The sequence below is a fragment of the Pezoporus flaviventris genome, unplaced genomic scaffold (assembly GCF_033815535.1).
Source record: "Pezoporus flaviventris isolate CSIRO_AGI_PZ_B2104156 unplaced genomic scaffold, CSIRO_AGI_Pfla_v1 ptg000025l, whole genome shotgun sequence".
Lineage (NCBI taxonomy): Eukaryota > Metazoa > Chordata > Aves > Psittaciformes > Psittacidae > Pezoporus > Pezoporus flaviventris.
The window spans coordinates 10,520,350-10,592,438 of NW_026892573.1; the positions used below are offsets into that span (position 1 = coordinate 10,520,350).

At 36.8% G+C, this 72,089-nt stretch overlaps 1 protein-coding gene across 8 annotated transcripts; it reads left to right on the forward strand.

Moving 5' to 3' along the window:
* Window positions 1-3,370: 3,370 nt before the first annotated feature.
* POSTN (periostin) lies at window positions 3,371-39,546 on the forward strand. Of its 8 annotated transcripts, XM_061457461.1 has the most exons (24): window positions 3,373-3,557; window positions 5,037-5,135; window positions 12,329-12,393; window positions 13,668-13,825; window positions 14,461-14,625; window positions 15,465-15,611; window positions 17,740-17,881; window positions 19,061-19,273; window positions 19,421-19,555; window positions 19,640-19,788; window positions 20,329-20,465; window positions 21,199-21,329; window positions 23,220-23,350; window positions 23,525-23,627; window positions 24,007-24,074; window positions 24,295-24,340; window positions 26,466-26,513; window positions 29,624-29,719; window positions 30,324-30,413; window positions 31,947-32,024; window positions 32,441-32,521; window positions 35,308-35,394; window positions 37,950-37,991; window positions 38,258-39,546. In XM_061457461.1, the coding sequence occupies exons 1-24, from the start codon at window positions 3,436-3,438 to the stop codon at window positions 38,296-38,298; spliced, it is 2,574 nt and encodes an 857-aa protein (XP_061313445.1). In that variant the 5' UTR covers window positions 3,373-3,435; the 3' UTR covers window positions 38,299-39,546. The 8 variants fall into 8 exon arrangements, with proteins under 8 accessions (XP_061313451.1, XP_061313448.1, XP_061313449.1 ...); XM_061457464.1 differs by lacking the exon at window positions 29,624-29,719 and having other exon boundaries at window positions 3,372-3,557; XM_061457462.1 differs by lacking the exon at window positions 26,466-26,513.
* The last annotated feature ends 32,543 nt before the right edge of the window (window positions 39,547-72,089 follow it).

The following is a 72,089-nucleotide window of genomic DNA, read 5'->3' on the forward strand; positions in this document are numbered from 1 at the left end:
ATTTGGCTAATTAATAGGACTTTATATTTGCATATTTCTTCATTACCGGTTTTTGTGCTGCCCTATTACCTCTATCACCATGTTTGGTATTACGTTTGACATTTAACATAGAATCATAGAATCATAGAATCATAGAATCGTTAGGGTTGGAAAGGACCATAAGATGATCAAGTTCCAACCCACCTACCATGGGCAGGGACACCTCCTACTAAACCATGCCACCCAAGGCTCTGTAGAAACTGGCCTTGAACACTGACAGGGATGGAGCATTCACAACCTCCCTGGGCAACCCATTCCAGTGCCTCACCACCCTAACAGGAAAGAATTTCTTCCTTATAGCCAATCTAAACTTCCCCTGTTTAAGTTTTAACCTGTTACCCCTTGTCCTGTCACTACAGTCCCTAACGAAGAGTCTCTCCCCAGCATCCCTGTAGCTCCCCTTCAGATACTGGAAGGCTGCTATGAGGTCTCCACTCAGCCTTCTCTTCTTCAGGCTGAACAGCCCCAACTTTCTCAGCCTGTCTTCATACGGGAGGTGCTCCAGTCCCCTGATCATCCTCGTGGCCCTTCTCTGGACTTGTTCCAACAGTTCCATGTCCTTTTTATGTTGAGGACACCAGAACTGCACACAATACTCCAGGTGAGGTCTCACAAGAGCAGAGTAAAGGGGCAGGATCACCTCCTTCAACCTGCTGGTCACACTCCTCTTGATGCAGCCCAGGATATGGTTGGCTTTCTGGGCTGTGAGCGCACACTGAAGCCGGCTCATGTTCAGTTCCTCATTGACCAACACCCCCAAGTCCTTCTCTGCAGGGCTGCTCTGAATCTCTTCTCTGCCCAACCTGTAGCTGTGCCTGGGATTGCTCTGACCCAGGTGTAGGACCTTGCCCTTGGCATGGTTAAACTTCATGAAGTTGGCATCAGCCCACCTCACAAGTGTGTCAAGGTCCCTCTGGATGGTATTCCTTCCCACCAGCGTATCAACCGAACCACACAGCTTGGTGTCATCAGCAAACTTGCTGAGGGCACACTCAATCCCACTGTCCATGTCAGCGACGAAGATGTTGAACAAGATTGGTCCCAACTCCGATCCCTGAGGGACCCCACTCGTTACTGGTCTCCATCTTGACACTGAGCCGTTGACAACAACTCTTTGTGTGCGGCCATCCAGTCAATTCTTTATCCACTGAGTGGTCCATCCATCAAATTTATGTCTCTAATCCAATCCAGATTGTTTCACTACTGAAGTGGAAAGGGGAGTTTCATAATATTAATGCGTAGAATTTGGAAGCTGAAAGGTCTTAGGATCACTATACCTTCCCTTTATGTCCAATTCCTACCATAATTAAAAACCAGTGGAAACAGAGAAGAGTAAGGTATTATTAATAAGAACTACCAGTTCAAGAATTATAGCCTACTGTTCACAGGAAACAAATGGGGTTTGCTGTGATTTGAGGTTGGATCACTAATTAGAAAGCTGAAAAAGTATGGAAATAAGAATGCTTGCCCTGCTCAGATTGCTCCTTCTTTACCTTGTGGATAGCTCTATAAGCAACAGGAGCTCAGTGCATGTAGCAGCAGTAGTTTCTACTTATTTTTTGATCCTACGTAGTAAGTGTGGAACATGAACTAAGTGTAGCAAATGAGCTATGCTGATTGTTGAGCAACTCAGGAGGGAGGCACTCCTGAGAATACCGGTTTCTGCATTCTGGGACAGTTCTGGGACTTTCTGAAGTTTGTCAAGTTGCTTTAACAGGGTATCTTCTGATTTTTTTTCATCTGTAGACTCAGAACAGCAAACAGTAATCAACTGAGGCAAATTAACATCTTGAAATGTCATAACTACACATTTAAAAGGTGATAATTCTCACTTTAGTTTTTGCTGCAAAGACCAGAAAGAGATAAAAAGCTCTGAGAGGAATAGAAGGAATGCAGCACTGACATTTCCCCCAAAATTGTCATATCGCAGAGTTGACCCATCACCTCCATCGGCTGATCTAGCAGTGAGGGTTTTCAGGCTTGGAGTTTTATTTAGCTCACATGCAATGAGTCTAGAGATGCTGATACTTGAGCTATTTTGAGTCTTTTGCAGATAGGGTGTGCATAGGTCATAGTAGAAAAGAAGTACACCTAGCATTTAACCACGTCTCTGCTCTTAACCTTAGAAACCATGAAGTGCCATGGTTATTTAAGGTATGACCTTAATCATAAAATGGCCATATACCTATGCCTAGTTACAACCTTTACCTATGATGAGATGTAGCAAAGTCCACTGCTTTTTACCCCATTACAGTCTGTTCTATATGGAGGTGATGGTCCCAAGTGTTTCAGTCCAATACTTCATTAATGTCTAGTTATACACCTCTGGTTCCAGTTAGTCACTCTGGTTTGGAGGAATAAACTACAGCAAACTACTGCCATTAGGACTCACCTCAATTTAAAAAGATCTGGTATCATCTATATACTATACCTGGAAAGTTTATTCACATGCAAACACTTCCATATAAATGCCAGAATCTTTTCCTTTACATAAAAATTACAAAGTCCTGGATTGCAGTCCGAGCACCAGCTGCTCCTATACACTTATGACTGCTAGTTCACTGGGGGCTCATGCCCCATTCATGCCAGTCACTTCACCCTTCCGCCTCTGTTCTCTCATTTACATCTTGGACTTATATTTTCCATTTACTTCATAAGAGGCTCTCAAAGACTAATTAATAAGTATAGAATGGTACGTAATCAAATTTTCAGATACTCAGTGATTTTTCTATGATTATATGAAGCTCTGAACAAAAGTGTTATGTAATAACAACTGTTATTAGAACTAAAATGAATCTGTAAGCTAATGCTGAATTTGATTACGTAACTACTTCATAATCAGAATGTGCCCTAATACAGCCTTTTTCCTCAAGACAAAAATACTATTCCAGTTTATTAACAGCAGCATTGTTTGGAACTTTCACCAACTTCACTAGTTAAACAGCTCATAGATGAGAGCTGTGAGGATATAGAAAGCAAAGCAGCGCAGTTCCTATGGTAAGAGACAACCTCTTCCTCTGGGTTTGAACAAAACCACACGTGATGATCACGACCTCTGAATGCTTCAGTGTTATAAATACAAAACCATAAGTCAAAGTCTAAACTCAAACTTTCTCTGCTGTTGTGTCAGCAGAATAAAATGCTAAGCCATCTGTAATAAGGAAGAAATTAGTCAACTAGGGATTAAAAAAATGTTTTATATAGTTAATGTATGGTACTAATTGAGGTTACTGAATCTGGCAGCAAAAGCTGCTGTTCTAAGGAGGGTGGTATGAAGTTTCAGGTTATCCTGTGGATCCCTCCCACCACCTTCCAACATGTATATAAGTTGTCAGCTCTCCAGATCCTTTGCCAGTTCTCTCTTTCAGACTTGCCAGAAGCAACAGAGGACTAGAGATGAAGATCTTTTTCTTATTCACCTTTTCCACTCTTTTGTTGTCTGCTTTTGAACAAGCAGCTGCTTCTGCTCACTATGACAAGATTTTAACTCATAGTCGAATAAGGGCACGCGACCAAGGGTAAGTAACTGGGTTTTATTTTGATTTTAAAAAGGAGCTTGTTAACATTTATCCTCCCCTTCCTTCTCATATTGTATTAAATGTAATTTTTCACTATAAATTTTTACTATCAATCAAATAGAACTTAGTTAATTTTTACAGGAATTGTTCTTCAATAAAAAGCTTTCTGGGGAGTTTCAAAAGGAGACAGAATATTGTCAGACTTCATAAAATATGGAAAAATCTAAAATCAACACTTCTTAATGAATAAAATACATGCATTTTAGAATCACGGAAATTAATTACAGTTCACAATTAACATAATGGGATGCCAGATATGTTTAATATACATTTTCAAAAGTTTGAATAGAGTTGGCACCTATCCCACAGTATTTGCTCTCTTTATTCCATTCTAATGGAAACCATGAATTTTATTTCGTTGCTTTCTAACATGAGAATATATACTGGGAGTCCTTTGTAAAACTTCTGTTTCTGCTAGAGCAATGAAGCAAGCTGCTCCGCAGGGTGTGCAAAGGACAATGTTCCCAAGTTAGACTGCTCAGAAACATGGAAATAATTTTAACAGCTGTTGTCAGGGAGACACATGTGTCTAAAGATATTTTCTTGCAATCTTCTTAAGTAAAAAGCATTCTGTGAATAAGAATTTTTTGCCGTCCTATCTTTCTTTGTTACATTTCCTCAGCCTGCTAAACTCACACTGAGCTTTTTAAATTAAAAAAAAAATCACTGACTTCCCACTGATGTAAAATATACGTTCTAACTTTTGAGCTGACTTTTTTCTATTAGTGGCAAAATGCCTCTGCTCCATGGAATTCACCCTTAAGAAATTCCTTTTCTGTACACTACAATGCTAAGGAACAAGTATTCCTCATTTGAAAACTGTGACTCCTTTTATTTACTTTCCAATTTACCCTTTGGTCCCCAGTAATTCCCAGAATGTTTACTTAGGTGCCTGCAGTACTCCAAATGGTTGGTAATCAAAATAGCTGATTGATTTACAGAAGACAGGGTTTCCATCTAGATAAAGAACAAGGCACCTTTCTTCCCCATCTCCCCATGACCTTCAGCTGCACAGATGTGTACAAGACAAAACTTTAATGAAAAGACCTTGATGGTATTCACAACTCCATCCCCTGTGGCTGGTAATTAATTCACTTTGCAGGGGAAAGGGAGTAATGTAAGGCACATTGAGACTTTAGTAGGCACAGCTGGTGATCACTACCCGTCAGAAACAGAGGGTCAAACCAAAATGGAGGGGAATATTCTGTCCCTGCTGGGAGGGTGGGCTTGCCAAAGAAACCCAGCTGGGCAGTCTCAGGAGCTTGCACTGTATTTGCTTGAAAACACACTTGCCCTGGGAACTTAATGTTAATTTCTTACTCTTGCTCAACAGAAAGAGTATTTGAGGCATTTTACATTGAACTTTCCCAAGGATGTACAGAAACTTCTTTTTAAAATGTTTCTCACTCCCACCCATAGCCCCAATGTCTGTGCCCTTCAGCAAGTTATGGGAACAAAAAAGAAATACTTCAGCACTTGCAGAAACTGGTACCAGGGAGCCATCTGTGGAAAAAAAGCGTAAGTATGCTGTGTTTCAAAACTATTCCCCATTCACTGAAATAGTATCATGTATGATAAGGAAGCTCTCATATTCTCAGAGACAAACTGCTTCATACAGACACAGTAAGAATTCATTTCATAATTTTACTGGGTTAAAGCTTCTCTTTAGCTGCTTTTAAAACCACCTGGATAACTGATCTAATAGTTATTGCCAAAATATCGCAAAACGAGTGGAAATTCTGGAAATGACAGCATAATATATAGTCTTTTTTAAGTTTAAGAGGCTTCAGAGAATTAGGCTCAGCTAGTAACTCTGAGTTAAGTATTCATAGCTCTGAGATACGCAAAGAGATACTCAGTATTCATAGCTCTGAGATACGCAAAGAGATACACAGTTAAGTGACTTACCCAAAACCACAGAGAGACCTAATAGGCCAGTTGTGACAAGACCTTGGCACTACCTAGCAGAGCAGTGTGCTCAGACCACCTCTCTCTACAAAGAAAAAAAAAAAACAAAGTATGGTTGTGGATACAGATTAAATCTGTGTGAGTCTGATATTTTTTTGGAATCTGTATGTGTATTTCAATTATCATGCCTTCTCAGAATGCAAGTCATTGCCTTCCCTGTGACAAAATGTCAAAGTCACTACTACTTTGTCAAGCATAGGGCAGCTTCAGAGTGTGAACACACACAAACCCCCCAGTCCTGAACTTGGTCTGCCTCACTTGTCTTGCTTAGAATTTAAGTAATTTAACAGAAGCTGACATTGTTTATCCAATACACTGAACAAATGTTTTTCTTGTGTTCCACGTTTTCTGTTGATGTTATGCAATTACTTGGATATATTTCTCAGCAGTTCTCACAGGAAGAAATTTTTATTTTTCCGTTATTCTCTTACAGGGTCCAAATAGGTCTGGGGTAAAATTTTCAGAAAGGCTTAAGTGAACAGGGGGTCAAGGCTTTAATTGCAACTCTCTTAGAGTATTAGGAGTCTCTTAGTGAAAGCCTGTAAAACTCTTTCAAATTCCCAAGTAAAATTTAAGCACACAATTTGAATAGCAAATGAGAGATTGTGTGCCTTAAGAGATAGAGATAAGTTATATTGATACGTGGTGCAAATTGTATGTATGAAGAACTTCGCTTCATTTAAAGTAAGATTTATATTTAAAACTTTCTGAACGAATATCAGCCACTGTTTTAGATGATAAGGTAATGAGGACTAGAGATTTTGGTTTTTTGCCAAAGGCTTCCTTGAGAGTGGTTAGCATGGAAGAGAAATACCAAAAGTGTCAGCAACATAAGCCAGTCAAGGATGAGTCCCTTTGTAAACAAGCTCTTAAATTGTCTTGAGAATGATTTTGGATCAACAGAAAGGAGAGCATGATCAAGAAGTAACTGATAATTTGCAATTAGATAGTCATATTTTTGTTCTCCTGATTGTCAGTCATGAGTAAATAGGATCCACATTTTTGACTCCATTCTTCAAGTTTTTAAAAGTGTTTTTAAAATATAGAAAAAAATAATTATAAATTTGGGGGGATGGAGGGAATAGATACGTTTGGATTTAAACAACTACACGTAGCTCACATTGAATCCAAGTGAGCTTCTACAAACAGAAATTTTGAATAAGCAGTGCAACCACAAGACTTTTAAAACTTATATAAAATTCATTGAGTAGTTCTTTACAGAAAGTCAAAGAATTCTATGGTGACAAAGAATTAGATCCAGACACAATCTGGGCTTGTGCTAGGGGATGGGGTGGAACAAAAAATTATGTGGAGTGTGCATGCATCGCTGGCAGTGCTGATACTGCTGCAGTCTCTCATGCTCTCCAGTGCATTTACATATGTGGCACTCTCATTTAAAAAAAAAAAAAAATTATAATAATTTTCCTTTTTTTTTTTTTTTTTTTTTCAAAGCCAGTTTTATGGTTTGATTCTTTTTTGTTTTTGGCTGGTTCAGCTATGATGGCTGAAAAACAATTATATTCATAGTTCTTCTTGAGCATGATCCCTATACTTAATAATGTAAAATTGGTTAAGACTCCCAAATGATTATTTATATGAGAAAAATGCCTCCAGTATTGATTTTTTTCACTGTAATCTGTAAAATCAGATTAAATTAAATTAAAATCCAAATTAAATCATTGCAAACTGTAAAATCAGACAGGTAAATCAGATAATAGGCAAGGACCACAAATGGGCTTGAATTGTGGTTTCTGTTGGATATCAGAGGCTTTGCATTTTTTGAATTTCCTAAAAGATGCTACAGGTCATAACCCAGTGTTGGAAAGGATCCTTTCCAGTTTGGAAAGGGAAGGATCCAAATGAGATAAAGGAAAGGATCCAAATGAGGGAAAATGCAGTAGGAAGTTTTCTTCCATTTCCTTTCTGAGAAAGAGTTTTCAGTGTTCTGACAGCATACCACAAGTTAATGGAACTGAACTGTACTTCCAGTACAGTGAGACACTGATTCCGATACACAGTGTTGCTTTTCAAACACTGCCATGGCTTTGAAGTTTTAACTCTAAAGTAAGTCTGGACATGAAAATGATATCATGGCACCACCAAAGCCAAGGAAAAGACCTGGCATTCATGATCCAAGCTGTCGCGCTAAGCTTTTTGCTATTGTAAACTTTATTGATTACTAATTACTTACTTAAAGAGGTGAAAGACAGTAACCTCAGTAAGTTACAGTTCATGTGGAGCAAATCATAATGAACTTCCTACACAGACAAGCAATCTTATCATTCTAAATACCCAGAAGTTTTTTTGGTACATAGTTGAATGTCTAGAATTCTAACTAGTCTCTCCCATTTTGATTTTGGCCTTGATTTTACAAGCAAATACAGACAGATTAAAACTACTTTTTCATAAAAATTGCAGATTTTTTTGATGGTAATAATAATCAGTTTCCAGTCAAAATAGACTCTGTGGGTTCCTTTGCCCACCTCTACATGCAGTTTCTTCAGGACCCACAGGTTTATAGCATTTATCAAAATCTTTCCTCTCCTCCAAGTGGCATTATAATACTGACTTCTGTTTTCCTTCAAAGGACATGCTGCAAGTCATCCAAAATACTCCACCTTTTGAGTGAGCTCTGCCATATCACTGACATCTTTGGCTCTACATATTATTCCATATTATTCCAATGCAGAAGCATTGGGAAGAAGGGTATTTAGTGAAAATGACAGACTGGAACTTGGATAGTCTCACAGTCAATATCAGAAACAACCTGTTCCTGTGGTTTTATTCCTAGATAGATGTCAAGACTTCCCATGAGAGAAAATGTGGTCTCAGCACAAATCTGACAAGAAATTTATTACTTTGCTGAGCTCCAGAAGTAAACAGAGTTATGAAGTGATAGATACCTTCATGTGTCAGGGAAAATTGATGCAATAGGCAATTTGAACTCATAGAACTAAAACCAGGTGTGACTTTGTTTTCTTCATTGACTAGCATTTAGAGGAATGTAAACTGTAAATAATATTACAGAACTTATGTAAGGACCTAAGCAAGAATCCTGCTATGGCCTACCAGAGGAAGACTGAGTGGTGGGACTGGGTAGATTTGGGCATGAAGAGTCTACACAAAACTACACTTGTGCAAGCATGCACAGAGCAAGGCTAGAGGGAGAAAACTGTGTGTATGACAGTAACACAAGAGGGATGGGGACCTGGTGGAGTGAGTCCAAAGGAGGGCCTTGAAGATAATCAGAACTGGAGCACTTTTCTATGAAGACAGGCTGAGAGAGTTGGGCTTGTTCAACCTGGAGAAGGAAAGGCTCAGGGAAGACCTTAAGGTAGCTTCAAATATTTAAAGGGAGCATTCAAGAATTCTGGAGTAGGACTTTTTACAAGGATGTGTAGTGGCAAGACAAAGAGGAATGGCTTTAAGCTGACAGAGGGGATATTTAAGTTAGACATGAGGAAAAAATTCTTTACTATGAGGGTGGTGAGACACTGACACAGGTTGTCCAGAGAAATTGTGGATGTTCTATCCCTGGAAGTGTTTAAGGCCACAGAGGATGGGGCTTTGAGCAACCTGGCCTAGTGGAGGATGTCTCTGCTTACGGAAGGGTGTTGGAAGATGATCTTTAAGGTCCCCTTCAACCCTAACTATTCTATGAGTCTATGATTCTAGTTCAGTTGTAGAACTCTTGAGGGTTTTTTTTGTGACTGTAATAGAGCATCTGTTATAACTTAGTCTTCGCTGTCAATGGAAGTTTTATACTCTCTGCATCCAAAACAGAAATGCAGACATGACTAAAGAGGTTACTATAATAAGAATGCTAATGCAGCATGCAATGGCTCTTTTCATGTTAATTTCTACATGTTACAAAGTCCTTCTTAACTTGCATATGTGATCTATAAAATGTTAATTTAAAAATGCTTTTATTATTTATGCTTCCTATCCAGTGCTGTAGATTAGATCCAGTTGGGATGCTAAACTATGAGTCTATTGGGCCAAAATTCTTTCCACTGTTTCTCTGCAGTATTTTTTCTCCATGCCAGCAAGGAGTAGAAAAGGATGAGTCACAGAGCTGATCTGAATAAACTAAAAACTGTCTCTGATAGCCAAGAATAACAAGGACTTAAGATAGTGTTGCTCTCCCCCTTTTTCCTTTGGAATTCTCTCCTTTGGATGAGATCAGAACAAATTTGTATTGAAAAAAAAAAAAAAAACAACAAAAAAACAACCAAGCCCGCCACCCAAAAAAAAAACCCCAAAACCTCCAAAGCCTCAAGAATGTTTCATTGTTTGATATCTGAGAAGCTGCTTTCTTCACTCGGGCACCATCTTATATTGAACTAGTAGGGAGATAGAAATGAGTATATCTTATGGTGTGTGATCATACTTCCCCTGAGTACTGTGGTGCTGAGAAACTGCCTCTTGTACTGAGTTTTATCTGATTTTAACCTCATTATGATATTCTCCATGCAAAACTTTTTTCTCATTACATCTTCCTCATTACAATTTGAGCACAGCTGTTGTATGGCATTCTAATTGTAGTTAACTGTAAGAGAACAGCAGTACTGTAAGTAGAAGCTTACAGTAACCTTTAATGACTGATGAAATCCTGGGCTGTACATAACAAGTTACATGGTAAAAAAGGCACTGATGTTGTAATGCATGGCTGAAAAAAACATTCTTTCTCAACTATGTTCTTAAGCCAATTTTCTGCCTTTCATTAATTTTGTCATTGTTGGGTATGGTAAGAAGACTAAACTTGCCATGTCTTATTCTATGCTGATAACTCAGTTTCCTCTTTCCTTTTTCAAAAGCTAATTATATCTGCAAAATGCAATCTTTCATAATTGCTCATGGGGTGATGGGGAGAGATTTTCTGCTCCATGGAAGGAAAAATTATTTTATCATGACAAAGCAGTTCACACAGTTGGGAGAACATTATGACTCCTACTCTACTACACAGTTTTCTTTAATCATTTTGGGGGGTTTTACTAGCTTCTGGCAGGGATGCAACAGAAAGGAAGAATATAAAGTTAATTTCCTTATTAGTCAGAAAATCCGTAGCCTAAATTGTATCCTATTCTTGCATTCCCAAGAATAAAATAAAGAAAACTATGTATTAAAAAGAACTATACAAGTAGTTTAAATATATGGCTTCTCAGTTGAAAAGATGCACATGGAAAAATAAAGACTGTTTTTAAAAACAATTCTTTAATCTTTGCCAGATCTTTCACATTGCTGTCAGTTTCAGAATTATACACCTCACTTTTAAAATCATGCTTTGTAATGTTATTGGTCTGGAATTTTTTAATCTCTTCAAGGAGTTTGGATGTTGAAGGTCTTGAGATCAACTTTTCATTTGAATAAGTTGTTCATTTTAATGTACTTGTGGTTAATGTTTTGTCAGCTTTAGTTTATGAAAAATGAGAGAATTGTACTCAGCTGCTACCAAAGTGCCTACAAATGTAAAGGTGGAATGTGATGGTAAAAGCTCAGCAAAATTTTCCTGGAATTAGTGTTCAGGACTCTATCACTGTCAACATCAGCCAGGCCTACAAAAATATACATACTATGCAAAACTGTGATGCTAATTTTTCTTTGTCCCTTACAGTGTACCATAATTGGAAAAGTAATATTCGGAGTCTATTGTCTTGAAATTTGTTTTAAACCTTTCATAAGATTGTATAATTTGTCAGCATTTCCTCTCTCAAGGAGCCAGAGTCAGGACTGTGATAATTTGTGTGAATTTGCACTTTTGTGTAAGAAAAGAGAAATTGTCAAACAGATGTATAGTAGTAGACCTTTTATTTCTGTCAGATTTATGAAGAAGACTCCTATCTTATAGGAGCATGAATGGTAAATTGTGTGTTACAGTATAGAATTATCATTTAGCCCTAGTTTGCTCATATGTGTAGCATACACATATTCAAGAATAAGAATATTTTATTTACATCATTATATATCAGTTCCTGATCTGAGGAATTGCTAAATTCTGTGTATGCTGTGATGGCATCCTCCTTTAACTCTGTTTTTGATTTCTTGTTGTCTGGTTTTCATCCTCACTACATTTACCAGTGAGCTTTCCCTTGTGTTCATCCATCCAGTCTTTAGTGACTTCCTTCTCTGTAACCTGCTTTATGTCTGTTCTTAATTAGTTCTCTCCCTCATTCCTAAGCTTCTTCAGTCTTCCTTGAAAAACTGAGGCTCTCTCATCCCACTTTCTATCACCATACACTACACAGGACTTTCTTCTAAATACCTGTTAGGTTCTATGGCCAGTATGTACATGATCTCATGTAGATTTGTCATTTTAATTTCTGTTCTGTTCATTTGTTTTCCTTTTCCTTTACAACCCTGATGCCACCAGTTTCTATCAATGTCTTCACTTTATTTTTCCCCTTTTTCAATCCCATCTAATCTTTTCAAAACAGTTAAATATTTTCTTCAACTGCTCTTCTAGTTGCTTCATCTTTTAATAACTCTATGCAAGTTGCACATCCCCTCCTAATTTCCTTCCTAGCACTTAATGATGGAAGTCATTCTGTAAATTCTAAAGCCTTGCATTTACTAAAATACAACCAATCTGTAGTCTATAAAGAAAAGGTTAAATGATAAAAAGGAGTGAAGAAGTGGAGACTGTGTACTTAGCAATGAAAAATTAATTAAAAATTAGACTTAGCTAAAATTAGTATTCATTTATCCTATACATTTTTTGATTGTGCTTTGTTTGTATGCCACAGGACTGTCTTATATGAGTGCTGTCCTGGCTATATGAAGATGGATGGTACAAGAGGATGTCCTGCAGGTGCAAGCTTGTTTTCATATGGATGAGTCAGTATGAGAAGCATCACAGCACAGGAGACTTTCAAAGATGGTCATCTTGAGAAATTATTACCTCTTTTTAAGAATTACTGCCTGAGAATACACAGCTTCATTTGCATACAGCCCACACAGTTAGAAATCAGCCAGCACTGAATTTGGACATTCAGTTTAAGTTGAATTTCTCAGCTGCTTGCAGTTGAGAAGAATGATAGTTCCCAAAGCTGTGAAAGAACTTTTATTCCTATTTCCACCACACCCCAGAGTAACCTAAAAGCATACCAGTAAGGTCAGAAACCAAGGACATGAGGTGTGGCATATCTAACTTCTGTTTATTCCTTTTTCCCTAGAAGACTTGAATCTTATTTACTAGAAGAGTGTTATAGGCTTTAAATAAACTAAGGACTGAAAATTAAGACTTAATTAATTATATTCTTGATTTTCTTTATTTCTGCTACTATGTTTTGCATAAATAAAATTAATCAAAGCAAGGAAGAGTAATCTGTGAAGAAATTTACGTCATAACTTCAGATCCTTTTATCTGAACTATGCCCTTTACATTCAGTAATAGATTTAGGCATACCTAAGGCAGAGTTTGTTTAGATGAATTCATTTTGCTTTAGGTATTGACATTAGAATGAGGTCAGTCATACTCTAGAATTGCCTGTTACTCTTCATGACCTTAAAAAGAGCCAAGAACAGCTAGCTCACATACAGATGTCTTGCTTCTCGACGCCTAGAAGTAGGAAAGCTGAATTCAGGTCTCATGTAGCATTGTTTTAACTGTGAGCCTATGGACATCCTTACTCTCTGGATAAGAGTTTATGCATAAACCACACACTGGAAAAGCAAGAGGCCTCACAAGAGCAATTCTGCTCCACCATGACCAAATGAGACCCACTCCATCAAAATTTTTGTGATTATATATGGAATTTTCTCTTGTTCTTAATGGATAGACACCCATTTCAGCTTGTGTTGGCTCAAAACAAAACAGCTCTTCTAAAGAAAACATTACAATATTCAGTTTTGTTTGATCTAATTTTTCATTAAGCAAACTGAAAAAATAAATAACAAGCAGATGTGTTTGGATGGTTTTTGAGTGTTTTGACGATAGAATTTTAATCCAAGCACAATGTTTTAATATTGGTTTAAACAGTTTCAGAAAGGCAGTACTACTGTCCAACTAAAAGAAACAGAATACATTTGATTGTGAGAAAACAGATGACTGAAGAGTTTATAGTATTTTTATGTTTATTTCAGTTGCTCCTATTGATCACGTATATGGCACACTTGGTATTGTGGGAGCTACTTCCACACAGCAGTATTCTGACATATCAAAGCTGAGAGAAGAGATTGAAGGACGAGGATCATTCACTTTCTTTGCACCAAGCAATGAAGCCTGGGAGCAATTAAATTCAGTAAGTGTGTGTATGCTCATGCACACTTATATGTGTTAAACTGTATTTCTCTTTCAGCTAATGTTGTTTTAGCTGCAACAGGTAGTCTATGAAAAGATAGATCAGAAAAAATATTGATATTTTAGATATAAAAGGACGTTGGAAAAGTTATAATAAAATTATTTTCATGTTTAACATACATTGCTGAATCTAGAGAGTCTGAATTTGTTTTCACTAGTACTAAGCAACTGTGTTTCTTCATTAAATGCTTCCATGAAAAATATGAATATTATTAGTGCTATTAGCACAGTTTGGGGTAAATTCACAGGAATTCCAGCAACTGCACGATGTAGAGTGCAACTGTACTTTGTCAGTGATTCAGTGTCCTTTTAGTAATGTGTTTAGGTAAATAAATAGTGAATCAAAGCTCAATGACCTGTCTGTGTTGAGAACTCCTGTCTTCCATTTCTGAGCAAATCAGACTAAAGTATCATTTAAGTAGAGTCAGATTGACTGGTATCAAAGTTGTGTCTTCCAATAGGAAATATCCATTGCAGTATATATTGCAAGCATATGTTAAAGCAACTATATGTACATCTTTCTGACTAGAAGAATGTTTTGATTCCTCTAAGTAATGAAATTCCTTTGTTCTTCAGGAAATTCACAGGAATTTGGTTGACAACGTAAATATTGAACTGTATAATGCTCTCCACCACCACATGGTAAACAAGCGTATGTTGACAAAAGATCTTAAGAATGGCATGACTCTGGTGTCTATGTATAATGACCAGAAATTGCTTATTAACCATTACCCTAATGGGGTAAGTCTGCTCTTTTTTTTTCTTTTTTTGTTTTTTTATACAAAAATTATTCAGTTATAGCCATTACTTTTTCCTTTATTTCCTTCTATAGCTAAGAAAACTGGTTATAGAAAGTTTAACATCTAGCAAATCAGTTGTCACTGACAAAAATAAATAAATTTTCTCTTGAAAAAATTTTGTCTGCTACATAGACTAATCACTAAGAAAGAATGCGTGTTCTTGCTGTTTAGAAATCAAAGTTCAAATGAAAATAAACTTTATTCCTAAAAGATAAAGCCTTTTGTGTGCAAAATATGTGATCATAATAAACTGGGGAGAAAATCTAGTATTAATCTTCATGTGTTTACAAAATAATTTTTACATCAGATCTTTGAATTGGAGTGCATGGTAGAAGTATTTAAGATCATAGGGGACATACTTCCTGTATTTGGCTAGAAACAAAATAACTTATAAATGCTAGAAATCTCGCAGTTAATTCACTCATCTTTGTTGCCTTAAAGGCATTGAAATTTATATGTTTGACTACAGCTTACATTAGTAAAAAATCCTCATACAATCACTGTATTAGCCATACACCAAAACCAAAAGTGAATAACTGCATTAAGAAATTAAACATAAATATGAAATAAATGTTGCCTGAATAAATCTACTGCTAGCTTCCCAGAAGCTTAGCGTTTGAAATCTTATACATTTTTACTTAAAATTTAAAATGAAAACTGTTAGAAGAGTGAATTTGGAAAGTACAGTCCATACATTGCCCGTCTTAAGAATCAGATTGCAAGTATACAAGTATATGATCAAACAAATGTTTAATGTTCTGCTTGATTGTCCAAATATAGGTTGTTACTGTTAACTGTGCCAGGATCATCCATGGCAACCAGATTGCTACCAATGGTGTTGTTCATGTCATTGATCGTGTCCTGACTGCTGTTGGAAATACTATTCAAGATTTCATTGAGGTCGAAGACGATCTTTCATCTCTTAGAGTAAGTGGACAAAAATAAAAACACTTTTCTGGTTTTGTAGTTTTTTTTTTCTTTCTTTTCTATTTGTGTATGATAGTTGGAAGTAAGAAGGATTAGTTCAGAAAGAGAGAGAAATAAATTAAATTATGAGCTCCAACTAATATTGCAAATCTGGCTATATAAAAAGTAAAAGTATATTTTACATAAGAAATCTGTTTATTCTCTTTTGTTGATCAAATAAGACCACACCAATAGAACATAATGTGTCCCTGTACATAAAAAGTGTGTCTTCAAGCACTGAGGTAATGAAACTTGTGTCATAAATTACCATCTGGTGCTGCTAGGTAAATAAGAAAAAGTTCAAAGTGGATGATAGAAATTGTAAAAAAAAAAAAACAACAAAACAACAAATTCCAGAACCTAACTAATAGCAAGTTTCAGAGCATCAGTAGATAAATGTAAAAAAAAAATTTCTTGAGGAGAGGAAGCAGGTTTTTTCTGTCCAGGTTTCTAATCTCTCTTTCTTCTGGGAGATGAGTCTGCTTACTGTAATGGGATTTCATGCTGCACATGTTTAAAAGAATATGCCATGGTTTCACAAGTAGCTGTTGTCCTTTTCCCTCCCCCATATCCTTAATTAAAAAAATAATAATAATTTTAAATGCAGGGCATAAATATGGAAGAGACCTTCTGAATCCCTCAAATCTAGTCCATGACAGGCAACCACATCATTTAATCTCTTTAGAAAACTGAATGTACAAACACTTTCTAGTTGCTAAGATCACATTTGTTTTTCTTTCAGTTACATCACATTAAACTCTGCCTTTCTGACGTTTCAAAGGGTGAATTCCCTGTTTATAGCACATACACTTGCCAATTACTGTGTGTGTGCCCTTGCACTTAATACTACTTTTGGCTCCAAAAGCAACTGTGCTAATGAAACCATTCACAACAAAATCAACCCTGAGACTCTAATATGGCATTTCTTTTAGGATGGCTATTCCCATCTTCCAATTCACCAGTTTCATATGCACTTTATCATTCTGTCTTAGGTTGATCTAATAATATTTCATCTTTAACTGAGCAAATTATTTACTCAAGTCCAGATGTGTTCAATTTTACATATGTTCTTTTTCTAGAAAATCCGCAAATCATATTGGCATACCCTATTATAGTACCCTTTTAATCCATCATATATTCTCACAATTACTTCTTGAATGTCCAGAGCTGAGTAACATTTATAATTCCAGAATCATATAATCATAGAATGGTTTGGGTTGAAGGGGACCTTAAAGATCACCTAGTTCCAACCTCCTGCCGTGGACAGAGACACCTTCCAGTAGACCAGGTTGCAAAACCCAGAGATAATTTTTCCTAGCCTCAAAGCCTGAGATGGGATAGAATTGAACGTTTCAGTTGGAATTTGATCAAGGATCATCTAGCCTGATCACTTCAGGGCTCGCCAAAAGTTAAATCATGTTATTAAGGGCATTGTCCAAACACTGACAGGCTTGAGTCATTGACCACCTCTCAGTAAAGAAATGCTTCCTACAAGCCTGTTCCAGTGTTTGACCACCGTCTCAGTAAGGAAATGCTTCCTAATGTCCAGTCTAATCCTCTCCTGACACAACAATTGAACATTTCCCATGCATCCTATCACTGAATACCAGGAAGATCAGCACCTCCCTCTCCACTTACTCTCTTCAGGAAGCTGTAGAGAGCAGGGAGGTTGCTCCTCAGCCTCTTGTTGTGGTTTAGAACTTCTTCCTTGTGTTTAATCAAATTAGTCATACATCTGTAATATATTTTTTATTATTTCAAAGGCAAATTATTAATTTTGATCTGATTTGTCAAGATGTTCACATTTTTCATTCAAAAATTCAGGCCAAAATAATTCCAAATTTTGCCCTGTTGTCACCACTGTCAGAATTTATTGATTACTGTGTGCTGCATTAAAGAGGTAACTCAGTATATCAAGACACATTTTCCCCACAAAAATAGTTTTCATTTCGTTATTGTCAGTTTTGCCTGTCCATAACACAGATCTGTCTAGCATTAAAGTACCTGTGGGCACTTGGTGAAATGAGACAAATAATGGTTTTTGGTAATATTTTAAATAACCAGCTTTAAAAATAAATTTATCTTCTAGGCTGCTGCCATCACATCAGATGTCTTGGATACTCTTGGAAGGCCTGGCCATTACACACTCTTTGCTCCTACTAATGAAGCTTTTGAGAGACTTCCAAGGGGAGTTCTAGAGAGGATTATGGGTGACAAGGTGGCTTCTGAAGGTGTGTAACCTTTTTTTTTTTTCAAATGAGAAATACAGGTGACTAGATCAGGAGGTAGAAACTACATTATCCTACTGGCTCTGAAATTAAGCTCCTGTACTTTCATACATATTGGAGGAGGTATTTCATCTCTGATTTTTCCAATTACCTAATGATTACAAGTCACTGAAAACTTAGTTTCCAAAACACTGATGTTACTGATAGTTCAGCTGCACAGTTATGATATTACACAGATACAAGATTACTGCCTCTAGAAATGTAGGGCTAACAGAATGTGGGAGCTTCTCACAGCTTTCTCATCAACAGCTTTTTCGTGCAAAAAAAAAAAGAAATGTTCTTGTAAAAGCTAAGTTTGGCCCTGCAAGTTGAACTGAATTTGTGCTATGTATTCTGACAAACTATAGCAGTCAGCACACTTACTTTTTTGAGAACTGCAGTAAATCCAAGTAATAGCTGAATCAGTTATGTTTATTAATGTAATGGAACACTAAGAAATGGAAAGCTGCATTTCTGTCATCTCCTTTATGCTCTCTACTGCACTAAACAAGTTCTCAATCATTTCATTTTAGCCTGATTAAGTCAGTCAATGAAGTCAGTCAAAGAAGGATGGTGAAAAGAGGGACCTGGTCTAATTAATAACTAAAAATGGAATTCTGAAATAACACAATTTTTTTTGATGTGGCTTTTTATTAATTTTTTTCAGTTTACCTTCAGGATTTTTTGGCTGATTCTTTTGGTGCTCACAGAGGATAGCACACTGAATCTCAATTACTATAAAAAAGCATAATAAAATACAAATCTGGGCTGGATTTTCATAGCCTATACAGTTGTGTACTTAGAGGTCTATTTGGAGCATATCATCTACAGTCACTAAGTTATATACTCTGTTACATGCAGGTTGTCACATAAACTGTATAGTTTTTATAATACCAGTGATGCCAAATATATTTGACCATAAATGTTTTTTTTAGAGGCCTGTAGGATCAATTGTCAAATAAATAACTTTCAATAAATTATCTATCAGTGCAAATATATGTGCTAGATAAGCTAGTAAACTATTAAAATAGTGTAGCTATTTCATCTCCCACCTATATGTGTATATTGTGTATATATATGGATATATATAAAATATATGTATCTAAATACCTATACATTAATGTCCTGATCTTTTCTCTACAGCTCTAGTGAAGTTCCATATTTTAAATACTCTCCAGTGCTCTGAAGCTATCACTGGTGGAGCTGTCTATGAGACCTTGGAAGGAAACACAGTTGAAGTTGGTTGTGATGGTGAAAGTCTGACTGTGAATGGAGTGAAGATGGTAAAACGCAAAGATATTGTGACAAGCAATGGTGTTATCCATCTCATTGGTGAAGTCTTAATTCCTGATTCTGGTCAGTGATGTGTATGAAAAGCTTCTTATACTGAAGATGTTTTCTACAATCCTACCTATATTCCCTCAGCTCTCTTGTTATGGATAAGCATGGAGAATCCAGGAAAAGGAATAAACTGTGTGCTAAAATGTTTTGTCTTATTTGCAGCCAAGCAAGTCATTGAGCTTGGTGGTGCCCAGCAGACAACTTTTACAGACCTGGTGACACAGGTAGGACTTGCATCTTCTCTAAGACCTGAAGGCCAATACACTCTTCTGGCACCTCTGAATGGTGCTTTCTCAGGTTAGTAGCCTTAAAAGATTATGCTCTGGATGTAAAAATAGGTAAGAATATATGCTACATAGTAATACTTATATTTTTTTATAGATGACACCTTAAGGATGGATCAACGCCTTCTTAAAACAATCCTGCAGAATCACATTATAAAAGTGAAAGTCGGGCTCAATGAGCTGTACAATGGACAAGAGCTGGAGACAATTGGAGGAAAATTACTTAGGGTCTTTGTGTATCGCACAGTAAGTGAATGGGGCTTTCTAACAGTATGTATCCCAACTATGAAAATGAAGAATCATGAGAAGGTAAAGACAAAGTGGAACAAAACCTCCAACATTTCACAACATGATTGTCTAGCAAAAAATTTCAAGCTTTAAGGCTAAGAAAGTGTGAAAATCTAATCTTTATCAATAGGAACTTTGTTTGCATGGAAGACACTTTGCGAAAACAAGGCAGAATTCTGTATTTGGCACTCCATTATTTAATTTTTAACGTTTTGTTTGTTTGTTTAGAACTAGTTAAGAGAATTCTCAAGGGAAACTAAAAAATCAAGTTTGGAAATATTTGCACCATATAAACTTAATCCAGATTTTGCTACTTTTGCTTTCTCAAGCAATACCAGATTTCCTGGCAAGAACACAAAATGTGACTGTAGGAAATACATGTGAATCTTATGTTTAAATTTAGAAACCTGTTGGGAAGTATATATCCATCTCATTTTATCAGATATGTTTAAATGTGTATCACTGTGTGAAAGCTGCACTTGTTTCTCTTTTAATCAGGCTGTATGTGTTGAAAATTCATGCATGGTCAGAGGAAGTAAAGAAGGAAGGAATGGTTTTATTCACATCTTCAGACAGATCATCAATCCAGCAGAAAATACACTGCATGAAATGCTGAGGAATGATAAGCGTTTTAGGTGAGTAGTGGTTTTGACAGCCCTGAGATTTCCCTAGAGATAACAACTCTAGGATATACAGCACAGCTGGTCTGAGAAATAATTGCGGGTTGTTGAATTTTGAGAAACATGGAGGGCAGGGAAGGCTTTATTGCCTCATCAAAAAAAAAAAAAAAAAAAGGAGAAAAAAAATATGGGAGGTTGGGGAACAAAAAGAAAAAGTGTTCTTCTCTAGCTATATGCTGAAATCGCTCTCAGACTTAATGTTACAATGGTTGTTTAGGTACACAGTTACCCATAAGACACCAGAGTGAGAGGAGTAAAAAGACAAAATTGGATAATACCTCCAGAACTATAAATACAGCAGTGTCTGGTGGTTTAGTTAATGAGTAGTACGATTCCATATGGATGCAGCATGACTTTATGCCCTTCCAGTACATATTTCTTTCTCCTTCCTGCAAGTATCTCCATGCTTTTAGAAAAATAACCACTCTTGTCATCTTCTCTTCATCTCTTTGATTGGTGGGGACTTAATTTGATGAATTCTGCTCTGATACAGTCTGACAACTTTTTTTTTCTCCCCTTCAAATCCTTTTTCTTCAGTCTGCTACTTTTAAGACTGTCCTTTTTTCTGATTTCCCTCTTCTGCTTCTGGGAAATAGTGAGATCATTGCATTATCAAAAAATGAGGAAACTAAAGGCCTGGACCCAAGTGCAGTTTATTATTTTTGGTTTTTTTCTTTGTGATAAACAGTGTTTTCCTCAGTCTGGTGAAAGCTGCAGATTTAGATGATGTTCTGTCACGACCTGGAGAATGGACTCTATTTGTTCCTACTAATGATGCCTTTAAAGGTTTGACTGATGATGATAAGGATATACTGATAAGTAAGTAACATAAGAAAAACAGAAATATAAGCAAAGGTAAAACTGAAGGGAAAGGTTGCTAGTGCTTTTCTTACACAAAAGCTATCTGATAAAACAGTTTACTTTTGACTAAGAGCAGGTCATAGGCCATCCTTAAATTCATTCCTTCTTGGGGAATAGAGAAAATACCTTTTTGAAAAAAAAACCCAAACAACCAACTTGAATTGAAATTTAAACTTCAATCCTTAATATAGTATTATTCCAAGATGTATTTACCATCAAAGCTAAAATCTACATTCACTGAATTAGTTTTAACTTGTCATTATTCAACCTTGCTATAATTTTTTTTCAGCTGAAACGTCTCTTCTATTCTCTTTCTTTTCTAGTTGTGGCCATTGCAGTAAAAGATATTTAATACTGACTTTCCTGTCATTCCTTTCTCTTCTCTGCCCAGCAATCTCTAATATCACTTGTGCTCTACAAGTTAAATATTTAATATGCATTGTTAAATTCAATTTTATGTAATTTCAATTTTTTGTAGTTTCTTTAATTTCATGCTTTATTACCATAAGAGAAGAAACACTGAATACTCCATATCTCCTGCAGAATTTCCCACTAGAGAGGTAGACTGTGGCCATAGCACTATGACTATTTTTAGTTTATTTGAGAGTAATGTGAACATAGCTTGTGCACAAATACAGGAGGAGTGATTGCCTTGAATCCCACATTATAAGGTCAGTCAGATTTTCCATTACTGCACATTTTAGGCCAAAGTTTGATGACATGAAGCCAAATCCCATGAATCCTTAATTCCTTCAAAGAATCCAGCTCAAAGCATTGATAAGCAGCAACCCAGCTCTCTACAGCCTTTATCTCACTGACAAGGCACTGTGAATTTGAATTAGCTATCTCTTTAAAGTCATGATAGGGTCTTAATTACCTTCGAGTGTTGTGTGTCTTTAGTGACTAACAGTAAAATAACGACTTAAATGACTAACATTAGCTAGCTATAAAATGAAATTAAGCTTGTCCCAAGGCTGCAACCTGAAGTAGCTGGATAAATGACATTGTTCTGGTTTTATTGGGCTGTATTCTGTGATTCTGTGCTATAGTTATTTTATTAACAAAGATTGAATTTATCAGGTCTATTATTTTTATCTTAATCCACAATTTGATGTTATACTCAAGGCCCATGCCATTTTGGATTATTTCTGTAATTAAGAATACAATTATATTCTGCTTTACAAAGGCTTTATGTACTATCTTTTCCTGTCATTGTTGCTCAGTTTCTACTTTGGCAAATGAGATTTTAATTTACCATCTTTGTTCCTTTTTTTTTCTTTTCTTTTTTGTTTCAGCAAAATGTCCATTTTTTGTGTCAGATTTCTCTCTGGAATTCTGTCTGTCTTGGCTTTTTTGAAGAAATTACCTTGCTTATTAAGGAATATAAGAACTTTTTTTTTCATCTGTAAGAAAGACACAAACCAAAGATTATTTTAACGAATAGCTATTGTGGCATAGAACAAAGCTAATCTGATAGTTGCTGAAATCAGGTTTTGAATGGCCAAGTGTAAGCTTTGCGTGTAACTTGACGCCATCTATGAATGGTCCAGTCAGAAAATCTCAGTGTTAATTTTAATTGCATTTAGTATTAAAGTGAATTGCAGTAATATCTGTGATCAAAACAAAAAGCAGAGTAAGAAAATTTTCTCCAAAAGAGACATCAGGAAAAAATTCTAAAGAGCATTTTTCCATTGCAGTTTCATCAAGGCTGAAACTCCTAGTAACAGTCAATATCAGCATGTAATGTTAATATGAAACTTGTAATAGCATGGTCAATATTACATGTAACGGTAAGTGGATGTGTTTTAGAACTGCTTAGTTATTACTTCTACTTTTCTTTTTAAATAGGAGACAAAAATGCTCTCAGGAATATCCTTCTTTACCACTTAACACAAGGAGTTTTCATTGGAAGTGGCTTTGAGCCTGGTGTGACAAACATTCTTAAAACCATCCAAGGAGGGAAACTCTACTTGAAAACAGTTAAGTGTTGAAAAGGAAGTCTCATGGATACAGCCTTGTAACAGGGTTTTGACATTCCATGCCTATCCACATTACAGAATGGGATGCATTTCTCTGAACATTATATTAGGGTTTGGGTGTTTGTTTTTTTTAATGTCCCTAACAATTTGTGTTCTCTTTTCATCTTTTACCAGGTAAATGATACCCTTCTAGTTAATGAACTGAAATCAAGAGAATCTGATCTCATGGCAACCAATGGTGTCATTCATGTTATTGATAAACTCCTGTATCCAGCAGGTGAGTATTAGTTCATGGAATTTATACACACTCTTCTGAATCTGTTTACATGTTATGTAGGTGAAATAACTCAAAAAAATGTAATTCCTTTGAAGAGACAATTTCCATGTGGAATAAGAAACAGGAAATTTACCTCACTACTCATTTTGTGGAAGAACCTGGGTTGAAACCATGGAAACTCTTCAAAATTCTGTGAAAGTCAATTAGGTGGTAGACAACATGCCATAGGCTATCTTTTCCACTCATATGGAAGAATGTATATGTACAAGTACACATTTGTGTGAGTGTTTGAGAGTGATTACATCTCCTGATCATTGTAAATAAAAGCAAAATGAGCACAGATGTATGTTCTCACTTACATGCCTATTTCTTTTGTCAGATCTGCCTGTTGGAAATGATCAGTTGCTCACAATCCTGAAGAAGTTGATTAAGTACATTCAAATTAAGGTACTCTTTGAATAATGATCCCTTTGTCCTTTTGCAGGATCTGTGAAACTGTATACATTATAATTTGTAAATTATTTTCTGGTCCCTCTGTTTCTTCAGCAGGAGGATCTAAACAAACCTCTAGATAAACGAAGCGGTGAATCCTACTAACACTCATTAGGAAACTAGAAAGAAAGTGCTCCTTCTTTTCATTTTTTAAATTACTTTTCTGTATTTATAGTTTGTTCGTGACAGTGCCTTCAAAGAGATTCCACTGACGTTTTACAGTAAGTTCATTTTAAATATTGCCAGATGGGTTTGAGATTGCTTTTTAAATGTTGCCAATTCTAATCTTGAATCACAGATCTATTTTGTTTTCAATCAAAAAAAAAAAAAAAGCAATTTCTGGGAAAGTAAGATGTGCCAGTGAAGCACAGGAAGAGAAAGATTCAAAGTAGAATATTTCTGGCTGATGTGCTACCATACATATTTTTTCCCTTTCTAGATGTGTGACAGGAAAATAACCCTGAAGTCAGACTCTTTGGAGTAAGCAAGATACATATGGAAAGGATTGTTTTTTTTAAGTTTTCAGCCAAGGTTCAATGTTTGCTGCACAGCAGAGTTGTACTTCCTCTCTCTCCAAGATGTAACATTGTACTGTGCTGACTGTCCAAGATGTAGCATTGACCAAACTCTGCACTGAAATGCTTTTCTTTTTCTTTTTTTTTCTTTTTCATAAATGCTTCCAGAGGACAGAAATATACCTATTTCACCTGTCTCCCGTCCATGCAAATATGATGCCCGTGTGAGAGGTGGTTATTCTAACCATTTTCTCTTTAGGGAGCAAATGTAAAAAATGAAATACTTTTTGCTCTCTTGCAGCCTTTCTCAGGGTTTGCCTTTAGCTTCTACATACAAAGTAGAACCCATTGAAGCAATCTGTTAGAAAACAAAGTTTCTGCTGAAGCTTTTCCTTGTGGGGAAATGTGAATTTAGGCAGATGATGAAATTTCTATGGAATTCTACACACATTTCTCAGTAGAAATGAAGACCATCACATGAGGCTTTTGAAAATTGAGAATGGACACACTGAATGTAAAAGACTCTTGAAAAAAAAAAAGAAATAATCTATCTTGATGACAAGTTGAATATGAGCCAACAGTGTGCCCTGACAGTCAAGAAGGCAAGCCATGTCCTGGGTGCATCCAGCAACAGCATAGCCAGCCAGTTGTGATTACCCTACTCTGCACTGCATAGGTGCAGCCCTGTGTCAACCACTCTGGGGTTCCTCAGCATGAGGACATTGAACTATTGCGGTGTGTCCAGAGGCAGGCAATCAAGAGGGTGAAAAGCCTCAAAGGCAAGACATCACAGTCTACAATTCCCTCAAGGGGAAAAGTGGAGAAGGAGGTGCTGATGTCTCTGTGGTGATCAGTGATAGGACACGTGAAAATGGAATGAAGCTACATCAGGGGAAGTTCGGATTGGTCATTGGGAAAAGCTTCTTCACTGAGTGTGGCTGGTCACTGCAACAGGCTCCCCAGGGAAATAATCATGGTATCAAGCCTGTGAGTGTTCAGGAGTGTCTGGATGATGCTCTTTAGTCATATGGTTTAATTTTAGATAGTCCTGTGAGGAGCAGGGAGTTGAACTTGGTGATCCTTATAGGTCCTTTCCAACTTGAGATATTCCGTGATTCTATGACTCTATCTCCCATGGTGAATGAGAGTAGCACAAGAAGCAATGCCCGTGAACTGAAGCAAGGGAGGTCAATGTCAGACATCAAGCTGTAGCTGCTGATTTAGTTAAATGCGGGAATGGAAAGGATGAAACCTCTCTACCAGCAAAGGTTTCTCTATCATTGAATGATACAAGTCAAATAACAATCTGTCAGAGTTATTCAATGAATATTTGAGTCTGTCTTAGGTGTAGAAGGAGACGTTGATCTCTCAAGGGCACCACTGTTGTGCTTTCCATGATGTTCTATCATGTACAAGAATAGTTCTGAATGTCAGCAGGGTTCCTCCATTTACCAGGTCAGCTCCCTGAAAAAAAGAAAAGCTCAAGATTTTCATATAAGATAAGTCAGGGAATTGTGCAAGTCTTTATGCAGGGAACAGTATGAGCTGTTATTATTACGTGCCTTACAATATCATAGGTTTCATGACTAGTGGGTATCATAAGGCACAAAGAAAGGCAAATAGCATGGCAGCAGACTCTGTCTACAGGTGACTTATATACACCACCATTTAACAACTAGAACTGAAATCCATACTCTAGATCTCTAGAGTTAGTTTTTCAATCATTGATATCTATCACTTTACCCACATCTTTTTGACCAGACCAAATGTAACTGATTACCATGAAGAAACTATAAGAATGTGCTTTACATTCCATTTTCTATACTTTCAGAAATTAACATAATTGAAAGCAACGTTCAGCCCATCATCAGAAAGGAAGGTAAATGAGGCCCCTAGTATATATATTTCTCTATATGTTCAAATACATATATAGAATATATATTGCATATATTTCTTTTATAGGATGCATTTTGTACTTAACTCCAGGACATTTAGCACTTTGCTAGAAAAGCAAAGATACAAATATTGTAATTAGAACTGTCTGAAACATTTTGCATAAAAATATTTACCACAGTTGTTCTCCTGAATGGATTCTATCCTTTTTCTATGGGCATTTAAAAAAATAATTTTAAAATCGTCTTTTTTCAAAGCATTTCTTTATGTGCCTGAAATCTTTGCATAATTTCAATAAAAGCATGTCCTTTTCAGATTAATTTTTTGTTAGAACATTTTAAAAAGCCTTTTAATTAAAAGTCTTTTTTACTGAAACAGTGTTTTTTTAAAAAAAAATAATTAGACTTGTTTCTAATACTTTGAAGGAAAAAAAAAAATCTGTTCTTTTCTCAATGGTTTTCAATCAGTTCTAAATATCAATATCTGTCAGATGCCTGGGAAGGACAGCCAAACTTTTTTTTTCAATTTCTCAGGGCAAAAGCATGACTTAAAGATCAGTGATGGAACTGAAAAAAACAGCAACTGGAGCTGGCACTGCCAAAATCACTCATGATTCGTAACTTAACTAAAACAACCATTGGTTTCACTAGACCAGATACATAGCTAATGAGCTCCAGTTCCCCACTGAAATAGAAATGCTCAAAGGGAATCTTGTTGAGCCCAGCTGAAGAGAAAGGCAGTTTAAAATGTCCAGATTGTTTAATCATTTTTTCTGGGAGGACTCTCAGCAGAAATGACATGATCTTGCTTTTTCAGCAGCTTGTCTGTGCTTAATGCCATTTAGGATTAGCCACCATCTTTCATATATCTGCTGATCTTTACTGGCTAGTCTGCATCACAAGATCAGATCCACAGAGCAATATAAATAGATAGATTATTGCACATGGCAATTCAACCAAGATATTTTAGAAATCTTCTTATGATAAAGGTGAATCACTCTCTGAATGTACCTGTTCTTTTATGTTACAGACAGGGTATAGAGTTTAGCTGATTTACATGATGTTTGGAAGTTGAAAGTTAACTGAAACAAAAAATTGAATGTCTGAGCGCTTCTGTAGTCAAATATACAACTAAATATTATTCACCAGAAAGAGAAAAAGTAATTTTGTATGTTAGTGAGTATTGAAGAGTTGCCACTGCCATTACGGTATTTCTGATTTGGGACATGCTCCAGGGAATGGTCTCTGGCCAGCACAGCTTTCCTGCTGATGATTCAGAAAGAATCACCGATAAAGCCAAGTCTGGCCCTTCTGAGCTTACCAGTAGTAACAGGAGTGAGTAGCAGCTCACATCAAAACCAATTAAACTCATGATTTTCTGCAGAAAAAGAACTGGCAAAGTTGCATGTTAATTTGTGTAATATGTGTCAGGAAGTTCTAGCAGATCAGGATGGAAAGCAGATTTCAGTAAAAAAAGAAAAAACACCAACACCAAGTTCAGAGGGTGATGTCTGCCCTTTCCTGTCTGTTTCCTACTTGAGTTTTGGGCCCATTGTCCTTACATAGGCAAGTTAAGGGGATCAAAAAGTTAAATTTGATTGAAACCCAAATCTGAATGGATTAAATTTTCAAAGGATTGATTTTAGAGTAGGCAGTATAGCAAACTATGGTTGTACCTTTTGTTTTGCATACATCTGCTGCATCAATCACATAGGAAGGTACAGTAAATTAGAAATAATAGAAAAAGCAATAGGTGGTTCAGTTATTTAAAATGTAGAACAGATGATTAGAGCTCTATAATAACTAGGCATCATTATGATCCTGTCATATAATTTCATCTGCAGCAAATAAATGAATTATTTAGCTCTGAATTCTAACTTATACAATCATCTGCTGCAAAAGCAAACAAAAATGTATGCATGGATTTGCTACTATTGAAGGCTACTAGTTAGCCTGGATTGTACTGTTTTCAGCAATTAACGCCAGGCACATGTATTGAAAGCTACTGTTAGATCCTGGTCAGTAATTAAAAAACAAAAATCTATGCAGTATCGACTTCTACATAAATTTATATAAAGAAAGGTTTTTAAGGTTTTTTTTAATCAAAGTGAGAGAGGTAGACTGTGTTAAGTTTCTAAGTCTGAAAAGTAAATAAAGGAACTGTCTGCTAAAGCAAGTTCTTAAGTAGAAGTGCTGCTGTAACACTCATTACAGAACTGTGTTATTCCTGATAAATGACTGCATCAATGGTATGTTCTTAATTTATTTAATGTCTGCTGCTCCAGCTTGTCAGGCAGAGATAATGTTTGGATCAGTGTGGTCTATAGGGACTGCACAAGATTAAGAGGTTTGCTTTGGCTATTGAAATCAAGACGACCTCTCCCATGCAACTCAAAGAATGTCAGACTTTAATGCTGATAGATATCATTACAGCTGCCCCAGTTGATCTCTGAAGTTTACTTTTATTTCTTTAAGCTGGGTGACCACTGTCTAAGTCTAATTTAAAACCCTCTTAAAACAAGCTAAAACACCCCCAAACCAACAAATAATAAATAAATACATAAATACATAATCTAACCATAAGGGAATTCTGATTAAAAGACTTAGTCTCCTCTTGGATACCTATACAGTTTGTTGCAAATAACAAGAGAAACATTTCTCTCTCTATTTCTTTTCTAAGCTTTCACACAGTAGTTTGCACACTGATCACTCGTGGAGCAATAGGTGTAAGATTCCAGCAGTGCTGCAGAGTAGCCTTCTCTACCAATATATGTAGAGGAAGTCTTCCTTTCAGCTTCTGAGGATCTGGTTTTTTGCCTGAGACTTGTCAAGAGATGTTAAAAATAATCAGATACATAAAAATAATGAAATTGTAAATAGTAAGCATGCAATAGGATCTGAATTGAAGATTGCATGGGAGGAAGTGCAAGATTGCGCAGTATCAATGCAAATGGTTTTTCAGATTTTAAAAATCCTTTGTTATAGTCATTTGGTTTATTTAGGGTAGGGGGAATAATTTTAGCTTCATCTCAGCCCCGTGGAATACCGTAAATATTTTTATGACTATGTAACATGTTGTTTTTCTCCTATGTCACAGACCCATCTATCACACAACTCACTAAATTAATTGAAGGGGAACCTGAATTCAAAATAGTCAGGGAAGGGGAGACAGTAACTAAAGTGATTCATGGAGGTTGGTATGCTTTCAGCAACTCAATTTGTATTAGTTAAAATCTGAATCATTAACTGTTCCCAGTCAGTTTCTAATTACGTAGGTGATGTTCTGTTAAAAACCTGTTCTAACAATACATTCTTGAAGCTTTGTAAGGTTATTTCATCATTTCATTCTTACTTGTGCATTTCAAAAACTTGGATTTTTTTTTGCCTAGCCATGTTCCATAGCTACAGTCAAGACACTGTTAGAAATATTCTGCATGCTGACATAACATGTCTCAGTTAAGAATTATTTGCTGTTTTTTGTCCTGCAATCAAAAATACATTATGTGATTCTGTGATAGAAAGGCAATTTTTATTAGCTAGAGAGGTAAACTTTGGCTTCTGCTTTGCTAGGGACATTGAAAGTTCAAATCCAGGGGATTTTTTAAAGGAAAACAACATCTGGCCATCCTAAAACTTTGAGGAAACTTAGTTCCTAGTCTTTTCTGAACATTTTTATCTTTTGTAAAATATGCTATATTTTTTCCTTGTGTCCTTCAGTAAGTTACAGCGTCTCAAAAACAGCACTTATAACACTGTTCATTACTTGCTTAATGTATTCAATTTAAAAATCCTTATAGAACCAATTATTAAAACATACACCAAAATCATTGATGGGCGACCTGTGGAAGTGACAGAGAAAAAAGTAACAGAAGAAAGAATTATTCAAGGTAAATTATGCCAAGCTTTTCAAACTTATTAAAGTTCACCAGTAGATATAAAAGTAATATAACTTAAATTTGGTCCTAATGCCTAAGTTGCATTTCCTGAAGAAGTCTTTTTCCCCTAATGCTTCCCACTGCCTATGTATGGCCCAAATTCTGGCTGTGTGTGATACACACACATATACAAGAAATGGCAAGAATATTTTAACAGAATGCAAAACAATAACAAATTGTTCTTTGTTTGTTTTTTGTTTGTTTTTTTTTTTTTTGTCTTTTCCATATGCCTGAGATAAGACTGCTTTTATTGCATTTTTTTTAGTCTGGTTTTCTTTAAGATAGAAGGCTTTTTTGTGTGTGAGTGAATTTTGGAGTTGTGTATCTCCAGGTAGGTTTCATTTGACCAAAGGTAGATCTTCAGTATGTAGATACCTACTTCTGCATGTCATCCCAAGCTTCCTTGACAGTCATTTCCAAAAAACAACTTCTCTGTTTCTTTGTAAGGAGTGGCCTCCATTGACATTTGTATTCAGCTAATATAAGATAAAATCAATGTCCATCTGTGTGCTTTGATCTTCTCCCACACTAACTTTCAAACTCTTTGGCCAATTACTCTTTGGCTAAAATACTTGAAATTGGCCAATTTCAAGTATATTTGACCTAATAGATATTTCTTTAAGAATTCTAGAAACTTCACAGCAATTGAAAAGGGAAGAGGGCATATTTAAACAATCTCAAGTTCTTTGCTAACACATTTTGATCTGTTTGGCTAAATATCAGTCTGAATGCTGCCATTAAAATTCTGTCTACCGGAGCAGCTGTAAGGGAAAGACAGCACTATAGGAACATGCTGACTTAGCAGGAAGTCGTTCAAGCAAGAGAGAAATAAAGAATGAAACTTAAGTTATTCTTATATAACTATTTACTACAATGGAAATAACTGAATGAAAAAAAAATTAGTGGTTAGTAAAAGTGGGTATTTTTTTCAACACAAGAATATAAAATGACATTTTTCTCATTTTTCAAATTCAGATTTTACTAATAGCCCGCACAAAATGGTCAATTTAATGTAAAATGCAAGTGTTTCAGACCTAATATTTTCCTCTCTTCCTTCTGTACTGGAAACTGATAAAGAATCTCAAATATTATGATTTGAAATTATTCATAGCAGTAATAAATGCAACAATATCTATTTACAACAGTGGATCCAGACTCTTTTTGCACTTAGGAAATATGTAATTTATGAGCTAATGCAACAAAATGTTTAAAACTGTGTCTTAATTTAAGTTTGTGAGCAGATATTCTTACTGTATCTTACTTACTGTATGTTATATTTGGCTAAGTACTATCCTGAATAGATTTAAATACGCTTAGTAATCCTCTTGCACTTTGATTTGGGACACAGTGAAAGTAAATAATCATAAAATCAGATTAAAGAATCTTAACTATGCAACCATCCTAAGTTTTAAATAGGAAAAATTAGTTTAAAAGGCAACACTGTTATATCTGATTAAAGCACTGTCTCACACATCTTTTTTTCAGGTCCTGAAATAAAATATACCAGAATTACTGCAGGTGGTTCAGACAATGAAGAAAAGTTAAAGAAATTGCTTGAAGAAGGTTAGTAACCTTGTTTTCTTCCTTTCCTTTAAAAAAATCAATATTAAAAATTGTATTACTTAAGTAATTACTAAATGGATGCTTCATGTTTTCAGCAAACGTTCTCATACTGTAAAATCATACCCAGAGATTATACCTCAGAACCTGAGAAATATCTAAATCTAATGTTCTGTTTTGAGTCTCTGATCTTCACATTTCAGCCATCCTCAGAGTTGATGCTGCCTGGCTTTAGTACATAATATGCTATGTTTCTCATAAAATTGTGCTTTCAGTGTTTACATGGAATTTAATATTATAACAGATTAATTTTGTAATTCAGCAAAATCTATGACAGGATTAATTCAGTAATATGCTGTTGCAGAATTGTCAAAAGTTTTCTGTAAATCAACTTCTTGCCATAACCTGTATTCTGTCAGAGGTTACCAAGGTGACCAAATTTATTGAAGGTGATGGTCATTTACTTGAAGATGAAGAAATCAAAAGACTTCTGCAGGGAGGTAATTCATTGTACTATAACTAACGTTTTCGCAAGAGGTTATGACAACTGAAATGCCTCTCAGATATGTTGAACTCAACGTTTTAAAGACTGACTTAGCAGAAATGTAATTTTAATGGCATAAAAATTAGAATGCCATATATGAAGGGTCAGATGTCTGTGAAATGGAAATAAGTACCAAAATTTGATTAATAATTTTTTATTATATTGGTCATGGAAAAAATATATTTGGTGGTTTTCAGTCTTTAAAAAGTTATCTAATTAAACCTCGGGGGAGCAATGAAGATTTATTCCTCTAACTGTGAATTTTTATTTTTTTTTCCCCAACGAATTTAAATCTGTGAAAAGCACTTATGAAGTGGAAGTACTGTAATAGGCCAAATTCAACTTATTTATCAGTTCTTCAGAAATGAATATTCATTGCCCTCAAGTTAACAATTCAAGGCATGTTTAGCATTCTTCTGTCAGTGCTTACAGGCAATGGATATCAAGGCATTAACTATAATTCTCTTCAAATGTAGCATTCCAAGGAATGGTTTTCTTTCCTTCTTGCTGTCTTAATTCTAACAGTTTTGGCAATATATAACCAGTAACTGTAGAAAACTAGTAAAAGAATTTGTGCTAAAAATTAATCTTTATTTATGAATTTGGAATGTTCTCTGCTTAATGTAGCTTAGAAATACTACATATAATAGCAATGGGGAATAAAAAAAGAGAATTCAAGAGAAGTTTTTTTAGTAAACGTTAGCTTAAACCTGAGCCAGAAGCTCAAAAATATGTATGCATGTTTCTCTTGGCATAAATGAATTGAATCCACTTCATCTTATGTTCAATACTGACCAAGTTATAAACTTGACCACTAGTAAAGTACCTCACAGCCAGCTGTGTGTTCAATGAACTAAATCATGTAGCCGTTCAAAAGCACAATTCTGTAGATGTGTCTTCAGTTAAGTAAAAAATATAGTGATGCTGAACATCTGAACAGCTCTCCACTAAAGAAAATATGATCCATGCTAGTTGGTAATAGAGCTAGTTTTAGAGAAAAGCCAAGATATGGTTATGAATACCGTAGACTGTGTTTCTTTCTTCTGTTTTAGACATCTAAACCTTAGTTATACAGATTTGCCTACAATTTGACTGAATAAGCTAGGATTTGCCTATGATCATTGGTGATAAATAGGAACTTCCAGAGGGATTTTTATTTTAAGTTTCCTACCTATGTGAAGAGTTACTCTCTGGACATGTCTATTTTAAACGTTGAATAATTACAAGGAACGTTGAAAGTTGAAAATGAAAAAGATTATAGCAAGAAAATCCCTCCATATAGTGGACTATATTCTATAGGTTTCAACCAACCAGTGAAGAGCAAGATCAAACTTTATAGAATCATAGAATAGTTAGGGTTGGAAAAGACCATAAGATCATCTAGTTACAACTCCCTGCCATGGGCAGGGACACCTCACACTAAACCTTGCCAACCAAGGCTCTGTAGAACCTGGCTTTGAACACTGCCAGTGATGGAGCATTCACAACTTCCCTGGGCAACCCATTCCAGTGCCTCACCACCCTCACAGGAAAGAACTTCTTCCTTATATCCAATCTAAATTTCCCCTGCTTAAGGTTGAACCCGCTACCCCTTGTCCTATCACTACAGTCCCTAGTGAAGTTCCTCTCCAGCACCCTTGTAGGCCCCCTTCAGATACTGGAAGGCTGCTATGAGGTCTCCATGCAGCCTTCTCTTCTCCAGGCTGAACAGCCCCAATGTTCTCAGCTTGTCTTTATATGGGAGGTGCTCCAGTCCCCTGATGATCCTCATGCCCCCCCTCTGGACTTGTTCCAACAGTTCCATGTCCTTTTTATGTTGAGGACACCAGAACTGCACACAATACTCCAGCTGAGGTCTCACGAGAGTAGAGTAGAGGGGCAGGATCACTTCCTTCAACCTGCAGAATCTGTAAAACTGTTAAAAATTCTCATAACAGGTCTTATGGTAGAATCTAACAATTCCAATTGTAATTGTAAACATCTCCAATTACAGAGATACACAATTAAATAGACATAATCTATAGAGACACATCTCACAGCGATCCTATATGCGTATGGAAAAGACATAAGTAGTTTCTTCTTAGAAAATTTGGAAAAGACAATATTGTCTCTTGAATTCTTACTATTTTTCCTTGCTATTATATATTAGTTTGCATAAGCATCCTGCTTTACAATGGAACAAATAGACAGATTTATCTCTTGTTTTAATTTGATTTTTCTCTATCTTTTCCATTATTTATTCAGTCAGCTACCCTTGGCTGCCATGATAATACCTGACCATGCTTTTAGCCAATAAAAGCAGATACACATGCTGCTTTATGGCTGTTAGTGACAATGTTTTATGGACCTCTTGTCTACATCAAAATTAATCTGTTTTACTGAAGATTTCCTAAACATTTAATCCTGACTCTCGTCACAAAAAAATGTATTGTTGCTGTCTAAAGCAAAAGGATGATTTGATATGGGCTGTAACACTATACAATATCCAGCAGCGCTTATTACTATTGGCAGTCTTTACTGAAACAAAGTGTCGAGGCAAGTTTGCAATGGATGACACTCCTCCCCACAGAAGGAATCTCCTGTGGCAGGGTCAAGAAAAAGAGAGGGACCTTACAGCATGAATAGTATGGTGGTCTGCATAATCCTATACCCCCAAAGTGACATTTTTTCCACTGAATGCTCCTTGCATACGGAAAAATTCTATGCCAGATTTAACTCATTTGTTTTTGATGCTTATCATAGCTGGAACTGAGTACACCAAGGTTACTAAAGTAATTGAGAGAGAGCCACAGATTATCGAGAGAGAAATCAAGAAGGTCCATCTGGAAGGTTAGTTTGCCTAAAAATCCAGTATCACCAAGACCTGTTTTGTCTGAAGTGATCATTCCAAGTGGGGTTTTATAGTGTCTGTTCACAAAAATTACTTAGGCCTAAAGCCAGTATTTTGGCAAGAAGAGTTTTACAATTGTTTTGGAAAAGAATTTTTTCACTGGTGCTACAGAGAGAAATGTTGAGGCTTACCTTGTGGCTAAAAGTTACTAAAACATTTGGCAAGTGTAGTAGACAAGAGGAAACGTCTAACTACAAAGCTTAGGTAAAACTTTTGAAGGAACAACCACCATAAGAATTGCCTTGTCTCTAAACAGCACACCCAGAAGTCCACGTGAGTTGTTTTTAACTTGAGTTATTTCTTGTCAGTGTTTATGTGATCTGTTCATGTGAGGGGTTCCCAGCTTGGTGAAAGGGTGTAGAGTGGAGGGAATATAACCTCTGGGGTCGAGTAAATATCTCACAGAATTCTGGAATTTTTCTACCTTTATCCTTTTTTTAAATGAAGGAAGTTCTTGTGTTTGAAAAAGCTGAATGGTGTCAATGAACCTCTTACAGGAGCCAAATACAATTCAGTCTGGCTTTATACAAGGAATTTGTTCTTCAAGAGTAAGAAACGTATTTTTATGTGCTTCATTCAAAGTTAAGAAGTAGCTTATTCAGAGTTTGTTTCCTGTCTGTATGAATGTCTTTTTCCAACTCTGATTCTAATAAGGCAGAATAAACTATGCAGAATAAACTATGCTGTCAGCCTTTGAACTAAATCGTAGAATGGTTTGGGTTAGAAGGGACCTTAAAGATCATCTAGTTCCAACCTCCCTGCCACTGGCATTGACACCTTCCACTTGACCAGGTTGCTCAAAGCCCATCCAACTTGGCCTTGCACACTGCCAAGGATGGGGCAGCCACAGCTTCTCTGGGCAACCTGTGCCAGTGCCTCAGCATCCCCACAGAAAAGAATTTATCCCTTATATATAATCTAAATTTATTCCCTTGCAGTTTAAAGCCATTCACCTTGTCCTATCCCTACATGCCCTTGTATAAAGTCCCTCTCCAGATTTCTTGTAGGACCCCTTTAGGTACTGGAAGACTGTTATAAGGTCTTCTCAGAGCCTTCTCTTCTCCAGGCTGAACACCCCCAGCCCTCTTAGCCTGTCTTTGTAGGGAAGGTGCTCCAGCCCTCTGATCATCTTCATGGTCCTCCTCTGGACACTCAAACAGGTCCATATCCTCTTTTGTGAGGGGCCCCAGAACTGAACACAGTAGGAAAAAATCTTACGGCTTGTGGAGAATGAAGTTAAATAAATAGGTTTCTTAATTTTGAAGTCTATGCTAAATACTGAAATTATAACATAGTGTTTCTATGATTTCAATGCTGAGTAGTACAAAACATACAGGGAAGTCAAGTATTGCCTGAAAATGGCAAACAGATGCGACCTTCAACCATGAGGTTTATGTGAAAGCATAATTATATGGATAGCATATAAGTGTGGAAATCATACTTTTGGTGGACCATGTTCTGTTCTTGTCAGGGCAGTGCAGAGCTTGAATGTATTGGTGCAGATACCCAGTATTTCGCATCAGCTGTAATGAGGTGAAGCCAGTATTTCAGGATTATGCATTTATATACCCTGTTTCAGGATGAAAAGACTATTGACTGAAGCTGGTTAAGCAAAAATGCAATACTTGATGGTTGTAAAGAATTAAAAAAGCTGCAGTAACATTTCTGTGACAGTTACAGAAAAATTCTCTCTTATGCTTGTGAAATGTTTCTCCTCCCAGTGAGGAGAAATCTGGTTTAAAAAATGTCTCAGCTTTTTGATGAGAAAGAGGAAAAAGTGTCCATAGTTTCACTGAATCAGTATTTTTTAAAACACATGTATCCGCTAATGGGAGTGGTATGTATTCAATAGCCCTTGCTCTACTTTACACTTTAAAACAATAGTCTCTGAAAAAATTAACTGAACTCTAAATGTAGACTCAAAATGCAGTTACAAATCAAGGCCCAAACACACATGGAAATGTGGCCACCATCTTATGAGGGCTGAGTTTCAAGCACAAATAATTCCTGAAGTAATTCTCCACATCAGACCTGGGCATCCTCTGCCAAAAGCTGAGACTGAGTCCTGGGCTGTACGTTAATCTGAGCTTGTACATTGTACCAGTGTCAGATGGTGTTTGCTGAATGAAGAGCATGGCAAAACATCCTGGCACCTGCATACGTCATGTAACCAACTGTAGGAGATCAGTGGTGTGAAAATGGATTACTTCATAGTGTTAAAATGTAAAAAAACTTTTGAAATGTTGCTAAGATTTGGTGCATGACAGAGTTGTAGGAACGATAGTGTCACATAACAGAAATGTGTGAATTGTATTATAAGCATTCTTGTTTCAGGTTATCAAGTCAACATGCCAATGGGATGAAATTCTTAATTTACTGAAAACCTAAAAGAACAAACTTCACAAGCCAACAATGGGTTTCCAACATTTCTAATGAGTTTTAATTAAAATGGTCTTAGAAATAATTTCTGACTACAACATTTCTAATTTTGTAGAAGCACCTGTACGGAAAGCACAACCAACGAGGAGGACACAAGGTAAAAGAAAAACATATATTTAAATGTACTAACATGCATCAAATATTATTCTCAGTTATGTTGATAGTCATGAGGAAAAAAAAGCCTCTTAAGAAAACAGCTCAAAAGGAGAGAGTTGTATTTATGCTTTTTTTAATAAAGAAATTTTAACATAGAGCTTCATCTTTCCTCTTTACGTCTGTTTCACGAGTAAATACAGTATACACTGGAACTATATTATGTATAATCATAAGTAATACTTATCAGGTTTTTCCCATTTTTCCAAGGGGGAACAGCAAGAAGGAGGACAAGACTAGCTAACCACTAAAAGCTTTCTAAGATGGAATCCACAGAATTACAAATTGACAGCGTGGTCTTTGAGAGGAAAAGAAACTGGTTAAAAGAAAAACAACAAAACAACAACAACAAAAAAAAAACCACAAAAAACCAGATCCAAACAAACAAAAAAACAAACAACCAAGCAAGATCCTTAGAAAATGACATTGTTTCAATAACAGTGTAAGCTGAACCAGGAATCCACAAAAAGATGTGATGCTGCAGATGCTGCTTGCTAATGCAGTACTTTCAAAGAGTAGTCCATTGGTTGGTGCTTTAACTGCTCTTGATAGTAAGCACTATTCAGGGTGGGATCCTGTAACTTCTGTAGAACCAGGATTCCTTCTTTTGCTGGCTACTAAGTGTTTGCAGAATTGGATTAAAAAGAGCAGGGAACAATACAGAATGTATTTTTTTTATATATAATGTTTTTTAATATTATTTCCTCTAAATAAGAACTGTAACTGAAATTAGATCCTTTCTAGAAAAAAAGATCACGTCAGGGGACTTCTGGAGTAATCTAAGCAAATATGAGATATTACAATAGCACTTTTGGTTCAGTAGTATTGTATGCTTTTTATAAGTCAATCTTCATCATGTGTTTAATGTCATAATGACACCAGTAATGTTACCTTTTCTAAACAAATAAATGTGTCTTACATTAAATGTATCCTTTTCTTTTTGTTCTGCATTGCCTATCCAAATGCCTTCTAGTAATATGGCTAATGGAAGCTCTTAAAAAGAAGAAAAGCAAACATTATGAGCTTCTTGAAATGTAATTTTAATCCTGTTGACTTCCTTAAGAAAAATCATTCACTATGCCAATACATGTACTGAGATTCTTCAGCATCTTCCCACATTTTCCTAAATAAATTTTGATTGTTAAAGTTGATTATAAAAAGGATAAATAAAATGCATGCAAACAGTTAACTCAGCATAGAAAAAGGTTTTACAAAAACAAGGCTATGTCTTGAAAGCTTTTATATCAAAACATATTTTGCTAACGCCTGGTACTAATGTGGAGTTGTCTGTAAATTGTGTCAATTTTATACCTCTAGTTTTGTACTCATAAAACTTCTTTGCCTTTATTAACAAAAGTTGGCAAACAATTACTCATGGAGTAGAAAAATGTGTTCAAAGTGCCTTAATTCTGCAGACCAAAGTTTCAGACAAGTTGTCTAGTGTGCTTTTATAATTCTGGGTTCAAAGAAGTACTCAATAAAGAATTTGGCTGAACTATGCTTGCTTTCTTTTGCAAATATTTATTTTTATTTGTAAGGCAAGTTCTAAATATTTTTAAGCTTTTAGTGTTATTTTAGTTAAAAAATACATTTTCACAGAAGCAAACTGATGTTTTCCTTTCTCACCTAGCACATGCTAATGCACTTAAAACTTTCTTTAAACACAATTAAAAACCTTCCTTAATTCCATAACCACATACCATGAGCACTACTCCCTGAAAGGCAAAGCTATCTGGGCGCTGGATTGATATGTTGCACAGTCTTACTAGGCTATCAGACTCTCAGTAAGGTGATCTCAGTATCTACTATCATACTGTTTTGTTGGAAGGAGAACTTTTAACCCTGGTTAAGAGCTAGATAACTCTTAGGGAAGAATGAGAACTCTTAAATCTGCCTAGAGGATAAACTAAAGATGCCATCTTCCCCTGGGGACCTTTGACTGTCATTAAATCATTAACTTTAATCTGCTTTCTTCACTGTTGTGCCACTGTGAGCTGTCAGTCAAATAAGATTTTAATTATCTCAGGGGAGGAATATGCCTGTGCTCTTTTCTCTCTCAAAAAAAAAAAAAATTAGATGGGGAAGAAAATGAAGTGGAAATGACAAATATAGTATGTACAGGAACTGGGGAGGAATCAGAAGAAGGCAAGATATTAGATTAAAACCTGTCGTGTGGTAGGATGTTGTTAACTTTTCAAGTGGTAATAAATATGTGAATACTAATTTTGTCATATTTTTGAATTTGATAACATTTTAGAGCCTCTCTGAGTCACTAAAATACCTTTCTGTACTTCACCCTTCATTAACATAATCCAAGTGAAATGCAGCTACTCCTACATCAGTACTTGTTTTCCTGATACACCCTGGCCGCTGAGCCCTTCCTTGGACACAGAATGTTTCTGCCTAGCTGCACTGTACACTGACATCTCCACCACTGATGGTGTGGCGTTTTCTGTTTATCTGAACAAGAATCCTTCCACAACCCAATATAGAAAGAAAATCAACATGTTCTTTCAATTGCTTTTCATATAGTTAATAATTTCTGTCTCAGTACAGACAGTCTTTAACCAAAGAGCAGAACTAGAGAACTTTTGTGACTATGACTTCTTCTGCCCCATTATCTAATTCTTCACACCTCGTAGTAATTTAAACTAATGTCATGTGTTTAAACAAGGGTTAACATACTACCAAGTCAGAATGCTTACTAATAATAGAGAACTCACTTTTCACTTTGATGTTTCCTTGTAACCTCTTGGACATTTATAAGTAGGAATGCCCAGCTGAGTTGATGATGGAATTCTGAAAGGGCTTTATCTGCTTCCTTTGGTATCCTGTGTGAAAAACTGATGCCAAAGAATATTTAATTGGAAATGCTTCCAAATCTATCAGTTTTGTCAGCAGTGGGTGTCACATAAATGATCTATAAGACCACTAAATGTTAATGTTTTCTTTAAAAATAATGAAATTTTAGAATTACGCTTTTAATCGTTACCTTGTAATTTTCTGGAAACTAGGAATTACATCTACATGCTTTGCTTTGTGATGAAAGAGGGTGGATATTCATAATCATAATTTGACAAGTATTGAACAGAGGAGACCATGGTGAATAGTTTTCATATATTAGATAAATAAATAAAAGTAGAAGCTACAAGGCGGAGAAATTATGGCCAAGGGATATCATCATAGTAGCACCCACTGAGTTGATGGAAAAGGAACTTGAAATTGTCACAGCAATAAACTCTTTCTCAATGTCACTGAAAGAATTCAACCACAAAGCTATAAATGGAAAGGAAGTCCTAAAGAGTAAAAAAAAAATAAATAAAATATTGCAAGGGTTGAGATTAGTGAGTGAAGGTTTCAACAGAGAAATATTTACAGATAAAGTTAAATCTGAGGTGCAGACCAATGCATATACAAAAATATGTCAGAGGAGAAGACTGAAAATTTAAAAATCATCTTATAACCATAATTGCTATTGGAGGAAAATTAAAAGGTGGGCAAATACCTGAACTAGCAGAATTAAGTCTTATTCTAGATCACTGAATATGTTTGTTTTTTGATATAAAATGATCACTTCAGTCCTCTCTTCCTCTTTTTCATATCTGCAATATGAAGTAACCAGCAAGGATGCTTGAGCACTTCTTTGGCATGGATCCATGCGCTCAAAATTTTCCTAAACAGATCCTCTGATCTTTGCAGTCATGTTAACTCTGCGTAGTATAATACATATAAAACCTAATTCCCAAATTTGCCTGCAATAAAGAACAAGACAAAATAACCAAAATTAACTTCTCCAAAATAAAATTCTGTTTATTCTTTCCGTTAACGGTGATGATAATAATGTGTATTGTAATTTTCCCTTTTAGTATCTGAGTCTCAGAACTGCTACATGTCAGTCCCAGGTGGAGGGTCTAAGTAGAGATAACAGTCTAGGCACTGATTAAATAAAAGAAGACCTGATTCATTTGAATACTGAGCTGCAGAAGTTCCTGGTATGAGATCCATGAGATGCATGTGGAGTACTCCATCCTCTTTGTAATTGGGCCTTGGGTGATGTAGAGTCTTTTTTTTTGAAAATCATGATGGCACATGGATCCATGTTCAGTTATTAAAGGAAGGTTTGCCTTTGTGTCTCTTCTGCATAAACCACAAGCATGAAGGTATCAAAAGCTTGCCTTCTCCATTGTGTCACTTTTCTCCAAATGTGTTTTTACAGCATATCAAGAAAATGGAAGTATGAAAGTATAAACACCTGTCAACATTTGCCAAAAGTTGATTTTTTCAGTATATCAATAATCTGGTTTTGACATACACAAAAATTTTCACATCAACAGATTAGCATTTTTTTAACCAGCATTAATTAAGAATTCGGTGATGTATGAGTTTTGTGTTCAACTGCTAGCACAGAAGAGGAAATATTAGCTACAGATTCTAGATGGGGAGGAGGATAATTCCTTGTGATACAACTAATTAGTAAGAAATCAAGATGACACTATGTCATCAGGAGCCCAGCACATTATTTATTGAAAAGTAGCAGTACTTTTTGTTCAAAAGACTTTTTCAGTCTCCTTTACAGCCATAGAAATCTATTCCTAATGCCATACTAGATTAAAATGCTTCTTTCTTGCTGCTTTAACTGTCATCTTTTAAATACCACAGAGCTCAAGCTTTCTTCTACAGATTTCTTTCTTGTTGAACAGAAGTAACCTCTCTGATAGAACTTGCAACTCAGAGGAAAGGAAACAGCAATTATACCTTGGATCATAAAGTTCTCCCATTCTCATGTGCTGGATTTTGCATTCTTGCTTCACTTACTGATCTTATCCACCTCTTTCCTGCTCAGACTTCTTGGCTTCTGATTTTAATTCCCGTATATATACTGCTAAATAAAACAAAACTAGAGACTTTGCTTGTGTATTTAGATCCAGTGGCTCATGCACTCTGCATCCATACTACACAACAGTTTGTCCTCAGCTTCTTTTATCATCCGGTGCCCATGTGGTTCCATTTTCTTGGCAAGGGCTGGGGAACGCTTTTTTTTTGTTTTCACTGCTATAAATTATGTGTGAAATAACATGGTGCTTTTGAGGATGCCGCTTTAATGTGACACGGAAGTTTTGCATTGTATGCACTGTGGTAAAGTGTACGGGAGTTAACTGCCTGCAGGGTTGAAAGAAAAGAGAAAGCAAAATCTTTTCAGCCTTGTCTATGCTGTCTGTTGGAACATTTCCTGGAATCTGTTGTTCACAGACTAGTGCATGAGATGATTGGCTCAAAAACTGCAATCTGGCATGGGCCAAAACTATTCTATGGAAGGCATAGCAGAATACTGTGTCCAGTGTTTCATCTCATTTCAATATAAAAATATACTACTATAGCTATATACAGTACTATACACTAGTGTATAGTAGTGTATATACACTAGCTATATACACTACTATATATATCCATAGCTATATACACTACTATAAATAATGTATATACTACAAATAGTAGTGTATATAGCTATGGATCCATATAATCATGAATTAGGCTTGTTAGAATTCCCTCTTTTTATATGTTGTACTCCATGTTTAACTTTTATGGACTGCCCTGATGCCTTTCTTTTTAATTTCCAATAATTAATTCATCTCTCATAACAAATGTGTGACATTCACCTGTGTGAGGTGATTACATTTATCTACAAACTATATTGTTTAGGTTATTTGTAGGAAAAACAGTGTTGTCTAACAGGACCAAATGTCTTCCTCTGCAGAGCTGCCTTCCAGCAAGTTACCCCATAGCCTGTCCTTGTGCTTGGGGTTATTCCTTTCCAGGGACTTCTTTTTTCTTTTTGTTGAACTTCATGAGATCCCTGTCAGCAAATTTCTCCAGCCTGTCTCCTGAATGGCAGACCAGCCTTCTGGTATATCAATCACTCCTCCTCATTTTGTAGTCTCTGCAAAATTGTTGTGGGTACACTCTCCTCATTGCCCAAGTCACTGACACAGATGTTAAACAATATTACAATAGCTGGCCCAGTACTGAACTGCTTGGACATACAATTATGAAATGAAAGACACTGCTGGTCATGGTGTGTTGGATGTTTAAGCTATGAGAACTGCTGCTTACTGTATGCTTGCTTTAAAATCAATCATTACATTACAACTCCTGCTGATAATTTTTAGGGTTGTTTTAATCATGTCTGTGTTGAATCAGAGTAATTTATCTCTCTAATTGCTAGGCCACTTCTCTTTTTTTTTTTTTTTCCTCAGGAAAATATTTAACACTTTTTTCACAGCTGTATTTCCTGCAGTGGAACATGTGGACTGAGTCAGGGCCACCTTGAAGCCATATGATGTGAATATGATGTTAAATGGAACTAAACCAGAATGTTTATTAATTGAAAAAACTACTGGCAAGAGATAGGAACATTTTCAGTGGTATAGACAAAAGTGACTTGAGGTGTCATTTGCAGTTTACCCTAGGCTCTTCAGGCTATTGACTGTACTGCAAATGAGGGCTAGGCAACCTCTTAAGGTCATCAATGTCCCTGCAATCCCCAGAGCTCAGGTGCCTGCCCATCAGTCAGTTGGTCACTATGATCTATAGCAAATCCAGGCCCTGACAGTTCTCAATGGCAAGTACAGATAAATCTCCCTACAGACACCTTAATCTATTTGTCTGGAGGACTTAGCAGGACTTGTTTCTGTCTTTTATTAAGACCTTCATTACAAAGTGTCCCTCAGCTGTGGAAGATACAGATGGAGTGGTAAATGAGATTGCTGAGGCTCCTTTTTCCATGTCCAGAAAAAAAAAAAAAAAAAAAAGCAGCTATGACTTCACTGGTAAAAACTGTTTTTTATGGGGAGGGCAGAAGGATAACTCATTTCTAGATCCCAGCTGATCAGGCACAGGGAATAATGTAAGAACTATTTTTAAAGAGGAATCCTAGCAAAGAGCTTTTTAAAAGAAGATGCATATAGCTACTTTCTATTCCTTTTGCAGTTTCATATGAAATTGGATATTGACGTGGTTGTCTTTGGAAAAGATTATTCTATAGTGTTAAGACTTTGCAAAAGCACATGTGATCACTGCAAAGCACATATGTACTGTACAAGTCTGCAGAAGCCTCAGGAGTATTTCCAAGACAGTGGATCTTCATGTGTGTCTCAAATATGCCCTAACACCAGGGAGAAGACATGCAACAATCCAAACAGAAGTGAGTCTGGAACAAAACAGCTGTACATCAAATGTGTATTTATTACTTCTTCAGCTGCAGATCAGAGATATTACAGATGGAAAAGTCTTATTAGATCATGTTATCAATCTCCTTGCCAAGGCTGGATTTTTCCCCACTATTACAGTCCATAATGCTTTGCCCAGGCAAGTGGTGACTTCCCAAAGTCATTCTCTCACACCCTCTCCAGAGCCACTTTCCCACATTTTGTTCCTCTTCTGGCTTAGCTGCCATCAGGCTAGACAGACATGTTCCATCAAGTGCTTCAGTAGAAAAGGCATCTGGTTTAACTATAAGGATGAGCAGTCTTGTTAACGTGATAGTAATGAATTTGCTCATATTTTCATGAAATATCTGTACAACTGGAGATCTATTTTGGTGTTGAACAAACTGTCGACTTTGATTTACTTTGTGTATGGCCTCATAAGACGGCCAATTTTTTCTTTTTTTTTTTCCTTCTTAATGATGCCATATTAATTCAGGATATGTGGTTTATGAAATCATGGAGTCATGGCATGTTTAAGGTTGGAAGGGATCTGTGGAGGTCATCTGATCCAAACACCCTTATCCAGAGTGGTCAACTAGAGTTCTAAAAAATACTGAAAGACCCAGTTGCATTTCTGAAAATTTTCTTTTGAGCTGGAAATGCCCCTATGTATTTCCCTTGTCCCAAAATAAAATTTTTCTAACACCAGTGCAATGACAAACTATTCCATGTAATTTTTGGCACTCCTCATGAATGAAGTAGATTTGTTTCAGGAGAAGTATGACAGCAAATCACTATAAAATTCAGGATTAATTTCCATTTCACCAGTGAAAATCTTACTGGCCTGAAAGTTTTCATCTCCTGGCAACCAAGATAACAGGGTTACCCCCAAGAATTAGGCAGCAGAAAACCATTTCAAACCATTTCAATTTGGCTCTTGGCATCTGGACCCTGAGATCCAAAGTGCAGAAAGCCCTAGTCTTCTAGATTCACAGCCAGAATTGCTTGCGAGTAGGAGCACAGCTGACTGAAATAAAAAGACAAAATCAGGCTGTATTAGCTGATCACAGAAAAGAAAATAAGCAATATGTGCAAAGTACATGCATCTGCAATTTGTTCACTGGGAATCTTTAGATTGTGTCTGCTACATCTGTCCATACGGACCATGGACACATCATGAATTTACCGTGTTGACAGTTTTGTGCATTTTGTAACTGTACTCAACTGCAAATGTCAAAAATTACAGTATGATTCAAATGAACTTAGGACATCAACCAGGCACTCTGAAGCATTAAGTGACAAAAAAACCTTCACTAAATTTCATGTGAGCAGCCAGAGTCAGATGCTACCTATGTGCCTATGGCTTAGAAATGCTAAAGAACGCAAACAAGCCATTAATCATGAACTGTCCTCCTTCTGCTCAAGGGCAGTTCAATGGTAGATTCTGGTTTAATCATTAAAATGTACTCCACTGACAATGACGATGCCTTCAATATGAAGGTCCTAGACCCAGCTTATTTGGATATTTTGTTTTCTCCCTGGCCGAGCTTCCACACTGTCATCTAATCAGATTGTGAGTTTATGATTTAACCCTTTGTGGTTTCTGTGTGAATGCTAATAAAATTATTTTTGCAGTGGAAAATACCACATAAGGAGTGCAAATGTTGAGGATACAAACCAGACATTTTGTATGACTTTTATTCCTAAAGGCTTTCTTATTCATTTATGGGTGATGAAGAACTATCAGAAGGTGACCTGGATCTGTTCTCCCCCTTGGTCACCACATCCCCCTCAGGTAAACTGCATCACAGGGACAAAATCCCTGTATGATCCAGGCTTACTTAAACATGAGGGTGATAGCATGACATACAGGTGCACAAACTTTTTGTCAGGGCTGAAGTGAAAGCAGTCACTATCTGACCTACACAGTATCAGAAGTATAGATCACTTTGTAAGCTTAATGTGGGAGATGAAAAGGATGAGATAAAGATTTTGCCAGCTGTTTGATTAGAGACAGTAGATGGACATCTGGAAGGAGACATCCTAACCCTTCGGACTCTGGTGGGAGTTAACCATGCCAAGTGCAAGATCCTACACCTGGGTCAGAGAAATCCCAGGCACAGCTACAGGTTGGGCAAAGAAGAGATTCAGAGTAGCCCTGCGGAGAAGGACTTGGGGGTGTTGGTCAATGAGAAAATGAACAGGAGCCAGCTTCAGTGTGAGCTTGCAGCCCAGAAAGCCCGCATATCCTGGGCTGCATCAAGAGGAGCGTGACCAGCAGGTCGAAGGAGGTGATCCTGCCCCTCTACTCTGCTCTTGTGAGACCTCACCTGGAGTATTGTGTGCAGTTCTGGTGAACTCAACATAAAAAGGACATGGAACTGTTGGAACAAGTCCAGAGGAGGGCCACGAGGATGATCAGGGGACTGGAGCACCTCCCGTATGAAGACAGGCTGAGGAAGTTGGGGCTGTTCAGCCTGGAGAAGAGAAGGCTGAGTGGAGACCTCATAGCAGCCTTCCAGTATCTGAAGGGGGCCTACAAGGATGCTAGAGAGAGAGTCTTCACTAGGGACTGTAGTGATAGGACAAGGGGTAACGGGTTAAAACAAACAGGGGAAGTTTAGATTGGATATAAGGAAGAAGTTCTTTCCTGTGAGGGTGGTGAGGCACTGGAATGGGTTGCCCAAGGAAGCTGTGAATACTCCATCCATGGCAGTGTTCAAGGCCAGGTTGGACAGAGCCTTGGTTGGCATGGTTTAGTGTGAGATGTCCCTGCCCATGGCAGGTGGGCTGGAACTAGATGATCTTAAGGTCCTTTCCAACCCTAACTATTCTATGATTCTATGAGTTTTGTCATTAATTTTAGTGGAGGCAGAATTACATTGTAGTATTTTCCCTTTCTTTTTGTACTGTCCCTTCAATCTTCACTTTTTATATTACCGGAAGAGAAGGATCTGTGACTCTGGATGTGAATTAAACCTTTAAACACATGGTCTCAGTGGGTTATGAGAGTCTTGCTCTTATCACTTGCTCCCTGATGGGTGGGAGATTTGGATCTATATTACTCTCCTCTTGGACTCAGAAACTGAGGTAGATGCCTAAGTAAATCTCTCATCTGCTCTACAGTAAACAGGAAAGTCTGCAATTATGACTATCACCTATATGAAGCTGCAGAAATGACTGGCCTTCAGATACCAATGTGAGAAATGTGATATTTGGATTATGGTCTAAAACATGACTAGTTCAAACACAGCTTGTAGATTGCTGTGATAAGGGTTTTTTTTCAAGGGAATAACTTGCTGAAACAATAGTATAACTGGGCAATCTGGTTTACTGGTGTTGCTCCTTGAAACAGGCTCAACTAATTCACTCTTAGGACTGCTTTTAACCAAATCAGCCTGACCAGGGAAGTGGTGAGATCACCATCTCCGGAAGTGTTCAAAAACTGTGTAAATGAGGCCCTTAGTGGTATGGTTTAGTGGTGGACTTGACAGCACTGGGGTAATGGTTGGACTTGATTATCTTAAAGGTCTTTTCCAACCTAGTTGAATCTATGACCCTGTGATTCGATGACTTGATGCTCACTTGATTATAGGCATACGTTCAGGTAGAAAGACCTTTGTAGCAGAGACCTAAGATCCCAGATTGTTATTATATGAACTGCAATCTTCATACGCAGGGATAGCTCCAACATACTGACAGAAAATTCTGAGATAGCATTTTGCCCTAGCAGTTTTTCCCAGAGTAGATTTTTAATACTGCAGCAAAAGAGAAGGAGGCAGAAACCACGGCCCTGATCCCATTCCGTATGTCAGGTTATATTGTGAGGTGTCACCCCATCACTAAAGTTGTATCTCCTTCCCTGAGCTACTCTTGAGAAAGATTTTCTTCCCTCTAATCCAGCTCCACCTCAATCTTGTCAGATTACTTGTATCATTATATTTTTTGGTAGTGGTTAGGTTAAACTCAATGCACAATTTGACCTCAGCTGAAAATGCACCATACGTGGTGCTAGCTGAAATGGCTGGTTTGAGCGATTTGCATACTGGCATGAATATGTTCATGTAAGCATTCTCCAGCACTTTCTGACTATTTCCACAAACCAGTGGAAGTGCAGGTGCTGGTGTGATCACCCTGTGTGTGCTCTGCCTACAGGTACAGACAGCCTGGACTTCAAGAAAGCCTTTGGCACACTAAAATTTGGTAACAAGGCTTTCTGCTGTGAGTAGATCTGTGCAAGAGTGAAGCTCTCTATAGTGAATTCAATCTCCTTTTCAGTAAGTAATAAAAACACTTGAGCTATCCAGGCGATACTTCATGTTTCTAAATTGGGAATTTGCTTTGTCTCACTTAGCCTGAGCAAGTGAAACAAACCCAAAAAAGGAAGCGACACTGTAATGAACATAAGCCTGATGCACAGAGTATGCAATATTCAGCTATCTTCATTAAAATCTTTTAAGGTATCCAGTGTCAGAATCAATCTTTAGTATTTAGACATCATTGCCAAAATATTTAGGTAGTCTCAATTTTTAACTAGCTGTAAAAATTTGAAAATGTATGAAGAAAAGTAGCCAACAAATCCTATACACATAATTAACAATAAAAAAGAAGCATTGTTTCTGTTGTTTCTGATAAAGAGGATTCTCTTCAGTAATAATAATCATACACCCTCATGGCCTCAAAAAATACTCAGAGGTCACTGATACAAATGCTTTATATACATATTACACGTACAAAAATTATGGCCATGTCTGGTTCATGCCTCATCCTATCTTGTTGAAGAAGAAAACTATGAAAGATTATGCTTCCTTAGTTAAAGGAAATGCTGAATCATTCACAATGTATGCGATCTTCATACTGAGTAAGAGTATATGCCACACGCAAAGAGTAAGGTGTGAGGTGGAATATCTCTTGTTCTGGAGAGTGTGGTCAGGAAGTTTCTGTAATTTTTTTTAAATTGGAAGCTATGCCATAAAGAATATTATTTTCTATAAAGATGTGGGGTAGAAAAGCCAAACGAAACTCTATAGAGAAACTTTTGTCTAAAACAGATATCAAATAATGGACCAGTTTAAAAAATGTGCTATACTGGTACCTTCTGATTGATGGATATCAACATTTTCCAAAGATGGTAAATCTGTTCATAGCAAAATTCTTAAATTACCCTCATGACCACAGGATTACAGTCAATATAAAAGGAAGATTCTGAAATTTTGACTGTAAAGCACAAGCTTAAATTTAGTTAAGATAGAAGTTCTAAGAATTTAGACTAAAACTAGATATAAAGATATCAAAGCTGGTATGCTCATAGAACAAGTCTGAAAGCTTTGGTTTCACAAAGGCTGTAATTTTAAATTCTGCTACTACTGTTTTATTCATTTAAAAAACTGGTGACCCTTTCTTACACTTTCACCTTCAGCCATATACTCTTTTTTCAAGCTGCAGCCTTTGTTGAAAAGTGATTTCATTTCCTGCATGACGTTGAAGCCATTTCTCCAAGACACAGGACAATTGTGCTGAATAAGTGACGTGTCTATATTTTAATATTAATAGTCTGCTCTTTAACCTCTATTGTGACATTAATAGTTCTCATTTATAGCCACCCATCCTCTGTCCTGAGAAAACACCTCTTTAAACTTAATTGGTCTTTCTGCAATTTTGCAGTGCCTAAATAGTGTTCTGTAATGGAAAAGGAAAATTCTTACCCAAGAAAATTCTTAACATAAAAAGCAAAGTTTTTCCTCTTTCATCAGATCATACCCTTTAAACATGTTTATATATGATGAAGAGATCAGTTCTTTTGAATTATTTTTTCCTTTCATAACTATAAATGTTTAGCATAACACAATGAAGATTTCTTTGCAAAATCACAAAATAAAACTGAGTAATAATTTTTAAAATCCTTAAAAAAGATAACAGCCAGCTAGAAAAATGGTAGTCCTCCAGGGTTGGTTTTCCTTGTCAGTGTAGAAGACAGTAAATCCTACAGCAAGCAGAATCATTAATTATAGGTGATTATACACAGTCTCCACATAACACCAAATTGCATAGTAAAAGAGACACCAAGCAGTGGTCAAAAATTGCTGATGGAAAGGGGCTTTACTGCAATGCTTCATGGGTAGTATAAGTCTATGTTCCTCTCTTTGGCTCAGGAGGATCACCACATGAGTTACCTATACTCAGCTTCCAAGAAAAAATCACTATGGGAGCTTCTCAGCCAACATATTTCATGCTTCTACAGAATTATTCCATTTTTCCCTAAAAGAAACTGAAACTTCGTATTTTTACATTTTTGATTTTACTCATCCACTTTGATAGAACTTCTCAGTGTAATATCTTCAGGGACTTTTGGAAAATTGATAACCTTTTCTGATTTTACTTTTAGTCTTCCTCAGTGTCCTGGGTTCAGCAGTAGCAACCATTTTTCTCCTTCTTGGAAGCTGGTGCAGTGCTGTGTTTTGACTTTCGGCCTGGGAACAGAGCTGATAACAATGATGTTTTGGTCTGGCCAAGGACTTTGTGAGCCTCATGCTCTGCCAGGGAGGAGGGGAAGCCGGGAGGAAGCAGAGACAGGACACCTGACCCAAACTGACCAAAGAGGTATTCCATACCACAGCACGTCATGTCCAGGAGGTAACTGAGGAGTTACCCGGAAGCGCTAAGGACTGCGGGGTTGGAGGAGGTATGGATCGGTGCTTGGTTAGGCTGGGGGGGGCGAGTTATTGGTAAGCTGGTGGTGAGATGTTGTATTTTCTTCCCTTGTTATTTCCTTTATCATTGTTATCATTGGTGGTAGCAGTAGTGATTTGTGTTATACCTTAGTTACTAAGCTGTTCTTATCTCAACCCATGGGAGTTGCATTCTTTTCGATTCTCCTCTCCATCTCTCCAGGAGTTCAGGGAGGGCAAGAAGTGGGGGAGGGAGTGAACGAGCTGGCTCGCTGGGTTTAAAACACAACACTCAGACAGCCTTATCATATGTAGTCAGTGACAGGAGAACATGTCAACTATTTTAATCATAAAAGTGTATGATTAAAAATACCCAGTTTACTTCTCCAGGCAGGCCTAAACCAGCATGTTTCCTCTGTATGAATTCATATGTACATAAAAAAAGCATGGGAGAAAGCCACAGGCATCAGGACTGATAAGTCATAAAATCATTATATTGTTTGTTTACCTCTACATTTAACTTCTGGACTATGATATACCACATCTGGACACATCTTTGTCAGAAGCACAGACTTCTGCTGTGCTCTGTGATGGGTACCTTCAGCTCCTGTTCAAACAACGGGTCCTTTAAAATCTCTCATTACTTCATATACTTTCATCATCATCTTTCAGCTTCTTGAGCAGCCAAATCTGGCAGTTTTCAGCAGTTTTTGATTTACGGTGTGTGTATGTTTGCTGGTTTAAAGATATGGCCTGGGTATCTTATAACAGATCTAACAGTATGATTCAATGCTTTGCTGTATTTGTTCTATTTTGCGTTGTACTATTCACTAACTCATAAAAACTGCTTACTGATAAATGTTTGGTTTGGCTGGGGATTTTTTCATATCTATTGTTTGGATTTCATCTCATTTTCCCTGTTAGATGCCATGTTATTTCATAACGATAAAATCCTTCCCTGTGTAGGAATTTCATTTTCACTCTTTTTCCCCTTGGGTTTTTATTCTCCTCTCAAATACAATCCACTTTGTTTCAATAGACCATGTGAGCTTCAGGTCTAAGTTTATTAACTGGACAGAAATGTCTGTTCTCATCATTTGGAGGGTGACAATTTACAGTACCGGTAAATGAAATAAAAACGTATGAAAAATAAGATAAAGGAACTGGCACTTCCATAGAGGAAAGAAAGGGAGCAACAAAAGTAAAAGTTAAGCCTAAGGTTATAAAAATAAAAAAAAAACAAAACAAATCCCAAACAAACAAACAAACAAAACCAAAAAAAACACATCCCCCCAAAAATAAAAAAAAATAAAAAGAAAAAAAACTTCAGCACAAGAAGTTAACACATAGTCAGTGGAAACAAGATGAAATTGCTGACAAGTACTGAAAATCAATCCAACAATGCAGTGGCTATCAGAAAAAGCAATGCAAAAAAGTGAATTAGAGTTAAACCATGAAAGTACTAGGATGTAATTTTTGAGTTCCTAAGCAGCAAGCATAGGGATAGGAGTGCTGACTCACAGTCATATCAAAACAGAAAACTGACAGCCAACTTGATGCCTTTTGTAATCTGTTTCAATAGTGTTCCCTTGGTAGGTCAGACTAGTTGCTATCTAAATTAACTCCAGCCACAAAGTACAAAGGTCTTCCTCTAGATTGGAATGAAAAGAAATACTTTGAGAATTTAATGTCTTCAAATTTATTGGACCTGATGAATTTTGTTCTAGGAAATAAAAGAAATAGACATAACCTCAGAAGCCAAAGAATCTTGAAGAATTTTAGTAGAAGTGTGAAGTATCAGAACACTGGGGAAAATGTTCCTAAAAAGGGAGAAAAAAGAAAATATGAATTTTTACTACTCTTGATTGGATAGAATTCAGTCCAATCCTGGAAACTTTAATCCTGGAACTTTAATCCTAGAAAATTTCTGGAGGAAGCAACCTTTTAACAGATAGTAATTAACAAAGAGAACCATTACTGAGAGCACAGCAAAATTACAATTCATGTTAAAAAAAAAAAGGATTTTTCTGCTAGGTAACAGACTTTCTGGATTCAAGGAGAGGACCACATTAAGAATAGCATTGCCACTAGTGTCTTGTAAACTCTCTAAATGCTCCTAAACCAATTTGTCTGTTATAGACACTGTGTACAAAAAAAAAGTAAGAAGGAGTGTTGCATTGGAAAAGCTGTTATTGACATGTCTTTGAAATGGTCTTCACTGATTCAGTCTGAGAATAACTATTTTGCTTCCATAATTAGGTATTTTATGGGCAGTTTATGGACCATTTGAAGATATGCTCATTTTGTCAAAGGCTAGTCTTAGCGCACACTCATTAGATCACATACATCCTTAATATGGGCCAAATATTTTATTCTAAAACAAAAGCTTATCCAAATATTGTATTAGTTTACAAATGTAGGTTGTAAATTTCACCAAGTAGAATATTTCTTACATGTTTTCTGGCACTTTTATTCTCATCTGTTTTATGCAAATTCTCGTAATTTCTCCTGAATCAGATGAAGCTGGGACAGTTCCCTTCCTTGGCCAGGGACCCTGGTGTTATTTTAGTCACTCTCTCAGTACAGCCATTACTCAGTTGTTCAGCAATTCTGCATTGACACATATGTGGTCAAGCGAAGCTGACGCAAATTGTTATACAAACAGTATCACTGCTGCATTTAGCTGTAGCAGAAGATTTATAGTTTCACATAATCCCATAACTCACTCAAAGAGCCTGCAGTTTCTCATATACAAGGAAGAGATTTCAGCTTGCAGAGCCAGATGAGACCTGGTGAATAAAGTGTCAGGTGAGTACTTCAGCAATGTCATCCCTTCAGCCTTCATTGGTCAGCTGCTTGCTCCCAGTGGGCCATATAACTTTGGAGGTACCGATCCATGAACTGTACTAGAAAAGCCTTCCAGAGTGCACAGCTTTGGTGGCTCAGCACCCAGCAACCCTGTGTCCAGCTTAAAACACAAGTTCGGTGTAAGGTCTCTCATGGGGTAAACAGGAAATAAGTCAGAGTCCTCCTGGTCCAAACAGGATCTTCCCCCACAGGGGAGAGCATCATAACTTCTCATCCCAGAGTCAGACTAGACTTCTAGGTATTACAGCACTGTGTACAACAGCGGTTTGTCCAGTTTTGGCTACCAATGTATTTCTTATATCACTTGATAATTTGTTGAATGAAGAGGAGGGAAAAGTTTTAAAAGCTGATGTCCAGATTATAAAGTTTAAGTGATACATTCCCAGATTGTGCTGTTGAAGAAAATGAAAGCAAGAAAACAAAGAAATAAATATGTAACTTGAACTTATTTGCTACTAATTTGGACATTTGCTGGCTCATGCAGGGCCGATTAAGCTAAACTTTCTTAACTGAAACTCTGGTGTTTATAAAGAAAGCACAGACTGCAGTAAGAATGCAATAAATACTTTGAGAAAAAGCTGGTTTCCTTCTAAAAAAAAACAGAATCAAAAATCTCTGGTGATCAATTTTAATGGGCAGACCAATAGCTATGTCTCATTAATTCCATACAAGAGTATGTTAAGATATAAAAAGCTTCATGAGTCATTTGTCCTGCTGCTGTTCTTGGGGTCTCTTATCTCCATGTATTTGTACTGGAAGCAGCTAACCTGTGCATTACTGATTTGACTTTAAAACTTCAAAGAACTAAAATTAATGAAGCTAAGTGGTGTTTAATGGAAAGGGGGAAAGAAATGCATTCAGATGAATAACAGCTACAGTAAACAAAAACCTGTAATTTTATTTGGATTAATCTTCTATGTAAATCCATATCAAGCTCACACAATAATTTTGATTAAAAATGGAGGAAATGTTTATTTCAGTATTTTCATATCTTTGTGTATTAAAATCAAATCCAGTTCAAATAAATAACAGCTGAAAAAACCCAAAAAGTTTACTTATCAAATATTTTTTGATGAACCTGATCATGGTATTTTAATTCTTCATTTGACAAAAAAAAAACATTAAGAGATTCGATTCTTAATGATTCCTTCCTTAATAATTTTTCAGCACAGGTTATTAGCTAATCATTAGCACAGCCCTAACTTCATTTTCATAGTACTATGCGAAAAGACACCCAATTACACAAACTGGTAGAGGACCCAACTGCTATTGTAATATATTATGATTGTTTATCCATTGTTTTTTATTGGGGGGGGAATCAAATTAGGTTATAAAATGACTGCAAGCACATCTTTATGTATTTTAGTCACTCAATCACTCACACACCAAGAATTCATTGGTGGTCCCATCATACTCTAATTGGACACTTCTCCTACAAAGTGAGCAAATTTTTGGACACAGAACTGTGCAAACACATTTTCAGTACATTGGCCTCAGCTCAGCAATAGAGGTTTCAGAGGCCCTTTAAAGATCTCACCAAGTTTGCAAAGTGGCAAAGATTATGATATTTTATTGTCATTTTACTAAAGAAGGATATAATCCTTTTTCATTTGAAATTATCTACAAAAAAAAAGTTTAATGATCAATAAAGTCATGTGGTTGAATTCTCCAGAAGCCTAATATATCAAGATTTGTAATTAAAACTCTATGTCTAAATTGAAAAATTCGAAGTTATTAGAGTAGATAAATGCTCTAACCTTTCATAAGATAATATTTTTACAAATAGTATTACATTTTCCATGTTTTAGTACAAAGGAAATCAATTCCTTTCCCATTTAAAGAGAAGCAGAAATAGCATTTACCCTTTTCCAGACATGAAACATGAGCACCATTTGCATTTACTGCCATTGTCTGCCAGCTTTCTTCTAATATTCTGAAACATTAATGGACATCAGAAATCTCTATGCTAGCTGATAGTTTGCAGCATCTGAGCTTCTGATCAACAACCAGGGTTTTGCATAAGTGTTCACTTATGGAGGCCCCTATATCCAGAGTTATTACTTCTACCTCCATCCTAAGATCCCGTTAAGTATTGAAGGCTGCACAATAATTTTTTACTTTACAAATTGACAGTTTCCGCAGAATGTGAAATTCTGAATAGGTCAAAAATCTTGGCAAGGTAACTCACTGCAAACTGCTGCATAAATTTCTGGATGTTAAAAACATTACTTTAGTCTTTCCATCAGACAAAAGCACTGTTAATCTTCAAGAAGCCTAGCAAAGCAGCAAGCTAATGAAACAGCAAGCATTTTACCTTTTTTTCCTATCTCCCATAATTCTCTCAGTCACGTTTGACAAATTCACCAGTTGAGAATCTCCCCTTTCACTTTTGGTCTCTTTCACTTACATTATAGAAAGCTTGAGATGTTCTAACTGTAACTCCATGTAAGAATGAGGTCAGAAGAATTTCAAGCTTACATTCTTTTTAGAACAATCTCCAGACAGTCCACTGCATAGAAGGGAGCTCTGTGCTTTCTCAGAAATCAAATAAATTAAATACAGCTCCTATACAAAGCTGTGCACAGGGCTACCATTTCTTGGAGTACATCACTGAAAGCATACTGAGAGAGGTAACAGTTTGTACCTGGCAGATCACTAACATATTCATGCATCAGATCCATGCAAACACAGCATGCTAGAACTGGCTTTATATATTAACAAGCTACCTTTTTCCTCCCTGCCATAGCTTTCTCATAGTCTCAAGATACAATCTATTAACATTTTCTTTAAACATGATGAATATACACCATTGACATACAGTAATCAGCTCTTTTTTTAACATTTACTAAAGAAATGCTACAAATAAGCTTGCCAAAAGAAACTACTAGGGGGAGAAATCTGATCCTAGACACATCAGTGTAAATGTAAAAGGGCTTCAGGAGGTTAAGGGAATTTTTCTGTGAAACTGAGAGAACTTGGCTTACTTATTCTGCTTTACAGGGTGCTGATAACTTTCACACGGTAAGATACCTATTAAACCACTAGGCCAAACAGCTTCCTAGCCTCGAAGCTGGCTGAAATCCAGGAAAAGGCTTATGCATCTGACATGACACTTAAATGGAATTTAGCTTCATAAATCCTAAACTGTGACTGAGAAAACACCATCAGATCACCTAAAGCTAAGAGCATACAAATTCTGCAGATAAGTCACTCTTACTTTGAAGTTCTCCAGGTATCTGTGTTTGTATTCCCAGAAATACTTAGGAACTAAGTAAACTGACACTTACCTTCTCACTAATTTGAAATCCACATGCTCATCTGCCTAAACTGCCTGACAGATCTTATCTGTTGGGTCTGACAAGTATGGGTGTGTTTTGGATAGAACATGCTAAAGTGGCATAGTGACATTTTTATTTAAAAACTGTATAAGGAGGCAAAGAAGTCTATGACAGTGTCATCCATTTCTTACCTAGCAACTTACTCTCATCAAGGAAAGACCTGGATTTTGTCTCAGTCTGAAGAGCTTTAGGTCAGTATTTATTGACTACGAGATTTGCTATGCAAGAGTGAGGAACTCAAGCACCTCTTCTTTTGATGCTTTAATCCTGCAGAGTGAAGCACACAGGGAATTGGATGTTGGGACAATCAATGGGAGGAACACCCACTGGAAGAGGGGAGTCCTGTACACCAGTCCCTGCTATCAAGACCATTTTATATGTATTTCACATACATTCAGCAAATATTAAACAAAATAAAGTTTTTCTTTCCCAGCTGAATCTGGAGTCAATCTACACAGTCTTGCTTCTCCTCAAATTTATTTTCTAGCACAGTGGTTCCCCAAGACTTTGCTGCCAAATATTGTTTTAAGAAGGGGGGATGTGTGTGAATCATGAGTCACTGCACAGAATAATCTGTACCCTGGTGCTAAGACCTCTGTTTAGAAAACTAAGTATGGGTTTCTGTGTTTGTATGATCTGCCTGCAGTTGTGACCCCTGGAAGCACTGTAGCAAGGCCAGACATATGCCTGCCAGAAAGCAAATGAGTACTCTCTAAGGCACTAGCCTTGAACTCAGAAAAAGCCCTTGCTTGGACGCAGCCCAGTGAGTTAATTTATGAACTGAAAAGGGTCTGGGAATCCACTGCATGAATCCCAAGTTGGTAGTAGAATATGCATATATAAAAGTAATACACATAATGAACTTCAAAAATTAAGTACATGAAAACCAGTTTCTTTCATATACAAAATTCAGATAGCATGATAGTTTCATTAATCCCATGTGGTTTGCTCATACCCAGCCCCAGGGATTTGCCTTTTACTGATGTTGAATTCAGTGGCAGGAATGTGCCCTTGTTGCTTTCCCATTCTTCAGCAGCCTAGCTGATTCTACTGCAACAGACAGATTGCAGAGAAGCTAAGCAGCTCCTCTTCCACATACATTAGAGCAGAGATGTATGTTGTGTCCCTCTTATCCCATGCTCCCAAAAGTAGTTGCTGTTCTCCGTGTAGGTAATTTTCCTCAGCACTGCAACTAATGCTGTTCAGCACTTTGTAAGGCAGAGATGCCAGAGGCAAGCATCTTCAGTTTCCCTGTCAGCATTTTGTCATCTTGCTTTTTTCACTGTGTTATTCAGCCTCTAGGAGATGCCAGGTCACCTCACAACACCCCAGAAAGAGATTGGTTTTCAAAATCTATGTAAGCTTTGATGATTACCAGAAAATAAAAAGGAGTATGCTACACTTATTTAGATATATGTCACAGTTTGTAGGCTAATCTGTTCTACGAATATCCTTAATAATATAAATAACAACAACAAATAAATAATAAAATTAGATAATTATAGGTCACAAGCAGGAAAACAGACTGCGCTGCCATTGTTTAACTTCAGTTTAGCTGAATGAAGGATAAGCAGAACCCTGATAGAAAATTCAGCTTGCGTTGAACGTAATAGAGAATGACAGTTCCCTTCATCCAGCAGCCTCATCTATTGATGCAGTACCTGGACATTTAAAGGTTTGAAATTATTACTTGTACAAAAGCATATAAAATGGATCCACCTCTGCATACAATTGGTTTTAGACTCAGAAAGATAACATCAGAGGCCTCCTGGAGAACAAAGGTGAATACATTTGAAACGGTGCCTAGTAAAACCAAAAACAGGAATGGAAAGCAGTGACTAGGTAACTCTCTAGGACTTAAGAAAAAGTAGGGTAATGAAATACTATCAAATATTTTTAATGGGTGTTAGAGAAGTTGGTTCTAAAAAGTGAAAAACAGTTGCAGAAAAAAAATGAAGAAGCCCTCAAGTTTTAATGGTTTGTTTGTTGATGGCTGTTTTTGTAAAAAAAATACATGAAACAACAGTCTAATGTGTGGTTACAGTTAAAGGCAATAAACTACTGGAATATATCAAGGACAGAAAAATGCAATGAAACATAATATTTGCTATGCAAAGCAAAAAATAGAAAAAAAGGAAAACCAACCTGATTGCAAGCTGTACTTGAGTTAAGCTGTGGGTTCTTTTGTTTTCTATTGGAAGACTTGAATTGCTCTGGGGACAATGTACCAGTGGAAATCAGAGGGAGTCTGGCAGTCCGGAATTTCTAAGTTATAGATTATAAAGTCAGGCTAAGAAATGTTCAACTGAATTTTTATGAGAGAATTGTTCTTAGTAGTCTTATAGCAGCAACTTTTTTAAAATAAAGCCCAAACCACCTCATGAAAGGTAGAACTTACAGAAGACTTACACTGAGCATGTTTCTTGGAGAAATTACGTTTCAGAATATTCTTCATAAGACTGTTAACAGCAAATGAAGAAATCATGAAGAATGATTTCACTATAAGTACTGCAAGTGGGTGGAACCAGCAGGACTATCCAAGAGAGACAGTTTGCATTAAGCAGAAGCACGGAATAGCTCACAGCCTTGATATGATACTGAATCATATTCAGGTGTTATGGTTTTATTAGTTTTATATCTAGCAGCAGTTCTTTTGCTTTCTGAATTCTATTTGTATAACTATTTGAAAATATGTTTACTGGGATTAAAAAGTGATCTGTGGGATCCACAGCTGTAGCTATTTCTATATAAGGCAGATTCAGCCACAGCCCTGCATGCCATAAAGGTTTCAGTGCAGTACTGGCTTTCATTTTGCCTGCACTCAGACAAAGAATGAATAAGAGGATCAAATGCCTGGAGCATTTGCTCTAGACTTGTTTTCTATTTCATGCTCCATTCCAAACTCCTATAAAGCATGATGTTACTTTTCATAACAATAATGCTATCTGTCATTTGTATTTGGATCATTTTTGAGTCTTAGTCATTAAATGGCATTGTTTTGCTGAAGTATCGTGATTTATAGGCTGAAATTCCCATTCAAATTTGCATCTTATCATACATCACTGTGTATGAGTGTACTTCTGGAACTAGTAGCAGATATTCACACGTGAATGTGATCTTATTCAGCCATATTTTTTAATATTTTGATTTTCCTGGCCTCCTTTGAGCTGGTTTGAGCTATTACCTGTATTGATTTTTATTTTGCTGATGACAGCTTATGAGTTTATCTGACTGATCATTCAGAACCCATATTTGAGAACACTTCCTTCTTGAGTTGCTTATGCAGTGCATTGCAAATGTGAGAAAATTTTCAGAAAAGGGAGCATCCTTCTATTTTCAGAGGTAGACATGTAAAACCCTTGGATTCAATTTTTATGCTGTTTCAAATGACCACCATACTTTATCACTTTAGATCAGCATAAATATTCTGGCTTTCTACCTGCTAGGGTTTATTGTACAGGATACACTTGGACATCTGGTGTAGGAGTTTTAACGACTTGAAAAATTCTGAAATGTCACCTTTTTGCTACAACCTAACCCTGTGAAGATTTTAGCAGTGGTCATAGAGGTTCAGTGTCAGTTACAATTAATAAGTTATAGGATAAAATTTCTCATATGTGGTTGTGCAAAGTTAAATTTGGCCTTTAACAACATAATTATTTGTCAAGCCTAAGAAAAAATATAAAGTCATTGGGTTTGGCTTGTCTGCAAGGGTTTTGCTATCCCTTCATCACACAAGTAACCCTTTTTTAGTCTGGGAATATCACTGAAGTCAATATGCAAACAAGACAGCTACCTCTAATAGGTGTTTATAAGAGATCAAAACAATTTAGACTCACTACACTCTTAATTCTCAGTCAATAATACAAGGTTTTGTGATGATACATCTGCTTTCATCACAACAAAAATACACATCTGCAGACATCTTTCATTTGTTCTTTTGTTTGTTAGGGTTGGAGGGGTTTGTTTTCAGGCAGATGGATTATCCCTTGATTGAATTTCAGCCTTATGGGAAAACATGAACATATGTTCAAATATGTTACTGAAAGCCTTGGAATTCTTCTTTCTTGTTTTGTATGAATAGCTAATTGAATGGGAAAAAAAACAGCATATCCAGCAATGGCCCTGTCTGCAGTAGGCAATTTTTTCCTGAAAAGGTTAGTAGATATACCCTGAGAACATATAATCAGGAAAGCCTTGGAAAACACTGACATCAAGCAGCATGTTCCAAGAGGCAAAGGACAAGCATGTTTGACACAAAGAGACACTGTGTATTTTTAATAGCAAAAAGAAAATTTTTTTCAGAGTATAGGGAAAAAGGTACACATTTCCCATATTAGTAGCAATTTACAGACAACACCCATAAGGAATACATTTCAGAAAGCCTCAGTGGATAAAAAACACCATAAAAGAAAGAGCATTGGTCTGTAAAAGTTAGGGGTTTTTTTTTGAAAGGAAGGATGCAGATTCAGTTTAATAGGTCATGCTTATCATGGGACAAGTTAAAATATATTAAATTACCTATTATCTTCTCCATAATGTAGCATACACCACTGCACCATCTGCATACACATAAAAGTTACAAAAAACAGAATTTTCAGTAGAAGTTAATTAATTTTGAATCAAAAAGGTATTTGAATTAAAGGTTCACTTGGTTAAACTAACAAATACTCAACTTTGAAATATATAACCAGATGCTGGTCCCCAGCTTGTGGGGATGCTGAAATACTTTTGTATTTGTAATTCTTCAAGCTTTTCAGTTTAAGACAGTGAGATGGGAGAAAAGCTAAGAAAAGTGTAAACTGAATAGATATTTAAACCGAAAACTGAATTGAAAAGTATCTGGAGGAATCAAGAGCATCATCTGTTACTGAAGAAATATCATTTCTTATTTCTTTTTTTTTACTGAAAGTGGTGTTATTTAGTAAGGATTTTAAAACTGTACTGAAAAGCCTTGAAACTGATAAAAAGAATGAAAAAATGTTCATATTAAAGCTAAATTATTAAGAAAAGTGTAACTCCTCTGGAAGTAGTGAATATAACAATATCTCACATACTGAATAGAGGATACAAAAACTATTGAATGCTTAATTTCTTCCTACACAAAAACTTTCTATACTCAGAATTTCTTCCTATCTGTAATCCATGAACAGAACAGTGGGTTTATCTTGTGGTCCTCTCCGGGGCAGCAACCAAGTATGGGACTTCACAGCAGGTATACCCCAAAGAGCCTGGGCTACTCAATTTGCACACTTTATCATCTCTTTTCTCATTTTGCAATCCTTTTTGCCATCCTTTACCGCACTTTGTCCATCCTAGTCTTAACCCCCCCCCCAAAAAAAAAAAAGCCAATCAGCCTCTAATTACTTTTTCTATATTAAAGTTTTTCTACATCTGTACCTGAATTTGATGGTTCTAATAGTATTAACTATGTGATTTCAGCCTTGTATGTTGCAGTGGAAAGTACTACCTAGGTGTTCCGGGTCTTGCAAGATTGTACTCCCAAAAGGACCCCAGTATTATAGAATCATAGAATCATAGAATCGTTAGGGTTGGAAAGGACATTAAGATCATCTAGTTCCAAACCCCCTGCCATGAGCACGGACACCTCACACTAAACAATATCACCCAAGGCCTTGTCCAACCTGGCCTTGAACACTGCCAGGGATGGAGCATTCACAACTTCCCTGGGCAACCCATTCCAGTGCCTCACCACCCTCACAGGAAAGAATTTCCTCCTTATATTCAACCTAAACTTCCCCTGTTTAAGTTTTAACCCATTACCCCTTGTCCTGTCACTACAGTCCCTAATGAAGAGTCCCTCCCCAGCATCCCTATAGGCCCCCTTCAGATACTGGAAGGCTGCTATGAGGTCTCCACGCAGCCTTCTCTTCTCCAGGCTGAACAGACCCAACTTTCTCAGCCTGTCTTCATACGGGAGGTGCTCCAGTCCCCTGATCATCCTCGTGGCCCTCCTCTGGACTTGTTCCAACAGTTCCATGTCCTTTTTATGTTGAGGATACCAGAACTGCACACAATACTCCAAGTGAGGCCTCACAAGAGCAGAGTAGAGGGGCAGGATCACCTCCTTTTACCTGCTGGTCACGCTCCTCTTGATGCAGCCCAGGATACGGTTGGCTTTCTGGGCTGTGAGTGCACACTGCCAGCTCATGTTCATTTTCTCATCAACCAACACCCCCAAGTCCTTCTCCACAGGGCTGCTCTCAATCTCTTCTCTGCCCAACCTGTAGCTGTGCCTGGGATTGCTCTGACCCAGGTGTAGGACCTTGCACTTGGCATGGTTAAACTTCCTGAGGTTGGCATCAGCCCACCTCACAAGCGTGTCAAGGTCCCTCTGGATGGCATTCCTTCCCTCCAGTGTATCAACTGAACCACACAGCTTGGTGTCATTGGCAAACTTGCTGAGGGCGCAATCAATCCCACTGTCCATGTCAGTGACGAAGATGTTGAAGAAGACCGGTCCCAACACCGATCCCTGAGGGACACCACTCGTTACTGGTCTCCAGCTGGACATTGAGCCATTGACCACAGCTCTTTGCGTGCGGCCATCCAAACAGTTCTTTATCCACCGTATTCCCCTCCAATTGTCTGTAGAGTTTGGTTGTTTGTCACATAACTACATTTTAACCACCTGTAAGAGCTACCTATCCTTCATGGTGCTATTTGTAACTTTTGTTTGCTTCTCACACTCTTATTTGTTGTATTAGGCATCTCATGTCATGCCAAGTACTTCCCCCTATCCTGCTCAGTTCATTTAACCTCAGGCCAGGACCTAGTCAGCAGTCCAGTCATTTGTCTGCATCCCTTACATAAAGTTTTATATTTGCAAACTTCAACTGTATTGTTCTGTTATATACTTGGATACAAAATGGGTATGTGAAAGAATACTTCGCAAAGAGATTTTGTTGCTAAAAATTCCTCTCTCCTTTTAAGAGTCTTAGCCTGCACACCTCACAAGATGACTCTCCTTTTGACTAATCTGTACTTTGCATTAGTGTCTTCCTGGTGATGAGAAACCTTCAGCACATCCTGGTTTCTGCCAAGAGAGGATTCTGTTGAATTGTAAACATGAAAGAGAAAATAGAGGGAAACATTATCAGATTGGTAGTACCTGGCAACAAAAACTATCTGTCATAGAATTTTGACATTAGCTTGTTTTCATTTACTTTTAGGTAAAAAAAATACTGTAGCTTCAAACACTTTAGAAGCTCGCTTTTCTTAGCTGTCATATGTAACCATGGAACAATGCAGTCTTTCCATCCTCTCATAAAGCTCTCAGTCATTAATCCTGTTTTCCTACTGTAATCAGCATGGTGAAGTTTTGCTTAGGTCTGCAATCATGGCATGGAAACCCCTTTCTGATTTCATTTGCAGAAGTTTTGTTATTCAAAATTACATAGTACCATATACAGTCCCCCATTCACAACAAGAATTAGCTGAATAAAGGCTTCTCCTACATGATAGGAAATAACATTAGACTACTCCATGCTGGGTAATATCTGTAAATATATTCTATTAGGAAGACATTTCTTCCAGCTGAAATCGCTAGTTTGCCATAGTTAAATAAAACCATATGCCTAAGAAATGCAAACAACCTCCTTCCCCAGACCTCTAATGACAGGGTGAAACCAAATGTGAAGAGTGCTATGTAAATTATTACACTGTGCTACCATATTTGCTATTATGCTTTTCAACCACTCTGAAATAGTTCTCCTGTCTCATGGCTGATGGTAACAGAAAGCCAGCACATATGGTATTGTTTGCTTTAAGGCTTTTGACACTGCTGTGGTGAAATTTCCATATACAAGCCAAGGAAATGTGGGATAGAGGAAATCATCACAAGGTGCACGTATATTTGAAAAGTGATTCTCAGCACCATTAGCAACAATTTGCTCCTGAAATATTCAGAACATTTCTATTAGGATCCCATAAATACCTGCGCTGGGTTTGGTTAATACCTGCCTGAAATACTAGGAACAGAGTAGAATATATATCTATAAAGTTGGTGCTTTACACCAAGCCAGGAGGCTGGCAAACATACTGAAGAATTTAGATACATGGCCAGGCAGACCAGTGGCAGATTAGGAAGCAGAAGGTCACTGAGGTTTAAATGAGTAACAAATATGACTCTGATATTTAGAAAAAAAAAAAAAAAAGCAGCTGTAATTCTGTGATTCATTAAGAAGTATGGAGTAGTAATATTACATAAAATGTATGAGAAAATTGAAAAGGAATTAGGTTTGTCCTCTGTAGAGAAAAGGACAAGCTAGGGGACATCTGGAAGGAGAAGAGGAAAGAAAAGCCATAATAATGGTGTTGTAAAGAAGATAACAATCAGGTTTACTGTGATCTGGGGACATAGGCTGAATTTAGGAAATTACTTTGTAATCCTCAGGGGGGTAAAGTCCTATAACAAGCTATGTGCAGAGATCATGGAATCTATTTCACTCCAGCAGGTAGCAAAGGCTTACTTGGCTCTTAATTAGCATGACAGGCAGACCTGCGACAAATTTATTTACAGATTTTTTTCCTTTATTTTTGAACTTTGTAGCCTAAAAGCAAAAGGTATGAGATAAATAAGCTAATAACACACTTTAAAAACCATATGCTTTGAATGTGCCAAGAGTAGTCTTTAATATGAGTTTGTTCTAAACCCTGTGGATCATATGTGGTTATTGTAGCATCAGACTTCCTGTCCATGCCTATCTGTTAAAGGTTGGGGACTATGTTACTATCTCAGTCATACCATTAGCATACAAGCTTCTGCTTCTCATACTCTTCCCCTCGCTATCGCTGTTTGACACCCTTTTGCCTGGTATATCTTTATGTGCAAGACTATTTAGTGACAAAAGCACCAAAGCAATGAGTTTTCTCCAGGGGCTATAATTATACCACAGGGACCACAATAGCCTGTCATATAAGATGAAGTCAGTGTTGGAAAATGTAGTTTAAACTGGGTTGTAAAACTACCTTCTGACTTTCCATTCCTTTTGAATGTAACCACAGAGTCGATCATTCAGCACCAAGACTCAGCTTACATGGAAGTGATGTTGCAATTCTACACCAGCCGTCTTCAACTTGCCCACCATGTGTGACTGCTAATGGCCTTTGTCACAATGCCAATTTTCAGGTTTGTTTCATTTAATTGTTCTCAGTAGCTTTTCCTCTTGTTTGACTCTTTAAACACAACCAACAGAAAAGCTTTTCCAGGGTCAGTGTTGACCATTGCCTGTTTTAAAACTTCGTGAGAATTTTCCATTCATAAATATTTCATGAGAGTATTCTATTCATTAAAACTCCATAGAATTATTAATCCCACTGAGGAAAACATTGAATCACCTCATCTCTATTTTGCATGGCGAAAGTAATGTAGATGACATTAATTAGATATATATGAACTAAATGCATGCCCTAGTTCTTTTTAATTAGTAGCTTTATATGAAAAATAATTAAGGAGACAATGATTTAATTGAATGTTAAATGTAGAAGTAATTTTTCTACTGCGACATAGTATAGTCAACCTTGGAACATGCAAATCTCCCTTGATTTCCAAGCTGATAATTAAAAGCTGCATTTCAGATTAGAATTTGGTGGGGTTAGGTACCATAGTTACAGTTACATTTCTTCCCTTGCTGAAGAAGTTTCCCTTTTTAGAAGTGCCTGAAGGATTCTTACATTTACATCCATTCCTGCCTACCCCCTCCCCGACCATGCCTGTAAATGAACTGTAAGTCACTGTCTTTTATGTATTGGGGCAGAAGCCTCCACCTGCAGTGTGTGAAAAGGTGCAAAGGTATTAAATTCCAGCAAAGAACCACAGGAAAAAATGCTCAATCCCCACATTTCGGAGCAAGGCTACTTTTCATTGTAAGACCAACCAAAGATTGATTTGCCTTTCTTTCAACTGACTTTTGGGTTTGGATTGGGATTTTTTCTGCTCACTCTTGAATGCAGTCTTACAAACTGTAGATTCAATATGCAGCCCAAGAGACATAAACATCTGGAGAGGAGACTGGAAATGAATTGCTAAGAAGGAAGAGAGATTTCCTTCCCCTGATGAAGAAATCTCTTTTTAGAAGTGCCTGAAGGAGGTTGACATTTACATCCATTCCTGCTACCCTCTCCCAGACTGTCCCTGTAGATGAACTGTTTATATCTGTCTTCTAAATACTGGGACAGAAACCTCCACTGAGGTGTGTGAAAAGGAGCAAACGGCTCAAAGTTCAAAAGGTGGAAGCTGAATCACAAAATAACCACCTAATGGCAGTAAGCAGGTACCAACTCATATTCACCAGTTTGCTTAGGTGGCCTATCACTAAGTAGTCAAGAGTATTGAAAAAGAGATTTGTAGAAGAGATTTCCTTTTTTCTTTAACATGTGCTTCAGTCACTGGGTTCATCCAGTACTGTGAGGCTTTGAGAAACTTCTATGGAAATGAGCTATAAGAAATTATATGTGTATACCAATTATTATCATCTCCCTACAAACTGTATTTCTTTTAGTTTATACAAGTAGTATTACTCTAAGACTAAGTATGTCTTTGTATCATGCGTGGAGATGATGAGGTGGATTGCATTTATGCAACCTGTTGTCAGGGATTTTTGCACAGTCAGTCCAAACCCACTGGGATGCTAGTCTGTGCTGAAACCTGTGCTGTCACATTTTGCCTGGGCTTATTTGACAAAATAAGCTTGCACAAATTGTAACTACATCTTCATTTGCTGTGTAGACATAGCCTTCAGAGTAGACTCATACAGTCTAATTGTAGTCCTCTAATAAATAGATACCTACAGTAAAATAATTATATGTCCAGTGTTAACTTTACAGATGATAAAACCTGCTGAAGGCAGAATCTGTCTTTGGGGCAGAATAACATCAGGATATAGTTTCTCAAGAGAGAAAAAGAAATTATGTGAGCCTTCAGAGAAGACAGGCTAATCTACATTTCTAAATAGACTGTTGGGGGATTAAGAATTGTTGATTTCAAAAGACAGCTGAATTACCTGTGATGTTGATTTTCTCAAAAAAGAATTGCAACTTAAAATAAATTTGTGAAGTAATATTTTAAATGTACCATCTTACTGAAAGCAACCATATTAAAAGACCAGTTACATCATTAAAATGGTACAAACGTATGCTGCCTCAATGAAGCATTACACAGTGAGTGAACAGCTCTCAGTACTTCACAAGTCGGACAGGGCAGTCTTTGATTATTTTTCTTTAGTGACTCATGGTAAAATAAATCTGTGTTAGTAGATGGTGCACAATAAAATTTTGTGGGTTTGAAAAATATGTTGAAGTAGCTACTTCTAAAGAGGCTGGAAAAGATATCTGAATATTCCAGCTTTTACCAAGGCACACAATCTGTTTCAAACAGTCTAATAAGGACTTGGTTTTGATTTAGATTAGGTTTTTAATATAAATCAAATATATATTAATGTAAATGAAACGTACCTTGAGTCAATAATGTCATGAAGTGGTTATTTCTATGTCACTGCTTTCTCAAAATTGCTGATATAGATCCAAGGGAACCAGTTGAAAGTTTAGGACAAAATAATCAAACCCAGTAAATAATCAAGACAGAATGAGAAAAAAGGGATAAATGAAAAATCGTTCTAACTTGTCCTTATGTTTCTAATATATGAGAAGATAAAGCCAAAGAATGTGAGACCGAATTGTAGAGATATTACTTCCCCACCTTCCTCAACTGTGCTGTACCTTATATTACAGTAATGGGAGAGGAAGGAACATCTCTCTCAATGACAGACAAGTCTTGGCTTGTAAGGATTATATAGATTCTTTCCTGCCTGCCTCTTGGGGAGATGTTTTATGGCTAAATACCTGACTTAGGGCTGTGCCTAAGTCAGGTATTTGCCTTGAACTAATAAAAATGTTTTCCATTTAGTGGCTTCAGACTATTGCTCTGGCCATCTGGCCACTATTCCTGTACATATTTAACATTCTATTATCTTGATTTAATGAAAGGAACTATGTGCATAGTAGATTTCAAAGTACATCAGTAATAAAGGAAAACAAATAGCCACAATGAACATAAATATATATACTTTACCAAATACACTTTGACAAAAAAACACTTTGCTATGTCTCTGTCATGAGTGGGAATCAGCTCTCAGCTAGGATCCCACCCATTACACCAGGCAATGTCAGGTGCCACTGTATCCCAATAGGCACCTTCAGACAGCTATTCCTTTCCCCTTTTAAGGGCCAGGGGCAAAGGAACAACCCCACTCAGCAGCAGTGCCTGCTTTTTATTGACCTCAGCTTCTCCCTTTCCTCCATCCCTGCCCTCACATCTGCATGTCTGCCCCATAGCTGCTCCTGTATTGCTGCAATTTCTCTATGCAGCTGCTCAATGACTCAGACTGGAAAATTGACCCAGATGAAAAATAACTTGGATTTGGTTTTGGTTTTTTTTTTTTTGTAAAATTATTCTTAATTCAGCCTCCTGGGTTGTACAGACAATAAGAACTGGACTCTTATGCCACACTACAGACACAGCCCTTAGTAGCTTTCATCTTATGCATGTCGCTCCTTTAGTAAACTGCTGTCAGCTGATGTCATCTTAAAAGGGTATGAACTTTACTCCATTTCTTCTCTCAGACAGCACTGTCAGCATTTTTTCAGTCACTTGCATCTGTTCACTTCTCACATTCAGTAGTCTGAGCTGTACTTGCCTCATAAAGCCTCCAAGCATCTGAAACAATTTCCTAAGAGAAGGAACAGAAAGTGAATACAGTACTCAATTATGAATTTACTGGCCTGAAAAGCACACAATAAATTTACACCCAACTTTGCACTAAACTGAAAAGCACATAAAAACGCACACACACATACACAAACAAAAAAAAGCCTTTGTGTTTTTTCACTGTATGCTAAGGGAACTGAAAGACCGTTATTGCTTTAAATTAAGTTTTTTATCAGCTTGCTTGCCTTATTAGGACTGCATAACTTCTCAGTTCTGTGAACTGGAAGCTAAAAGTTGATTCTGGGCCCATTGAAGCATATGTCAAAACACCAGATGACAGATATTTCAAAACAGAACCCCTGGAAAACAGTTGAGACAAGGTCATTGTAGCTCCCAAGGAACCTCAAATAGATTTTCCCAATGGGAACTGTCTCAAAATCTTCTTTATAAATGCTGCCTTAAAAAGACAGACGTAAAATTCTGACCCCCCAAAAAGAAAGTAACACTTAAATACATCCAAAAATAAGTAAAAGTATAAAAGGGTAACCTTCAGTGAATATCATTTAAAAAGCACTAATCGCTTGAGTGCGAAGTTCACCTCAGTTTTCTTGAGGCATAATGCATCCTACAGGCACCCATCAGTCAACTGTTTGTGTCTACATCTCATTCACAACCAAACCACATGAAAAAAAGACTTTTTTGAATTTAGGATTAAACACTTACTATCTCTGTTAAGTTAGTAACAATAATCTTATATGTACGTATGACTTGCTTTGAATGATCCAGTTCCTGGACGAGTATTAGTTAGAATACCTCCATTGCAATCATCAGAACAGTGTAATTTACACTTATTTGGACCTCATCCTCTGCTATGAAGTAACTTTACCAGCTGAGATGTCTGGGTTTCTAGCTTTGTACTGGGTGTTAACTTAAATTATTTATTTTATTCTCTGTTAACAAACAAATTCAAACTTTGAAATCTGGACCATTCCAAAGTCAGCCACCTGCCATTTGATAAATCCTAAATCATAGAATAGTTAGGGTTGGAAAGGACATTAAGATCATCTAGTTCCAAACCCCCTGCCATGGGCACGGACACCTCACACTAAACAATATCACCCAAGGCCTCGTCCAACCTGGCCTTGAACACTGCCAGGGATGGAGCTTTCACAACTTCCCTGGGCAACCCATTCCAATGCCTCACCACCCTCACAGGAAAGAATTTCCTTCTTCTAT

Coding starts and splice junctions, on each gene's coding strand:
- POSTN (XM_061457461.1), top strand. CDS start 3,436: ATGAAGATCTTTTTCTTATTCACCTTTTCCACTCTTTTGTTGTCTGCT. Junction 12,394..13,667: donor TACAAGAGGATGTCCTGCAG/GTGCAAGCTTGT, acceptor TGTTTATTTCAG/TTGCTCCTATTGATCACGTA. Junction 23,628..24,006: donor TAAACTCCTGTATCCAGCAG/GTGAGTATTAGT, acceptor TTCTTTTGTCAG/ATCTGCCTGTTGGAAATGAT.